The following is a 64,513-nucleotide window of genomic DNA, read 5'->3' on the forward strand; positions in this document are numbered from 1 at the left end:
AGAAAGGTAACCAAAAGAACGAAATTTTGTCTTCATTAAGGTAAAATTTCAATTCTTATAATGCGCATACTGCTAATACTCTCTATACTCTATTTTATTTTACACTAAAACTTTTTCATGTACTAGACCGGTTAATAATACAATAAACAGTATACCAAAAAAAAAAAACTTGATAACATTTACAATTATTATTACATACAATACAACAATTATTATAACTTGTTAGCTCTCGATTAACACATTAGTGACTTTTTCATAATGACAAAAAAGAATTCTATTTTTTTTTTTTTTTTTTAAATTCCAATAAAAATTAGTATACTTAAAATTTTATAATTTCCACTTTTCATTTATAATATTTCACATATAAATTAAAAAATAATAATAATAAAAATAAGTTAAAAACTTAAAGTATAAATTTGAAATAATAGAGAGAAGTTTCAAATTTATGTTAAAAGGAGGCATAAAAAATATTAACAATGTTTTTGAATTTTAGATATATAATTAATATGTATTAACTACTTGTATTCACGTGTAAATATTTATAAAAGTTTAAAAAAATAAAAGAGGCAGAAATATAACAGTAAATATGGAATTTAGTAACACATGCATAAAATAATATCTATATAATCCATTTAACCAAATATTTAAATAAATACAAAGATGTACAAGTAAAGAGTATAAAAAAATAATGCCCATACAAAAACACGTACAATGTTTTTAATAAATTCTTATTCCGCATTTGATTAAAGTAATAATTATAAGGTATCCTTATTTTTCTTTTTATAGGAGTTAATTTTTATCAAATATACTCTTATATATAAGAAAAATAAGTAATAAGGTAAAATTATAATTGTTGTTTCAATTACTTCCTTACTTTATTATACTGACCTATATATAATTATTATGTGTAAATTATACATTATTGCAATTAACTAATAATTATTTTAAAGATTATATTACAATTTTTCATGTGTATATCCGTATATTTACCATATTAAACAAAACAATACAGACGTAATAAATTATTTACTAAATACAAATTAACTAAGCATATATTTCTATATCGACTATATACATATTATATTTTATTATTTATATGTTTTTTTTTTCGTATATTATATTTTTCTAATAATAGAAAGAAATAAAATTTTAATTAACTTTTTTTTTTTAAGTTATAATATTTTTTAAAATATGAAATATAATATTACTTACATTCAGAAACAGTTCAAATGACTATATAATAACTATGGATCATGTTAATATATGTTATCCAATGAATGTTTACTAAATATTCTTATCTTATTTCCTTATTATTAAGTTATAAAAATTATTATTTTTTAAAAGTCCCATATAACTTAATAATAATGCATTCATAATAATAATAATCAAAAATAATATTTTACTACTTCATTAATTATCAGATACAATATAATATATTAGTTATAATAATTAAAATATCATGAATTTATTAAAGTATCTTAAAATATAAATAGGTACAATAAAGTTGACTTTGTGTTTGATCTCTTGCGTACACATTTTTCGTCATAGATTTAATAATGATTACTAGTCAATAATAGTAAAAAATCAGATATATCTCTTTCTCTATTTCTCTTAATTAATAGTACATTTTCACTTTTAATTTATATAAATCTACTAAATAACTGAAGGTTAATTACATTATTAAAGCTGTCATTCCATAAAATTTTCATAAAATATACATACATTACATGTAAAATATTTTTATCAATTTTAATATACACTTCAAATATTTCCATAATAAATAGTTTATAAGAAAATGGAATAAATATTTCTTTACGAACGCATAATAAGTCTTATTATGATCAATATAAAAATTATTTTAGCTAAGCTTTTTATGTAACATATAGGAAATAAAAATATTGTAATAACTTTTATGTAGTTAAGATTTTTTCTAAATTACAGAAAAATATATATGCATACAATTAATGATTAAATATTTCCTAAATGAAAATATTCCAGTTAAAATAGAATTTTTTATTTTACAAAATATAATTTTTATTTATTACATGTAGAAATGTAAAAAAAAAAAAATAATAAAATAATGTAGTAATATAATTATTCTACATATATATATATATACATTATAAACAAAAAGATATATTTTTTTAACACATAGTCAAATATAATATTATCAAAAGAAAAAAAATACATTAGTTTTTTTATTAAAATTTTTAATAACAATATTTTCTGTTTCAAAATGTAAATTTTTCCATATATGCTGTTTTATGTGTATACTTTCATAAGTATACTTTTATATAAAAAAACTATTAAGGTGTTATTTTATTTACTAAATAATTATTTTTAAAGTTTATTCAACTATTATAACTAAAGCATATATCTATACTATATTATAATATTCGTTTGAATCTATACATAAGCGAATATAACAAATGAAATTTATTAGCAAAACTTTTGCATGCAAAATCATTCACATAACACTTGATTAAAACGTGTGCAAAGTAATACAGTTATTTTTTAAATATATCTAATTAAAACTTATTTAAGTAGAAGAACAGCATTATCTATTTATGAATTATCTATAAAAAAAAAATAATTTTTTTTTAATTTCGTTCTATTAAAAATATGGGCATTAAAAATATAGAGTAGTAATTCTGTCGTAGGTCCCATATAGAGTTTATGTATATTTTAAATAATATTAACTCTTTATATGATACATTTGTAAACATAAGAAATAGAGAATATAAAACAAACAGAATTGTACTTTTCTATATTATTGTAGAAAATATATATTTATTATTATTGCCACCTAGTATTATATATCTTTATATATATATGTAAATTTACCATAATAAAAAATCAAAAAAAAAAAAACATTTTTATACATATTATATGTTAATATGGTACTACATTATTTCATTAATAGTATCTTTTAAAAATTCTTAAAATAAAAAAAATAATTAATTTAGTTATATATTTTCAATAAATATATATTTATTTAAACATTCCAAAATTTAATTAACATCACAATCGAGCACTATAATAATAAATTAAATAATTTATCTCTCCATTTAATTGTATATATTTTTTATTCCTATGTTAGTAAACTATTTTAATTAAACTATATTTAAAAGGGATATTTTTTTTTTTGTGTACTTATAACATCACTTTTATGTCTTGAAAAAAAAAATTTGGAATATATTAAAAAAACCTTTTAAAATAAAAATGTTTTATAATATATTTCCTATAATACATAATTAAAATTATACACATTAGGCTTTTGCTTTGTTAAGAAAAATATATATATAAATATATATCAAACGAAATATATCTACTTTTTTTTCATTAAATTTAAAAGAGAACCCTTATATTTCCAGTATGAAATTGATATGGCATTAGCTTAATAAATTAAATAAATAAACATTTTGGTTTAGCATAAAATTGAAAACATAATGTAACTACTTTTATAGAAAATAAAAATTAACTCACTTTATAAAATTTTATGAGTTGTCATATTTTATATTCGTTTTAGCGCATGCATATATATTTTATGAAAATCTAATTAGATACAAAAATGTTCATACGAAATCATTATGTTTATTCAGGATTAAGTCTAATTTATAATACAAATTAAAAAATATTAAAATTCTTAAATTAACAAAAATACTAAAAACATATTTTTTTACAAATATATATATCAAAAAGGGTATATATAAGTAGTAGTGTTTATAACATTTAAGCAATATTTTTCATTTTTCTTAAGCATAATATTAAATTTATTACTATTATTACTTCAAATTAAGAACTTAAATAAATAAAAAAATTATATCTTCTTATTCATATTACCTTTTTTTGAACTTAAGCTTCTGATATTTCTTTACTTTTTTATGGTAGTAAAAAATCCCTAATATAAGTGTGATACCTAATATTATTAATGGTACAATATATACTATATAACCAAACAAATTCTCTACATAAACATGCTCTGTTATTGCCTCCCATTTTTTATCTTTACACTTCCCAATATAGTTTTTTACTTTTTCCGTAGACTTAAACAACCAACTTAACTGACAATCTTTCAAATAATTATGTAAATTACTGTACCACACATTTCCGAAGCAAGAAACAAGTATTTCAGTCAACATCACTTTAAGTCCATAAAAGGGATACATATCTAATATGATATATATTGATAACAACAATATTAATGCTACAGGGGCAAAAATTCGTAATCTGTATTTTTTAAATATAGTTTGTTTGTAGACCTTATTACTAATTGTCCTGTTTTTTTCAAGAAAATCGAAATAATCCAGTTCTTTGAATATTTTTTTTTCAAGATTAGAATATTTTTTTGTTTCGAATATATTAGATTTATTTGTTGTAATTTGTTTATGGTCTTTTGCATATTTTGAAGAACTTCCATTTGAATATTTGTTTTTTGCTTTGGAGGATTCTTCAACAGTCTTGTGTTTTATTTCTATCTCTTCATTATATGGAAAAAATTTTAACCCTACCATACTTGAATCATTATTGTTCTTACATTTTGCAAGTAGTCGATAATTTCTTGCATTTAATTTTCTTTCAATATAGTTCTCATCATCTAATGATTTGTTAATAGAACTCTAAAAAAATAAAAAAAAAATGTTCAACATTTAAAGGAATAAATAATATAAACGTAAAAAGAAGTATTAATAATAATAAAATAATTAGAATACGAATAGAATATATACGTTTAAATCTTATTTTCATACCATATTATTGGTGAAATTCCATATACAAATTAAAAAGATAAAAGAAGCAACATTAATAAATGAGAGTGACTTAATATTTTTTTCCATAATTTATATTTATAATATTGTAATGCACTAAGCAAAATATTAATTAAATATAATACGCTTCTAAGTACAATGGAAGCTATACATATAATTTTTTTTTAATATTTTCTGTACAATAATAATAAAAATTTTATAAATCAAATGCTTCGTACAACAAATATAACGAAATATATCTTTTTTTTATATAAGTTTTATACTAATTTTATTTTAAATAGTCGAATTATCATTAAAATGAAATAATGTACATTTATTTATAATTATTCAAATTACAAAAATTAATTATTTAATATATTATATTACCTAAGTAATTCTTTTATTATCCTTTTAAAAATAAAATAAAAAAATATATAAGTTTTCTTAATCATTGTCTATAATGAGTTTATATGGATCATGGAATATATAGAATATAGAGAATATAGATAATTTTTTGCTCTGTTTATTCAGATTATAAAAACATTTTTTAATGATGTTTTTCTGTTACTAATTAACATTATATTTTTTAAAAACAAGTTACTATAGTCAAATAATATTAATTATTATAATAGTATAATAAATGCTGTAAAAAATATTTTGTTAAATATTTTATGATATTTTAATTATAACGCTTTTATTCTTTAATAGTAAATAATATTTTTAAAAAATTGAATTTATATTATATTACCATATATATACAACAAAATATATTTTAAATATGAATAAATTATAATTTTTTATTATTGTACAACAATTTTAGAAAATCACTAATTTAAGTTTAATTTATATCATTATATAAGTATAAGATGTTTTAAAATTTACAGACTTTATTTATTATATAATTTCTACTTACATATGCATTTTAACGTACTAATATATTATAATATAATAATAAATAAAAATATTGTAAATCTTGTATTAAATAAATATTATTACCGTAATATACTTCATTAATTCATAATCTTAATTTTGACATTGACGTATATAGATATCACTTTTTTCATCAATGTACATTATGACAGTTTTTTAGAATAAACCTATAAATAAAAGTGTAAAAACAACTATGAAATTATTGTAATGAAATAATAAATATTGTTATTTCCCTATTTATTGAACACTATACAAATACACAAAACTAGTAATACCCTGCATAATGTTACTACTAAGATTAAAATTACACTTATACATGTTGAAAACTTATTATCCGTAAAATAAAAAAATAAATCTGTATTTATGGTTTATATGCATAAAACAAAATAGGCTTTTTTTTTAATTTATTTAAACTATTATTGTTTCAAATGTTAATGAATTAGTAACTGTCAATATAATCTATTTATATTTTTATATATATTTGAAATAATATTAAATTTTAATTAATATATTTATGGAAAACAATAAATTACAACTAAAATACATAAATAAATACCCACAAATAATTAAAAAAAACGGAAAAAAAAATATTTTTTCTTGAAATATTGATGAAAATTAAAATTTTATTTATATATCACATTTTTTGATATTTACAATTATGTCAAAGAAAAAATAAAAATATTTATATATGCTATGTATTAATATATGATTAAATATATTTTCTTATTTTAGTCCTATAATAATATAGAGAATGATAACAATATATAGTATATTTATTTATAAATATTCACTATAATACATATGTATTGATAATTATGTAAAATTTAATTAACACCACAATGTAGCATACTTGTACATGGATATATACGTATAAATTTTCATATAATTGTAAAAATTCAGGATATATAATTTAGAAAATATTTTAATATAATCTATAAATAGAAAGGATATTATATTATTATATATTTATAATTTCACATTTATATTATTAAAACTGAATTAAATCTTATAAATATATCTTTACAAATATGGTTTCTTCTTTCACATTACTCATAAATTTATTTTATAGAATAACAGTTTAATTTTAAAGATAAAAAATATATGTATATATAAATATCACTGCAACAAAATCCATTCACTACATTTTATAAAATTCTAAACAAGATATATTTATGGTTAATTTTAATATAATGATACATACTAATTCTTATAATGAACAAATAATAATTTTATTGTAATAGAAGGTTAAAAATAGAAAGCATCAATTTTGATTACTAATCCTTTTATCACAGTTGTATAAATATATATGAATTATGATATTCTATATTTGCTTTAAAGAACAAATATATATCTTCCATAGAAATATATTTAACTACATAAATATAAGCATTAGGTTATATATATTTAATTCAACTTTTATAATAATTTAGTATAAACATTTATAAACATAAGAACATTAAAATCCCCAATGAAAAGAAAAAAATAATTTTTTATTATTAATTAAAAAACTAGATATGCTAACGTACATTCGTAATATTATGACAATTCCAGGTATGCTTATTAATAATATACCACTGAAAATCTTACATATATGACTTCATATTTAAGACTTCTTGATAGAATAATATATATTCCATATTATTAATTTTACTCAGTGATCAACTTAATTTTTTTATATTTTTCATTATTTATTAAGATCTTTGTAATTCCTACTACTATTATAATAGCTAATATAAAAAGAAGTATAGAAAATAATAATGGATAAGTATAGGATGGTACTGGGATGTTCTCTGTTAACTTAAAAGCGCTTATTATTGATTCCATGATCTTTTCTGCAGCAATTTTCAAGTAGCCTAATCCTTGTAATATGGGGTATCCTATTCCCAACACAAAAAAAATAAAAAATATGAAAACTCCAAATCCATAATTTCTAAATTTTATTTTTTTTAAACCTATATCACCAATTCTCCTGTTTTTTTCAAGAAAATAATCATAATCTTTTTTTTTTATCCACTTTTTTTCAAAATGGAAATGTTTTCCATCAAACATTCCTTTATTATAATTTATTACTTCTGTATAGTATTGCGCCTTATTCAGTGAACTTCTATTTTATTTTTTGTGTTTCATTGTGTCTCCTTCTATATTAAATATATCTCTTTGAGAATAACCTCTATTATTAGGTATATCATCTTTTAAACTTGCACTATTTGAATCCTTGCTCTGCTTATATTTTCCTAGTAATCTGTAATTCTTTATGTCTAATTTCTGACCAAGGTTATAGTGCACATCCAATATTTTGTTAAATGAAATCTAAAAAAGAAAAGAAAGAATTTTTTTAATTAAAAAAAAATATATTTTTAAAAGTTTATATTAAAAAAAAAGAACAAAATATATAAAAAATACATATAAATTAAAATAATATTGTAATACTATATCATTTTCAAAATTTAGAATCCAAGTTGAAATTATAAAAAAAAAAATTTCAGTAAATATGAATAACTTCTTTGGCTTTTCCATTATATAGATTTTTATTATACTGATATAATTAGTAAAGAAAAAAATTTAAATTATATAACATATTTCTACTAATAAATGAATCTTTATTTATTCAAAAAAAAAATTTTTATTATTCCTTAGTAAGTACGTAATAAAATGTATATAGTTATCATTATTTTTACAATATATACAAAGAAACATAACTTTAAAAATACATTATATTATGTGTATCTTAATATTATTATAAAAAAAAAATTAATTTTCATTTGAATAAAATAATTTGAATCCATTTATAAATATTTTAAATATATTATTTAATTATTTGATTAAGTGCAATTATTATGTAGTATTTTTTTGAATACGCTTCATAATAATCAAAGTAAGAATATGAGGTTTCCTATTATTTTGAGTTATTGAGTATATATAGAATATTGAACGTAGAGAATATAGATCATTCATTGTTCTATAAGTTAATACAACAAGTACAAATCCTAAAGATATTACTTCACTATTAATTCTAATTTAATAAATATTATACTTTGAAAAAGGTAGTAACATACAATAAAATGTAAATTATTATAATAATATAATAATAAAAAATGAAAAAAAATAACATTTATGTAATAAAAATTATGATAAATACTTTAGTTTCTTCGTAAGTTTATAAAATTATTTAGAGGTTATATTGTATTTAAATAATCTAATTTATACTCTACTATCTAATATATGAAAAAATTTATATTTCAAAACAAAAGGATGACTGAATTTTTATTTTTGTATAATCATTTTTAAAAATTATAATATTAATTATATTTAATTTATGTTATTAAATCTAAATGAAACGTTTTTCCTTTAATCATCGTATATATTTTTTAATTAAATATATATAAATGCGAAAATTTTTAAAAGAATAAGAAAACAAATTAAAAATAAAATTAATACAGAAATATTGCATATTAATTTAAAAACATATCAAATGAGAAAAATTTACAATTAAATTGCAGGACATAATGAGTACATAACAAATAAGAATGAATAACAATATAGTCTACTATAATATAAGATTTAGTAATTGTTCTATTTATAATTTTATAACGAATATATATATCTTTTTTTTTGTTTTTTTTTTAAGGACTTAGTTCCAGTAACATATTTTACAGTTACATCATCATAAATCTACATATATATATAAATAAAGAATATTTTATTAAAAATACTTTTCAGTAGTAAACATAATATGCCAATAAAATCTCTTTAATAACGTATTGTAACCATATGAATTATAATTATAAGAATATTATATATATTATATATTATCGTAACCATCCGAAATTTAGATTTATATCATTTTTTCCATCAAAAATTTCACGATACCATGTGAATAGTTAAAAATATGAAAAAAATAGGTAACCCTAAAATAATTTATTTAAGTTACCGAAAAAACAAATTAAAAAATACAGAAATTAATATTATTATATATTTATTGCTTTTTCTCATATACTAACTTCGTTATAACATTCATGAATAGTCTTATTTAGGTTATCGTAGTATTTTAAACAATATGAACATATAATACTCATATTATTGATTAAAGTTTCCATTTATAATTCTCTTTAATCTACTTAAAATTTTTATAATATCGTATATATAAAAATTGTAAAATAAATTATTTAAAATAAGTGCACTGTATAAAAAATTCTTCTGTATACTTACTTAAGTTTAATTCTCTTCAATGTTAGTAACACAAGTTATTCCAAAATATTTTTTAATATATTTTAAAAAAAAATTTTTATATTTATCTAAATTATTTATGTCTTATAAATTAAGAAGTCATACGCAAATGCTTTAATTTACATTGAAATATTTAATTTTTCCCTTATTGAGCATGTATACTTACATTGATTATCTTTATATATATATCAATAAATTTTATATACTTTTCAAGTTATATCATTTTTATATTTATTTAATAATATTAATAATATTTAATACGAACAAAAATAACATGATAAATAAAAAGTAATATTAAATTTCATTTCACAAAATATGATTTCCATAGATATACTAGTTACACGTTCCAATATCCCCTCCAAATGGTATATTCATTTAAGAATCTAATTTTTATCGAATGTACTGTATTATTTATATGGTTTAATATATAATTTACATAAAGAGATTATTATTTCTAAATTTCCACTAATATAAAATTGTTGAAAACTTTCACTTTTTTATATATCTAATACAAATTATTTGTTTCACTATCTCTAAAACCTTTCCATATTTCATACATAATTGTAGCCGTCGCTCTTATGCTAAAAAATATAATTGACTATGTAATAGTCATTTAAATAAATATGTTATACTTAATGCAATAAATTTTGTACACAACTGGAAAACTTTAATAATAAATATCACATTCGTAAATATCATATGTTGCAGCACATAAGAATACATCTCTTAAAATATATTAATGAACTACATGAAGGTAATGGATCTCTAAGTTATACAATTTCAGTAAAATTATTATTTGTATGTTTACTAGCAGAAAAAAAAACAGCATCTTAAATTATGTTGTATGAAATTATATTTTTATTTTCATTAATTACATTAATATTCAGGTATTATTCTTCATGTTTCCCTTTTTCTAGTACTACAAATTAATTTATTCAAAAATCTGAATGTTCTACATGATATGTCTAATACCTTACTACAAGAAATTCCTGTTAAAATGATGTTGTACATACAAAAATGCAATTAATTAATACTAGATTACATGACTTGTACTTTGATTTGAGCTTTAGAGCTTTAATAAAAAAATATAAAAATATGTATATGAAAGAAATACCCAAATATAGATAAATTTTTCTGAAAACAATAATTCATTTTCGGTTAACAGAAAGTAATACATAACATCTATTCTGCAAAACTATAGTCTGCATGTTTTCAGTATATACATCTTGGTGCATATAAAATAAAAACCCCAAATAATTTAATAGAAATATATATTAAAAAAAATAAAAAAAAAAAATAAATACAACAATTTTTTTTTAATAACTGCACTACAAATGTAATAAAATATGAGTATTATTTTAATATAACTATAAACTTTTCTTATATTAAGGTCCATGTAAAAGATTTAACAACGTAAAAAAAAGAAAATATTTGAAATTAAAGACAAATATTTTACTCAAATTTGAGGGTAATACAGACATAAAAATATAAACAAGAATTAGTTTTAACTGAATAACCAATATCCAGTAATTCTTTAACATTAAAATTTTTATTATATATAATATTTCTTATATGAATAGAAATATAGCAAAAAGTACAAATTAATAATTTAATAAACGTAATATTCTTAGTAGATGTAGTAAATAAGAAAAAGTATAATTAATATCAAATGATAATTCTCAATATTAACAACATGTCTTCTGTTAATTTACTATTTTTACATAAATAATAATTTTTACACTAAGATAATTAAATTACTAGATATGCTATATATTAGAGACCTCAAAATTTGAAAGATGCATACCAGAACAATAGAATTTTAAGAAGAATAAATTATACATAGAACAATCTTATTTAGATCAATAAGATTATATGACACTAATTAAATTATGAAAATAATATCAAATATTTTATGTTACATTATTGTTCATAAATTTATCTTATTTCTTTTTCGTTAAAATACTTATTAAAATAAGTTTCCTATATAATATGATAAGACTATATATTTATATGCATAAATAAAAAGATATTAGTAAAATTAAGTCCTAATTAACATAAAAATAAATTTTTTTATTTTATTTTTCAGGTGTATTATTATTTAAGACTGTTTACACTATAAAAATATCTTAAGAATTATTAACTCTACATTGAATAACATGAACTATAAATTTAAATACATAAGTATCATTTTATAATAATAGATACTAGAACATTTTCATTGTGTTTTTGTGTATATTAAAAAAAAAAATATATAAATTATTATTTAAATATGTGAATTTGTCCATGTACATCTACTTTTACATATTTTTCCACTCATAAGCTATTATACTTTTTATGCATTTAGTATTTCTACTAGCTTATATTATGTTAATATTTTACATAAAGATATAAATGTTATTATATTAAATATTATCTTTTAAATAAAAATTCAAGTAGTATATTCATAATATTATGAAGAAAACTTCATTAATTCATATGAATTGTTATTTATTTTGTATTATTTTTAAATAAATCAAAAATAATATATAAATTGAAGTACTATAAAAAAATTCTAATTATATAATGAAAAATATAATTAAAAATACATAAACAAAGAAAAAAAATATTTTTTTGTAAATATTTTAAAACTAAATTTACGTATTTCTTATTGAAATAATTTCAAGTGTTTCAAAGAATCATATACTATTTTTTGTTTCCAAATTATTTCACAATTATATGCTCATTATATAAATTATATTTACATATATTTATAAAATATATTCAAAAAGGAAATATAAATGAAATATATTTTAAAACATAATAAGTTATTTTTATGTATATTCTACTATATACAGTTATTAAGTAATATATTTAAAAAAATAAATTGAAAAAAATATATGATATTAAAATAAAAAGAACAGAACATTGAACAAATAAATTCTATATAAATACATTAGAGCATAAAATTAATTTAATATATAACTCATTATTATAAATTATTTATTAAAGATAACCAAAATAACGTAATTTTATATGTAAGTAAATCAGTAACAGAAATTTATAATAAGTATATTTTTGTTTAATCTTCCAATCGTTCTTTATCTCATATGTACTTATTTCAAAGGAAACATTAGAATATGTAATAATATATGTACATAATAATATAATAAGCTATGTTGTTGGTTATAAGTTAAAACTCTTCTGCAATTTAATTTGATTATTCGCGTTATAAAAAGAATTATAAATAATATACAAGTTTTTTTATTTTGTATACTAAATAAATATTTACTATAAAAAAAATTTATTTTATGATAGTTAAATATATGAACAATCAAAAAAATATATAATATATTTTTAATCTACTTATTAGAATATATCTATCAAAAATTAATGAAAAATAATTACAAAGCTTCTCTCTTTTTTTTGTCTCATGTAATTTAATATATTATTCTATTTACATTTAGTTATTATGTTAATATTTTTTATTATAAAATTATAATATATTTTATATTTTGTATTTTTTCAACAATATGTTATAAATTATTTTGTTATAATTATTTCTTAATTATATTTCATAGTTATAATAAGTAGCCAAGCATATTTTTATTAATTATTACACCAAAATATACTTTTCGTTAATTAAAATATTGTCTATATAAAATGATTCTTCTATAAAAGTGATAATTATCCCATAAAAAAGAAAATAAATCTTTAATAACATATACTTTATTAAGATTATTCTACTGAATAATATATACCAGAAATAAAGAAACTTTGGGTTGAATATATAAATATAATATTAAGTATTACAGTCACATTTTAATGATAAGTACTTTCCATAGAAATAGCAACAATTTAGTATATTTTATATATTATTAATACTGATTCGTACTTACAATGTGGTAAGTGTTTAAAAATTTAAAAAAAATAATTATAACACTATAAATGTCTCTACCAAAAATAAATAAGAAAAAATAAGAGAGAAAAAAAATATATATATATATATGGTATCCGTACTAATAATGATTTGGTTTACAGATCATATATTCCTGGAAAAAAGTAAGAATATAAAAAATTTTTTACATTAATATAGATAATAATACATATATTTATATGTTTGTATTTAAAGAAAAAAATTTACTATATAGATTGATGATATTTTTACAGATTATTTTTTATATTACATGTTGATATAACTTGTATGTTCTTCTTTATTGTTAATATCTTGACTTTTTGTTTATAAAGAGGATATTATTTGTTCATAGAAGTATATAAATTGCTATTCATTCATATAAAAATATCGTTAGAATTTATATCAATTTATAATATATTAACATATAGTAAAAGCAGATAAGTAACGTACAAAATAAATAGTAATGTATTCAATTATTTTGTAGGAAAAACTTAAATACTTATGAAAATTATTATTTTATAATTTTTTATTATATAAAAATATTAATCTAAATTTGCACTAGAAATAAATAAAATTATACCAATTTGTATTTTTATTTCAGATTATTATATTGAACAAACTGCAATATTAACTTAGAATCCATATGGATTCTTGTTTTTCCTCGGTAATATTCATTGCTCTTTATGATGCTTAATTTTATTCATAAGTAATTTATAATAAAGAAGGTGTTTATACATATCTAATTTAAAAATTATATCTTATATAATTTTTAATAATATTTTTGTTTTTAGTATGTTCCTATTTTCGGGTATGATGCGTGGAGACTCCGTACAAAACCCGAATTTAAAAAGATTATAACACATGTACAAGAAAAAACTAATTCCTTGAAAAATGAAAAAAATAAGCAAGTTTTCCGGCGTGTATGCCTAGAATTGGCTGATTATCTAATTAAGAAAAAGAAAGAATCACCACCTTATGAAAGAGAAGATAAGTGGGAATTAGCACTGAAGTACTGGCTACAACAATACTATAAAGGGCTAAATAAATATGGCATATGTCCTATGATTTTAAATGAAGATGATAAAAAAGTTTTAGATTTTATATATGAAGCAGAAGATTTCTGTTCTGAAAAAAAGGGAAAAAAACCAAATTGCATTAATACTGATGAACGTAGTAACAAGAAATGTGATAGTGCATGTTTAAGTAAAATTCAGGCTTACAATGCATGGGTTAAAAATAGAAAGGTGTATTTTAAGAATAACAAAGATCTAATTAATAGAAAATGCAAAAATATAAATTCATTATTACCATTTCCAAAACGATCTTGCGACGTTCTTAATGATAAAACATTCGAAGAAATTCCTCAGTGCGAAGCCTCGGATCCACCTGTACTTAAGCAAACTGTAAAAAATGAAGAAGAAGAATCTGCAACGGAACAAGATTTAACTAAAGCTAAAGATGAATCTTCTCAAATATTTCCAATTAATAACGAACAAAAAAATGAAGGCCAGCGTCCGCCTGCATCTGAACATGAAGAACAACTTCAGAAATCATTTTCAAGTTCTCCAAACATGAAAAATAAAGATGATGTTTCAGAACCTGTACAAACTGAAACATCAAGTGTTCTAACAGAACCAAAAATTTTACCCCCAGAAATACCTCCAGAAGCTTTATCAACTACTTCAGGTACTGCAATAGCGGAGTCACCCCATTTTCAAGGGACTATTCCATCGTCTCCTGAAGATTCAGAACCTGTCTCAACTACTTTTGAACGCCATTCACTCTATAAACCTCTAGGTATTACTAATTCTTCCTATTATACTATATTTAAAACAATCAAACTAAAAAATACATATATTTAAAAAGATATTATAGGTTCAGAAGAAAATGCTCATAGCCCAAGCATATCATCTATTCTCATAAGCTTTATGATTATTATTGTATTTTCCTTTTTTATTAAAGTTAGATAAAACATAAGTATTAAAAATGTTTAAACCATTGAAATATGGCCGTAAGTTATTTTAAATATATGCATTTTTTTTCTCTTTCTTAGTACGCTTTAATAGGATTATTAAAAAAAAAAAAAAGCATAAAAAGGAGACAAGTAAAATTACTTCGAATACTAAAACCTTCACATTCTAACAGAAAAAAAAAAATTTTAACGCATGATCATCCAGAAAATACAATATATGATGAGGAACAAATCATAAAAAAATTAAAAATACACGAACATGACATGATAAAAAATATAAAGTCGTCAAAGCAAAAAAAGGATAGATTTAAAACCATTATAGAAGTACATATGGAAGTACTCGAAGAATTCAGAAATGAAGAATGGGAACACAAAAAAGGAGAATTTTTAGAGTTATGCCTAGAAGTGTTTGCAGAAGAGGAATATAGAACATATCCTAATTTGAGTAATGGAGAACTGATAATGGAAAATACTAAAAGTATTAATGACATTGAAAAACAAAAAATTTTATACAATAAATGGATAAAAGAACATAGAAATATTTCTGAAAAATTAAAAAAAACAGTATGGTTTAAATATTTGAAAAATGAATGGAAAAAAGAAAAAGCTTCCATAAAAGAAACTGAAGAATTAAAAATGAATGTTTCAATTGAAATTCAAAAAATTTCATTTTCAGAAAAAGAAAAGGATTTATGGAGAGAGTGGATATCAAAAAATCGTATGATTATAGATCGATTCTTGGAAAAGGAATGGGATGAAGTATTGACACAAGAATTGCTCAATATGATAGATGAGTGTGTAAATGAAGAATTAAAAAATAATATTTCACTTCTAAATACCAAAGAGGTACAGCAGAAGGTAAGTTATGAAGAATTATATAAATATATAAAAAAAAAATTACTAGCAAAATTGTGTATACTAGTATTCATGATGGTATTGGAAGAATGCAAAAAAGAAGATTTTATAGAAAATGAGGGATTACATTTGGATAGTTACATAAATGACTGGACAACAGAAGTAAACCTAGGGAGAAAATCAGAACTTACAAAAGAAATAATTGAATTTAATGGCAATGTTTTAGAAAATACAGAAAATACAAAAATTCCTGCTTATACAGGGGAGGAAGGTCTTAGACAGGTAATAGAAAAATGGGTAAGAGTACAAGATACACCCGAGAATTCCATATATAACGAGAACATAGTAGAATAATTTTATTAAATTGTGGGAAAATACATTATATAAATTCATAATTCACACCCAAAAAATAATAGAACGAAATTTATGTATAATCGGATGGTGCTTATAAAACATATTTCATACACTTTACGAAATCTAAAGGGATCATTAATAAAAGTTTATTAATTAATCAGTAACATAGAAGGGGAAATTAGATATTAAATGTAAAATTTTTAATACAGTTATCTTAAAAATATTCATATTATATATACTTATTTTAATTTATGTAATAATAACTATTATAAAGTTATATAATACCTAATATAATATATGTTACAAAATTCTAATAAATATATCTATATATAAATTAATACTAATATTTTCCAAAAAGGTTGGAGGAAAAATTAATATTTTGAAAAATAAAAAAAAGCAAAAATAATAATTTTTAAATATTTTTATGAAATCAAAAAAATAAAAGCTAAATGTGAATATGTATGTAAATTAAAAAGTACTAAATTCATAAGCTTTAACATTTTTTTAAAACAAAAAGGAAATGAAAGAAAATATAATTATTTTGTAGAAATTTTAAAAAACATTATATATCTATTATTTTTGCTCTTTCAGTTAAACCTAAAACTTCATTAATATTATGTTATGTTAATAAAAAATATTGACTTACTTTTCATTTACGCTTTAATGATAATTTATATATTTTGACTTTCATCTTTTTTTTTTTTTTTTTGATTTTTGTAATTACAGAATAATTTTTTTAATTTTTCATCTTAGTTAATAAGATTATTGAATATTTTTTTTTTTTCATATTATTTTTCTATTATAACTGTATATATATATTTAAATTTATAAAATAAAATAACATTTGTCTCATAGTGCTAAAGTATAAGATACATTTTGATATGTAATAATTTTTGTTTGTTATCATATACCATAAAAATACGTATATTATAAATTTTTATATAATTCTTTCTATTAAGCAAATATTATTAGAAACCCATTTTGTTTATTGTTTCGATAAACTAATTAATTCAGAAATAATATTAATAAATAAAATAAAAAAATATATATTCTACTTATTTATTATAATTATCACGAGAGGGTAATGAAATCATAGTCACAATGCATATATTCATTCTTCTTAATATTATATCCTTATAATATATAAAAAAGGTATATTATTATATATTAATAATATTTTATTTAGAAAATAATTTTCTTTAATTAATAATATAAACTTTATCCAAATTTCATGGTTATTGAATAGAATCATTTGAATTTAGATATTATCACATTATATTACCATTAAAAAAACGAATGTTCTTTTATAGTACATTATCATAACGTATATAAGAAACTTTTCAATAAATATTCTTATGCTCTACAACATAAGATAAAGAGCATATACATATTTAATTAATATAAAGCATACATTACAAGCACAATATATATTAGCGTTTTCTTTTATATTTTTTAAAAGAAATTCGAATACATTTTTTAATTTACCTATAATCTCATAAAACTATTGCGAGTATACTAAATATATATTAAAAACTAATAATTCTAAAACAATATTATCATACATAAACCTATAAAAACAACTATAAAGTGATGTAAATGTCATTATATTAATACCTAAATATATTCCATATTATATTTAATATTTTTTCAAAATGTCTATTTTATTTAAAGAAACATATTTTAAAATTAAAGAAAGACATAATAATATTATAAATAAAAAAATTTGATAAAATGAGAAAATAATTATATTATTTATATTAATAATAGTAACGTAATAAAATAAGAAGTATCGAATATACATAGAAGAATAATTATTTAAAAGTACTTATTTTAATAATTATATAATTATATTAACTTATAAATTATTCGTGAAGACAATTCATTGAATAAATATACGAATAAGAAAAAATAACTTTTCTTTTTTGTTTAACATAATTTCAAATAAGAATATTTTGTTAGATTGAATAGAATATGGAGAGGATACATTTTTTTATAACATAAAAAGTAATTTCATTATTTTCCTCTTTTACTACTATATTTTTCTGTTCTTGAAAATTATTATTGTGTTGATATACAAATATGAATTATTAATTAATACATATTCTAAGAATTGATTAGTGCACAATAAGAATAATTAATATTTTTTTGCTTTATTATTAACCCGAATTTCATTTCATTTCAATTAATATAATATAACTGTTACATTTTATTTTTGAAATCTTATAAAACATAACTATATTACCTTAAGATTTTTTTGATATTAATAATATGTATTTATAAAAATAATATTATGAGATATTCTACATTAAATATTAGAACATGAATTATGAATTATCATGAATTCTTAATAAACCTCTGCCAACATTTACTATATCACTTCCAATATAATATATTACACTAAATATAATAATATATTAATTATATGGCACAGAAAAGGGAAAAGGGATATAACTTCAACATATTACATATTGGTATCTATGTAAATTTAATTTATTAATATGTTCATTAAATATTAAAAAAAATAATAGAAATATATAGTACATTTATGAATATATGTATATTTCTGTATAAGATATATTTAAGAAAATTTGTCAAAATCCTATTTTTAATACAACTAGTCACAATAATAAAATAATAAATAACTATAACTTTTCATTTAATTCTAATTACTTAGAATATATATATTAGTAAACAAATATAAGTAATCCATTCTAAAAAATAATATTATTTCATTATATATTTATAATTCCCGAAATCTGCCATTAAATAAAAAAAAAAAAAGTAGTTTGTTAAAAAGTCTTAAGTAATAAATATATTATATAATATATTTCTAATAAAACTTATGTTATATAATAAATGTTGTGATTTTTTTTTTGAGCAAAATATACGTAATATAGCATAATACATTCACTTCTTTTGATTATATACAAAAATAAACATTTTTATTTTCAACATAATATCAACAAAGTAACTTACTCATCACGTCTACCTTTAATTATTTTAGAATTGAACAAGGTAAAAATAGAACATAGGTATTTTTCATTTAAAATATAAATTGTAATATAGAATAATTTAAATTACATTAATTTTTATATTATATATTAATTTTGATTCAATACATAAATATTTAATAACAATTTACTTTAAATACTCAACTATATATATTAAGCAATAATATTTATCTATTTTTAAACAACAATTTATAGTACAAAATGAAAAACATTAAAACATTTAAATCTACAAAAAAGATAAAAACTTAATTTATTAATCTTCGTACAAAAATGATATCTTATACACATGTGTATTTATAAAATTATATATATAATAAATAATACTATAAAGCATATAGCAGTGTAGATATTACATATAATACATTCTATTAATAATTAATTTATGTGAAAATTCAAATTACTCATTGTTCATTTTACTCCATCATCAACTTAATTTTTTGATATTTTTCATTATTTCTTAAGATCTTGTAAATAGCTATTATAATCAAGATTGCTAACATAATGAACGTTACTAAAAATAATAATATATAAGCATTTCTTTCACTACCTAAATCTAGCGTACTTTTAAGAAAAGATAAAATATCATTTCCTATTTCGCTACCACCGGAAAAATCAAATGCCCTGGATACCGGTAATCCTATTCCCAATAGAAAAAAAACGAGAAATATGGAAATTCCAAATTTATAACTTCTAAATTTTATTTTTTTTAAAGATATATCACCAATTCTCTTCTTTTTTTCTAGAAAAGTATCATAATCTTTTTTTTTTACCCATTTCTTTTGAAAATGGAAATGTTTTCCATCAAACATTCCATTATTATAATCTATAACTTCTGTGTAATATTGTGCTTTATTTAATGAACATTTATATGATTGATTATTTTTTCTCTTAGTCCCTCCTTCATTAGTAGATGTGATTTTTTCTCCAATGACTTCATTATTGGGAAACTTTCCTTTTAACCATAAATTATTTGAATCCTTATCCTCTTTATGTTTTGATAGTAATCTATAATTTCTTGTATATGCTTCCCTGTCATAGATACACATTCCATCCAAGGATTTGTTAAATATATACTAAAAACTCAAAGTAAATATATATGTTTAATAAGAATAAATAAACTAATTGTAAAATATTATTTTAATAAGTGTAAAACAGGAAATATATAAATAATAATAAATATACTTTTTTGATGACTTTATACCACATGATTATTAAAATTGCATATCCATGATAGAATGGCAAACATGCCAATTCTAATAAATATGTTTAGCTTAATTTTGTTATCCATTCTAAACTTCTTTAACACTATAATATATTATTGAAAAAATTAACCATAATATAATGTATTTCCAATAACAAACAATTCTATACTTACTTAAAAATTTTATTTTTACTCTTCTATTATAAATACATAAAAAAAAATACAAAAATATAATTGATTATAACATATATAAAAAGTAAAATTATATTAAAAATATGTTATTTAAAATATAACATAATATTATTTAAAAATAAAAGTAAGTTTCATAAAAATAAATTAATTAGAACTAATTCAAAAATATTTTAATATATATTTAATTTAAGATAGAGTATTAATTAGTAATATATTTTATTAATTATTTTTAGAATAAACTTAGAAATAAATATGTGAATTCTTATTATATGTAAACACTGAGTTTGTCTATTATAGAGAATGTAGGGAACATATGAATAACATATTCCCATATATATTAACATAAAAATTACTAATTTTAGGGATGTTATCCCAATAATAATTCTGAATTCGTAAACATTGAATTTATGAAAAACGGGTTATATTTATAAAACATTAATTATTATAATAATATAATAACTGAAATAATAATTTATTGAAACAGCAATTGTATTATGATGATTATAATACATGCATTACTTTCTCATCAAAAAGAATATATTATTTTGTATAATTCTTTTAAAATGATGAATATATAATATATCAACAAATCTATTAAGAAATATCCCTTATAGAAGCAAATAAGAACTTATTTTTTATATTTGTACCATTATTTTTAAAAATTACAATTATTAATTTAGTTTAATTAATTCCGTCACTTATAAATGAATAATCATTATATTCAGCTATATTATTTTTTAATTGTTTTTTTAACATATATAAATTTATATAATATACAACTGTAGTAAAAAAGTATAAGAAATAAAATCCGCTGAAGTAAAAATTTTTATAGAAGTATTACAAGCAATTATATTAATTAAAGAATATTTCAATTTAAATATATTTACAAATAGGTATGATATGTATAGTGTATAATTTTCCCATAAAAAATAAGAAAGTACAGTATAATTTACTAAAATGCATGTTTTGTTAATTTTGCTTTTGTTATTTTTACGATTTTCATGTTATGTTTTAGATATTCCTTTATGAATTAGTAATGTTATGAATATAATTCAGAGTAGAACCTTAATAAGTCAATATAAACAGAATAACAAATAATATTTTATTAAATAAACTATTAACAACAATAAATTTGATACCCCAATATTTATTTTTTTATGTGTAAATATAACAGTGATATTTATTAATATATTATACGCACAATAAATATTTGTAATAGCCTAAAATATTATGTTAAATTATAATTCTCATTAAAAAATATTATTTTTACAAGGTAACATTAAAAAAAAGTGAAAATATTACAACAGTTAAAGTCATTGCATTCATATAGTTTTACATTAATTATACATTTATCTTAATATATATGAAGGCTTCTTTTTATCTACCCTTAATGGTTACATGATTTGAACATTTTATATTTTAAATAGATAGTAATATTTCTATATAAAACATAATGCAACCTATTTTGAAAACCAATAATAACTAATATATATATTATAAATTTAATTACGAGAAATCAACTCACTATATATTATAATCGTTTAAACAATAAATTATAAATATACTTTTTCTTTTTTGGTAATATTTGTGATTTCTAAATATTTTTTTAGCCTTATCGTTTAAAAATAATCCATATTTTTTTAAAATATATATGATTTTACTTATTTAACCGTTAATATACAAATATGTTAATATCCTTATAAAATATATATTGTTGTCCTTATTAAAAATTTATACCAGAAAAGATTATAGTATTATAAATGTATATTTTCATAAATCTCTTATTTTATATTCCATTGTCTGTACTTTCAATAATATTTGTTTCAATTCTTTCTTTTAATTTAATTTTTTATACAAAATATTGCATTTTATTAGATAACGTATTCAAAACTATAATTACATAGAGTAGTTCATTTTTTTTCTTCAATATCATTATCTAAAATGTATTAAAATTATTTTTACATTTACATAGGATATATTGCTACTTTTTTTTTTTATTTTGGAACAGTAAATAATTCTTTAATATTTTAAGTATAAAATTATTATATTTATTTAATGAAAACGTACACAAATAAATATATAAATTCTTTTTAATGGATCAAATTAAAACAACTGTATTCAAAAAAAAAAAAAAAGTAATGTACTCATGAAACTTTTCTAAAAAAATAATACTTTTTTTATAATTTTATTTTATTTAAAAAACAAGCATTGTTAATATAGATTAACTAGAAATTCTCAACTGAAATTAAATATATTTTTATTCATCTTTAAATATTAATAACTATTTACATAATATACTGATTGCCATAAAAATTAAGGAAATACATATAAAAAACACTCTCACATTATTATATTAATGTATAAATATTATATATTTTCTTATTTCCCCTAATAATAATTTATTTTTGTTTTGTAGATATGAATGTATTTAAAATCTAACGATGATTAAAAAAAAAAAAAAAGGTGCCTATGTATATTATTAATTAATATTTGATTACATTTACTTCATTAAATTAAACTTTATATATTGTAAAAAATATAAAATATATATTCTCTATATGTAAAGTATTAATATAGTATATATTTATTTAATTTTTACCACATATAAATGACACTTTAATTCACAAGTATAACAAAATAATAAATCGTGATAACTGTCCATTTAATTCTGAATACATAGAATTATTGAGTTGTTGAACTATTATATGTGGCCTAAATTTAATAATAATATTTTATTATTTATTTGTAATTTGTTTTTTTTATCATTAAAAAAAAAAATTAATAACCTTTGAAAAGTGTTTTACAATGAAATTGTTCCATAAAGTATTTCTCATAAAACGTATTCTGCGTAATAAATATAATGTTTTATTTTATGAAATATATATATTTACATTAATACAACGGAATATATTTCCGTCATGTCATTGAAAACAAAATAGGACATATAATAATTTAATTTAAATCTTGTCAAACATTTTCTAAATAAAGTCTACAAATAATCATTTTAAACTAGAAAATGATAAAATAATATAAATAAGTATTGTTCATAGTTAAAATAAAAATTAACACATGATATCAATAAAATTATATAAATTTCCATAATGTATATTAATTATAACGCACAAAAACATATTTATCCTAGGAATATATGAAAATATACATATATAAATATTAAGACAGAATTGTGAATAAATCTCAGACAATACCTTAAACTATAAATTGAAAGATATTAAAACATTAAAAATTACAAACAAAAAATACGAATATACTTTTATACTGCTGCGTATGAATTAAACCAGTTATATTAACATAAATCTATAAAATTTAGTAAGTTATAAGTATATATATTGTGAATACCATTTAAAATATCAAATGTGTTAGTTCATATGGATGGTTTCATTACAGTAATGAAAAATTGCTTATTATTCATTTTAACTTTTCCTGAATTTAATTTTTTCATATTTTTTAACTTTTTTATGATAATAAACAAGTCCTGATATAAGAATTATACTTAATATAAAGATAGGTACAAAATATATAAGAAATCCCAAAAATCCTGAAACACAGTAATTCCTCACTTCTTTTGTACTTGAGTTTTCTAACAAAACTTGTGTAAACTTTTTTAAAGGTGATTTCTCCAACCACATATACAAAATTGCTAGAGCCGGAGAAGTGTCACTTTTAAAGATCTTATTAAGATCTCGAACATTTGTAAGATATGAATATCCTTTAAGATCACCAACACCTACGGCAGGTGAAATAAGAACTATTACTTTAAGCAAACCATGTGTAAGCCCACATCCACAAAAATTATCTAATATGAATGATATCGCTAACACAAAAAGCAGTAATATTGGTAAGGCTATTCGTAATCCGCATTTTTTAATCATTATTTTTTTGTAAATCTTATCACTAATTGTTTTGTTGTTTTTGAGAAAATCTACGTAATCAAGTTCTTTGAAGATTTTTTTTTCTAAATGGGAATATTTTTTCGTTTCAAATATACAAGATTTATTTTTCACATCTTTATTATGTCTTCTTTTATTTCCTTGTGAACTCCCATTTAACTGTTTAGTTTTTCCCGAGGAATATTTTACATTATTAAATATATCATTAACATTGTTCAGTCTATTTGGTATCTCTTCTTTTAAATACAAAATAGGTGTATTATTATCCTGCATATATTTTGCCAGTAAACGGTTATTTCTTGCGTATAACCTTCTATGTTGTTTGTAGCATTCAACCAAAGATTTACCTTGCCTACTCTGAAAAAATAGAAAAAAATTATTATTTAATCAAATGAATAAATTCTCAGTAAAATAAAACACTAACAATAGTAAAACATCAAAAGATAAATAATACATATATACTTAGAAGTCATTATCATAACCATATAAATGTAAAAATGACATATCCAAGTTAAAAGTATAAAGATAGAAATTTTAATATATAAGAATGACTTAAATTTTTGTTCCATAATATAAGTATTTAATACGCTAATAAACGCAGAAATGATATAACTAGCAATAATATAATATAATTTTAATGATATAGAACCCTATTATTATTTATTTAATTTTTTTTTTTTTTTTGATAAAATTATAAAAAATATTGTATAATTACAATTTGTTTTACAGTGAAAAAGGGAAATATAACTTCAAAAATATAATCTAAAATTGTTATGTTAATATTATTTATAAAAATGTAACATTACAAAATATACTATAAATATAATTCGTCAATAAATATTCAAAGTATATAAGTTATTTATTAAATACAGTAAATTAATTAAATAATAATTTTTTTAATTTACAAAATAAAATAAAAAATTATATATATGTTTTCATAATATGTCCAAGTATGGAATATATAGAAAATATAGAATGTAGAGAACATACATAATACGTTATTCTGTATATTGAGTAAAGTATAACTCATTTAGTTGATGTATCCTTATTAATTTGTATATCTTTTTATTTTATATATCATGGAAAAACTGGTTATTCCCATAATATTATTAATAAATTTAATAATACAATAATAAATGAAGAAAACAACATTTATTACAACTTTTCTTTTTATTCTCTTCGTCGTATATTTGTTAATTCTTTTATAATAATACACTTTATATTATGATTTATAATGTATTTATAACATCAAATTTATAGTATATGAACTACTAGAAAAGTATATATTTGGAAGATATATAAGAACTGATCATTTACTTCCTTAATATAAATATTGAAGGTTATAGTATTTAATTAAATATTATTTATACTATTATGTCTATAAGAAATGTTTATAAATTCATCGACCTTTTTTATATTACCTTTTTCTTTTTTAATGTTATATACATATTTATAAGAAATATAATAAAAAATTATTAAATATTTATAGAGAAATTTTGTACAAGGTATATTACATAAAAACATTATAGTTAATATAATTTAGTTATTTAATTAATTCGATAGCAAAGTCAATATAATTTTTTTTTATCAATATATGTTTCACATATAATTAATTTTTTAAAAATGTTCTTAGCACAAAAAATTACATAACATAAAAAGTAATCGTATAAATTTTTAAAACTCTAAATAAAAATAATCTTTCAAGAATTCTTAAATCGATAATCTTCTATTAATAATTTAAACTTTAAAAAAGAATTATATACTAATGTATTCATAATTTCATACTCGCACAAAAAAAAAATATCTACTGAAAATATCTTTATATCAAATAAGTTATAAAACATATATTTCACATAATAGTTTTTTTATAAATATGACTTGCTATATTTACTTTTACATAAAAAATACATATAAACACGAGAACAGATATGTTTTTGATTTTAATATACGAAGAACAACGTAATATAATGAAAATTAAACTAATGTATTAAATATGTTTTTAAATGTTCATTCAAGTGATCACATAGAACAATAAAAAAAAAAAAATTATATAATTTTTAAAAATATTAATTAATTCACTAGGATAGAGAAGTTATATTAAGCCTAATTTTATAAATTAATTTAAACGATCTCATACTTATCACAATGTAAATAGACATGATACATATTGTACGTATCATTTTTTTTTATAAAGCAAATATGTATATTATGAATATTGAGAAATATCAATTTTACTTTTATATGCTTAGAAAAATATATATTTATATACAATTCATAAGAGTATTAAATTACCTCAGAAAATGATTCATTATTATAATAGAACTAATGTATAAACATGCAAAATGTTAAAACTATTTAATATATTTTTTTCTACTTTTATGTATCCATATATATTTATATAATATTCAGTGCTCATAAGAAAAAATTTATAATTATGAAACGATTTCTGTTGCTAAGAATATAATTCCATTAAGTATAAAGAAAAACTTCATTAGATGTATGAAGAATATTATTTATAAAAACAATATTTGAAATGTAAATAGGATATAACTAATTTTCTCAAACACCAACTATGTATTTTATAAAATTTACAAGTACATAAATGGTCATTAAACTACAAAATAAAGTAACTAAGTTCATTGTAGTTGTACCTCTATCGTTAGAGTAAAATATTGTTCTTCGTAATTTATTCCTTAACAAACAATAAATTTACTAAAGGATTAAGAAATAAAAAATGTAACAAAAATATTATAAACAAAAGTATTCTTACAAGGTAAGTAATAAAGAGATATCCATACATGCTAAATATTCTATACTTTTTTTCTGAGTAATATTGGTATATTTCCAATATTATTATATAGAATTAAATCCTCTATATAATTATTTTTCAAAAACAAAAATATATTTATCACCTCAAATGACTAACATATAATAAACACTCATTTCTTGATTAATTTATTTTCCGTAAAATTTGAATTATGTTTGACATTACACTAATCTTTTCATCAATAAGTCTATTCAATATAATCACTTTCATTTTCAGAATCATCTTATCCAATTTTAAATAATATATCTTTAATTATATATTATTTGTTCTTTCTCATTTTCTGATAATAATATATCGGTTGTTGAATTTAAGGTTCCATCTTCACAGTTCTAGTTAACAAAATATTTATCTAGGATACGATTAATGAAAAAAATATATTTTTATTATTTATAATATTATAAATGTACATATAATGGAAATTTTCTTATAATACATTTAATTTCAGATATCAAAAATAATAAGTTAAACTCTCAACTATGTTATCATTAGGCCATGCAATATAAATTAGAACATCCCTAAATAAAAAATATAATTCTGATTTTTTACTATAATAAAAGATTACATTTTTTCTTTCATATTAGTATTGTTTAATTTTACAATATTTTTAATTAAGAAAAATAATAACAGTTTATCTACAAGATAGCGATATAAATATATATGTATTTGCATTGCTCTTTTATATTATAAAAACGCATACAAATACATAAATAAAATATAAATATAAAGTATAAAAAATCATATATAATTTTAAATATATTTTTGTAAATATTTTCAACAAATTTATATAAAAAGCAATAAAAAAAAAAATAATTTTTTGTAAATCCAATAATATTCCTAAACGTTCCAAAAAAAAAAAGAATATATATATATATATTAATATTCGAACAGAACAATTCTAAATTTTTATAATCAATAATTTCCATAATAAAATTAAAATAAAATGACTTGTTTAGTTCATAGGGATTTTATTTCAGAATTAGTATATATATAATATATGCTGTGAAAATTGGTGCATTAGCTTATACAATGTATATAGTTATTAATTTGTTGCTTATCATCCAAAAAATAATCTTTCGGCTATATATAGTTTATACCTACTAAAAATTACGTTATAATTAAAAAATATAAATATTTGTACTACATACAACAGTATTGATAGGAATGAAAGAAAAAAAAAATAAAATAACACAAATTTTTTATATGACACATGTTTTATTAAAATGTGACATGAACCTACGACATGAAAAGAATTTATACAGTAAAAATATAAAATTTATATTCTAGGATTCAATTAACGTACAAACGTTTTTATTTTAAAACGTATTATCCAATTTAACGGTTTTATATAATCGTACCATCTTATTTTAATTGACATATTATTGTTTTTATATAATATAAAATAATGCATTCTTTTTATTATTTCTAAAGTGAAATTTATGAAAATTTAAGAATTAACAAATAATGTAATATATATATACTAAAAAAAAATTTTTATATAAGATCCTCATATACGCATTAATATCAATTTCATGGGAACCGGGCACCGACAATTTTACTATATACTTATCTAAAATATAGATAATAAATTAAATACAATTTAATAATATATGTAAAAAATTTAATATATCCAAATATTTCAATAAAAAAAAACTTTTATTAAGGAATCAAAAAAAAAAAAACATTGCTTAAAACTTTTTAAATAAATATGCTATTATATAACATATAAAAATTACTATTTGTTTTATATACACATTAAAATATTGCTATTTTTATTAAATCATGTGTAACTATAACTTTTGTATAAATATTCTAATAAGAATAAAAACAATTATATAATCTTGGAATATCTTTTAAATAAAAACCTTTGAATCTTCATATACTATGCCTGTGTTTCTATTTTACATAACTCATTTCTTTGCATTCTACTTTTTCTTTCTTCCTTAGGTTATAACAATATTTAAGAAATTTATTTCATAGATATCGTACAATTTCTCCTGATTATTATTCAAATATATTTTGAATTTGTCTTTATTAATATATAGTATGTATTATTCTACCACTTGATAGCATTCGTCTATGTTATTATCACTATCTAAGGAATTTATGTATGCATCATTTTCTCTTATCCATTCTTTCAATTCTTCTCTGAAACAGTCTTCTCCTTCATAAGCATAATTTTTATTATTTTTTATATTCCCTAAAACATCTCCGTTAATATCAGTTAAATTTTCCTCAATTTCTGGTTTAATATCTAAGTTTTTTCCTGTTATACATTCATTTATAGAATTATCGAAATGTGATTCCATATTTTCTATATACTCCTCATTTTTACATTCCTCTAGTACCATCATAAATACTAGTATACACAGTTTTTCTAATAATTTTGTTTTAAAGTATTTATATAATACTTCATAATTTTCTTTGTTTTCCAATTCTTCTTTATTCATAAATAATATATCATCCTTTCTTCCTTCATTTTCATATGTATCTATCATATTATATATTTCCTCTCTCAATTTTTCAAACAAGTCTTCTTCCAAATATTTTTCTACAATAGTACCCTTCCTTGATACCCAACGTCTCCATATATCTTTTTTTCTTTCTAAAAATGGATCTTTTTCATTTTCATTTGAAAGATATTTTCTTAATTTTTCACTATTTTTTATGTATGATCTTTCTTCTTTCCAATCATTTTTCAGATTGTTAAACCAATCCTTTTTTCTCAATTTTTCCAAAAACATTTTATGTCTTTCCACCCATTTACTCCATAGACTTTTTTGTTTTTCAATTTCATTGGTACTTTTAATATTATCCATTACTACTTCATCATCCTTTAAGTTAGTGTAAGTTCCATTTTCTTTTTTTGTTAATACTTCTTGGCATATTGCTAAAAATTCTCCTTTGTTATATTCCCATTCTTTATTTCTGCATTCTTCCAGTATTTCCATATGTACTTCTATAATAGTTATGGATCTGTCCTTTTTTCCGTATAATACATTTTCATTTTTGTTCATATTATGTTCTTGTATTTTTATTTTTTTAATGATTTCTTCGTCTTCATTTATTGGGTGTTCCAAATGATTATGTCTTAAAAATTTACTTCTGTTATAATAGGAAGGTACTAATATTCTCAGAAATTTAACTTCTCTTCTTTTTATCTTTTTCTTTTTTTTAAACATACCTATTAAAACATACTACAATTTAATAGAAATATATTTATAAAATAAAATATTACATTAATTACAAGTTTATGTTATTTTTAATATTTTAGTTTTATTTTACTTTAATAAAAAAGGAAAATACTATAATAACTAGAAAGCTTGTTAAAATATACGATATGTGGGCGTTATATTGATTTCCTTCTGTATCTGCAATATCTTTTAAAATTTATATATTATTTAGCATATACATTTCAAAAATATAATAATAAGTAAAATAAGTGATACCTGGTCTTTTAGAGGGTATAATAAAAACAGAACTTGAATCAGGTTTTAATGCTTCATCAGATGGTATAGTAGTTATATGACCAGTACTTTCTCCTAATCCACGAGTTATTGGACGATGTTCTACAGGATCAGATTCAGTCATTGAAGTAGGTTGTTCTGAATTTTTAGGAAACTTTGATTTTTCAGATTCTGCAATTGGGGAATCTACAGCTGATCCAGGTAATTTTCCTGTACTTATAGTTTCAGATGTTTCAAGTAATGATGTCCTGAAGTTGAAGCTTCTTCTTGTAGTGTACTTTGATTTTCAGACGCATTTCCTCTTACTCCTAAGGATATGTCTTCTCCTTTTCCTTCTCCTCTTATCTCTTTTCCATCTTCTTCTTCAAATGGAACTGAAACTGAAGGTAAAGCTTCAGAAAGTTCACTATATATTTCAGGATTCAGCAAGTTATTAATTGGTATTGAAAATTTCAATTTCCTTTGTTCATATGAGGAATTTTTTTGAATGAGCTCTCTTTTTCCCTCAAAATATTTTTTCCTATCATTAATCCAGATATTATATTCTTTAAGTATTTTCATACAAGCTGGATCATTATTACAACTATATGTATTATTTTCTGTAAGGAAGGATTTTAGTCGATTGAGCTCTCTATTTTTTTTTTCATGAAAATCTTTTACCTCATAACTTAATTCTAAAAGATTTCTCTCATTCTGCTTTATAATCATAGGGCATTCCCCATGTCTAGTTAGATCTTTATATTGAATTTTATACCAATTCTTTAGTGCTAAGTCCCATTTAGATTGATCAATATGTGCGGGTGCGTGGCTTTTCCCAATGATATAATCAGCCAGATCTAAGCAAGTTTTTCTAAATTTTCTTTTATTTTTCTCAACTCTTAAGGAAGAAGTTATTTTTTTAATATGTTGTCCTATGCTTGTAAATCTGGGATTTAAAATATATTGCACTGACGAAGAACCAAATCCATGCAAACCCTAGATTCAAAAAAATTATTAGGAATTATTTAAGCCTTAATTTTTAATTAACTAATCTTTTGTTTTTACCACAAACTTAAAAATTGAGTATAAATTTAGATATATTAAAAAACATTAAATTTTACCAAATCCATGATAAAGCTACATTATTACTATAGGTAATTCTAAATAACTATCTGAACTAACAATAAAATTATATAACATTTTATTTATCGATAGAGTAATTTTAAATTCTAATATATTAATTAAACGAAATTTTAAAATTATCAACATTACAGAAATTTATATGAGAATTATAAAAATTTTTAATACTTTAATATTTATTTTATATTCTTGATATCCTTTTTGTATTAAAAACTTATGTCACAAGAAGAGATATATCCTAATCCTAATTTGGTATTAAATAAATGTAAGTATATATTTTTATGTAAAATTCATACCTCTTTTTAAAAAAAAAAACCCAATAGCTAATAATAAAAAATTACAGTAGAAGTAACATTAATAAGACATACATCATTTATACATAAAATTAACAATAATATACGTAATATAACATTTTTTTTTATTTTTTTTGTACTAACACCTATATTTATAGTTATTTTTACTTGAATGCAAATAATAACTTTAATCTATTACTTGTTCAGAAACATATAATTTATAAGCAAAATCGTTATAAATACTTATAGTATGTTCCTCTTTATTGTCTTTTGTGATTTATTTTTGACATATGTCATGATAATATTATAACTTTATAAATAGTATTTTATATATACTTTTATCTCTTGATGAGAATTAATAATATATAAATTATAAGAAACTGTTGATATATTTGAAACAAATATATGGAAATAATATATACAGAAAGGTTTAATCATTTTATACATAAGAATTACCTAAATTTAATTACTTGTGGTAAATATTATGAAATTTAGTAGTTTTAAATTAGTATAATTTATTATATATAAGTGTTCTACTGGATATATGTGTTGCCACATTTGGATACGAACGATTCCATTAGGACTAAATTTTAATTAGTAAAATGGACATTAACGTATATTTATTAATAAAAATGCGTTTAACAACTTATTCAAAATATGAAAAATTATTAGGTTATACTTACAAAGAAAATAATTATACAATATGGTTAAAAAAAAAAACAATTTTGTTAGAACATTACAATAAATAATAAAATTATTATAATCTCATGTAAATGGAATATTATATGAAATTAAACAAAAATGTTGAAGTTTCGTAATAATTTTTCTCATATTATTAATTTAAATGTTCAAATAAATAGATTAAAATTTGTTATTTATTTTTTCAGTTTTTACTGCATTTGATAACTATATGAATATATCTCTTTAACACTGTCAGTAAATATTATTTACTATAAAAAATAAAAATATTCATATATTATTTTACAACATTTTTAAGACATGTATTTAAAAAAAAAATTACAGAAAAATTTAAATGTATTATATACATTATATATTATTACATTACAATGTAAATTTATATCTAATTTTAACACTTCAATTGAATTAATTAAATAAAAGATTAAAAAATATTGAAAAAATTATATAAAAAAATATATATTAATAAATAATTAATTTTTTAATAATTTTTCATGTAAACAGTTAAATTTATTATAGTTAAGTTTATTCATTCTATATAAGATTTATTGAAATAAAGCATTTTTAACTTTTCAATTTATCTATATACAATTTTTTGTTACTTCACAAACAGAATCTTTTTAGTTTAATCTCTTACGATATATGAATTTTTTTTTTTGAAATATGTTGTTTAATAACCGTATACATTGGAATATATATAAATATAATATTATTGTATTTTAGGATATTATATATTTAAGTTGTAATTGAATACATTATTTACATACTTAATAAAACTTAAAATTGTATTTGAACATGTACAAACATAAAGCAATATAAGTTTTTCCCAAAATAAATTTAGATTATGAAATCAAATAAGTGAAATTTGCTTTCAAAAATTTATATAACGAAATTCTTTTTTTTTTTTAAGGTATTTTTTATGATTTTGCTTTTATAAATGATCAAAATTATTTTATCGTATCGAAATTTATGCTTCACATTTTATTAAAAGTAATGAAAAATTAATAAAAATTCAAACATATTACTGAATATTTTATTTTTTCGTAGCATCATGAATATATTATTTATTTAAAAAATAATATTTAACATTAAAATAGATTTGTTTGTCATTTAAACATTTCACATTAAACACATTAACAGTATTAAATTATATATTAAGCAGCACAATTTCTAGCTACAAATATACTAAAAAACAATCCTATATAATATTTTTCGATTACTTCATATAATACAATATAATTTTCTCATATTTAATTTGTATAAATGAAAAATTTAAGTTACTGTCATATATATTATTTTAAAAAAAAATACACTTAAGTATTAAAATTTTATAGTTCATATTATTTCCTTCTGCAATATGTCATTATAAATATATTCCAATAGTTCAAGCAGTATTAAAGCATAATATAGTAGAAAATTATAACATAAAAATTTATTTTACCTTAAATATTTTTTAATTTTACGTTTTATTTTTTAGAAATACAAGTAAATATATAGTCTACTAACACTATACATGAAATTTGTCTATATGTTTGATTTTAGTAAAAATTCAATAAATTATATCCCCATTATCTTAATATAAAATATCAGGTAGTATTGTTAATATATAATTAAAATTTTTTAATGATATTGGAATACATATTTTTGTTCTTTATATATCTTTTTAATATAAAATTCTATTTTATAGCATTTGTATTTCAATTTTTGGATTACAGACTTTATGATATTTTTGACAAATATATTACTATAGTACAAAAAACATAATTTATATATTAATTCTGCATTACAATATATTATATACTCTATCTATTACGAAATTTTAGTTAATTTAATCTTAATTCTGTTTACATTTTATAGTTTCTATTCGTATTACACTTATTCAATTAATAAAAGTCTGTTTTTTACTATCCATTTATATATATTATGAGATGGGTTACTTAGAAGAAATTTTATATATCCTTACTATGTTCATACTGAACATTAATATGAATATTGCTTATACAATAAAAATTAATGCTTTTTCATTTTCTCATCCTATGTATTTCATAACTTAGTCTTTTAGTAAAATACTTGATTTTTAATTAAATATTTTTTTTTTTAACCTTGTTACAAAAGTTTATACGGCTCTTCACTTATCAACGTTTTATAATTCTGTTAGAATCATACACTTATATATTACATTAGTAGTATTATTATTAAAAAAAAATTATTTTAACTTTTTTTTTTTTTGCATTCTTTTAAAATATATTTCATTAAGTTTATTAAGGTCTTTTTTTATATTCACAAAGATATGTGTTATTGAAAATTTATAAATTAGAATTTTGTTCTGTATATATTGTTTAATATCCCTTGTTACACTAATATATGTCATGACCTTCAAAAGCACCTATCAGCATTTTACCACTTTGTTCACCTGCACATTTCGACATCTTTTAATTTTTTTTTTATTGAAAACAACATCATTGCCAAGATGGAAAAAACAAATATTACTAAGAATTACATACAGAGAGAAACAATTCTAATGGAGTAATAAATAATTATCGTTATATATTAGGATTGTAGAAACGTGTTCACGTTTTTAATTAGAATGATATATAGTGTAATACAAAAGGAAATACATGAAAAATATTGCATTAAATATTAATCTAATTATGGAAAATTAATAATTAAATTAACACCTAGTAGCATCATAAGGTGGTTTATATGACAATAATCTCTTTAATCAGTATTTTACTGAAACTAAACATGAATGAGTTTCAGCAACTTCATGTAGTTCGTTAACATATTTTAACTATTCTACACTTTTAAAGTTAGATATATACTTTTTACGAGTTTTATATTCACTTTAAAATTTTTGCAATTGATTACATGAATTATTTCAATTTTGCTCAGCATATCTATTTATATTACTATTATATAATTAATAATATTTTTCAGCATAGATGCGATGATTGTACATGTTAAATTGTTTCATAGTAAACATTTTTGAATCAGTAATACATATAATTTATGTTAAAATGTATAATGAAAAAAGAATTTTATAGTAATCTTCTTTTTAGAAAAGTATAAAAATAGATATCTTCAAGTTATATTTGGAACTCCATATATAAAACATTATATTCCATAAAAATCGAACATTTTATTTTTTGTATATATTCTAATATATAGCTAGCATAAATATATAAATAATACTTTAAAAATTGTTAATATTATTTTATATATATTTTATTTTTTATGTATGTATAATTTAGCAAATATAAAAAAGACTTAATGTGAAAGGTTTCTGAACTTTATGCAGACGTACATATAAGAATGTATTTTCCTTATATAATATATACTCAATAAGGAGAAAATATAATATTTTACAAAGAAAATAAATAATTCTTATAGTATTCCTTAATATAGAAAAAACATAAATAAGTTATTCAAATATATATATTTTGTTTTATTGAAACAGTCCCAAAAAAATATTTAGGAACAAGGATTTTTACTAAAATAGAAAAATCCTCTTTAAATGTAAATGTTTAAGGGAATTTCATTATATACAACGTTTATTTTTATTCTGTTTTGTAAGTTACATTTGTGTTATTATGAATATATAAAAATGCATTATTATTTATTTCATTCTAAACATCAGCTATATGTAAGATAGTTAGAGAGCCTAGTTCTGCTAAAAATTTATAAAAACCAAATGAGCGCTTCCATAAATGCTGTCGTAAAAAAATTATATATATATTAAAAAGATAATAATATATTATTGTTAATTATCGTAAATTTTATTTTTTTTATTATTTTTTAATTATTCATTTGGAAGAATAATATTTTTTTAAGTGAACAATAGTATAATGTATTTACGTGATTATAATTAATATTGGGCATATAATTTTTTTATATTTATTAGAAATTTGTTTTTAATACATAATGAATACAAATATATTTGCATATTTTTTCCGTTAAAAGTATTCTTAATAAAATGTTATATATATATATATATATATATATATATATATATATATATATACATACTGGAATATCATTAGTCCATTTTATATGAAAATTCCACTTATTTAATATATATATTTTAACATTAAAATATACTATTTAAGTAAATTAATAAAATAACCATCGTAATATAGAGAAATATCAAATAATTCATAATAATATTTACTATTTTTTTCATTTATTTAAATTATATGTTATGTATAAACTATAATGTTATGCAATACATTTTATAATATATTAAAAATATAATAATAAAGGATACATCAAAACAGTAAGATTTTTCATACATATATAAAACAATAAAAAAAAAAAGATAGAGCAAATAAATTGTTTTATATACACTTTATAACAATTATAATAATGTTCTTCCAATATACTTTCACATATTTCAGAAAATTATATTTTCTTTTATTTTGCTACCTAACCAAGCACTATTACATATATTTTACGTACTATATTTTCCATATATCTTATACATTCAAATGAGATAATTTAAATATATAATATATTAATAAATGATGAATTATTGTCACATATATTCTCATGTACAATGTAAAAAATAAAAATATTTTAAAAAAAAATGAGATGGAATGTAAGGGATTAAAATATAAAGAACGGAAAAAAAAAAAAAAAAATTGAGTAAAAATAAATTCAAAAATTACAAATAAGTAAAAACCATTAATTCTTTAATATAACAGATTGGTTATACATAATTATATTACATCAACCACTAATTCAAATAATTATTTACTAAAATTTGTTAATATATATATTATTTTAATTTCTTGCTTATTCATTATCTTTTATATGCTTGTTTCAAAAGAAATTTTAAAATAAGTAATAATATATTTACATTAACAAATAATAAATTATATTGCAAGTAATATTTTTAAAGAGTTCTGTGATTTCATTTATTGATTAATATTTAAAAATATATTATAAGCTAATAATTAATTTTGTCATTCTAAATAATAAATGAATACTTAATAATAGTCTTAAAACGATATTTTCATATTCTTAACAAATGCAGAAAAAAAAAATAAAAATAGAAACAAAATTAAAAAAAAACTTTTTGATTTATTTATTAGAAGATATATATGAATAAATACAAAAAAGCAGTTATCAAAATTCAATAATGTTGTATTATTTAATTTAATATATTATTGAATTTACGTTAAATTTAGTGTTATTATTTTTCATTACATAGTTATAATTCATTTTACGTTTTTTTAGACATATAATACGAATGACGTTCTCATAAGTATATTCTAATAATTTTTCATATATTTCATAAGCATTCAACAATTTATTCAATAAATAATATACCTTAACTTATTCTTCATTAATTAACATTTAGTCCAAATGAAATCAATCTTATTCAAAAGTGGTAATAGAGAAGTACAGAATATACATATATATGTATATATATGATAATGCATACTATTTAAAATTATTTTATGGCATAATATATAGCATAACTTATTAAATTTTTGGTAGATTATTTGCATATATTATTAAATGGATTAAGTGCATTATAATGTTATTTACCATTCTCAAAAACAGAAACAATATAGTATAATTTATATATTATTATTTCCCATTTCTATATATAAGGTAATAAAAATAAAAAAACGTTAACAATATAATTACAATGTAGTGCCCAATATGGGAAAAATGATAAATTTAACATAATAACAAACATACTATAAGTGTTAATAATTATCTGGTTTATAGATTATTTATTTTCCAAAAAAACTTGAACAAAAAGAATTGTTTACCTTAATACAACAGTATTTATATAATTTTTTTGCTTTAAAAAAAAAAAAAAGAGCCAAAAAAAAAGAAATAAATTGATTAATGATACTTTTATATAATAAATTTTAATTTATTTTTCATTTAATTTATATGTAATTTCTTTTTTGTAAGTTATTGGGATTCCTTTAATGAAGGTTATATAAATTTTATACACGAAAATATACCTTACTCTCATTTAATTTCAAAACATGTATAGGATATATATTAAGTTTTTTTATATTTATTTAACGTAAAACAAGATAGAACTCTCAGAGAATAAATAATAATAAATTTATTTACTTTATATTTCTAATATAGATTACTACGTAGCTCATAAATATGTAATTCCTTTTAATACATCTTAATTTTTAAAATACGCTATTGATACAAAATGTACACGGTTAAATTTCTTTAACATTTTCATTTTCAACGAACTAGAGCATCGATATAGGGTCATTATGGAAAATTGTATACCTAAGGTAATATTCATTTTTTTTTTAAACTATTAAATTCACACATAAATTATTTATTTATGATAAAATATGTTACAGTGCAATTAACGTAATACTTAATACTTAGGTAATTTTTAATAATTCTTTTAAATTCAGAATTTCGCTATTTCTGGATCGGCAGGATATTTGCTAACCCTCAGAGAACCATTTAGGACTATTAGAGCTCACATACAAAATAAAACTAATTTCTTAAAAACGGTGAAGAACAAAAATTTATTTAGAAATGAATGCAAACTATTAGCTGATTATCTAATTAAGAATATGTCTCCTCCTCATGGTACAAGCCAAATTATGTGGGAATCCTTATTAAAGTTTTGGTTAAATCAGTACTTTAAGGATTTAACAAAATATGGTGGATGCCCTATGATTTTAAAAAAAGAACATAAAGAACTTTTAGAATTAAAATATAAAGAAGAGGATTTCTGTAAAAAAAGAAGTAGCGATTTGAATGTAATAAAGAGCATAAAAAAAAGAAGCTCAGGTAAATGTGAAAATACATGTTTAGAAAAATGCAAAGAATATAATGTGTGGATAAGAAAAATGAAAGATGAATTTGAAACAAAAAAAAGCCTCTTTATAAGTTGTTACAAAGTAGAACCAGCAAAAAAGACCAAAAAACTAACTAAAGAATCGACATGTAATATAATGAATCAAGAAACATTTAAAGAACTTTCTGAATGTACAACCTCGAATTCAGCAGAAACTACTGAAGGATTACTTGAATATAAAAGATTACAAAATGGAACTGAAGGTACAGATCAAAATATTCCCAAACCTCAAAATCAAAATATAGATGTGCCCATTGCACCCAAAGCACAAACTGAACTTGAACTACAAATTCCATCACAACCTCCATCAAAACTTATTAAAATTGAAGCTTCAGAAATTCAGCATTTAACTAAAGAAACTGAGGATTCACAATCTTTAACAGGTGCATCATTAGAAAAAGCTAAAATTTCTGAAGATGTACATGCAGCATCAGAAGTTACTAATGAATTACTCTCTCCAACTGTTCAAGACATACAATTATCTCCTGATCCTGCGAATACACAGCCAACTGATAAAGCATCGACACATACCTTAGCACGTAGTCCTCCTCAAATACCCCATACTACAGGTATCACTAATTCTACTTATATTTCTACATTTGAAATAACTATACTAAATAATACATACATATATATGTATAAAATACAATTATAGGTACGACATTAAATCCAAGTGATAAATATACATCATCTATTTTAATAAGCTTGGTAATTATTATTTTATTTTCTCTTTTTATTAAAGTAATATAATAATAAAAGATTAAAAATATGAAAATCATTTATTTATTGTAATAGCTTATTTTATAAAAATGTTTTACTTATACTATAGTTTGCTTTAACTGGAATGTTTAAAAAAAAAAAAAAGATAAGTAGAAGACATGTGAAATTTCTGAGATTGCTTGTACCTTCATTTTGTAACAAGAAAAGTAAAATTTTTACGGATGATCCTTTAGAACACACAATATACGATGATGAAGAAATTATAAAAAAAATAAAAATAAATGAACTTACAAAAAATGTAAATTTATCAAAGCGAACAAGAGACAGATCCAAAATCATTGTAGAAGTACATATGGAAGTACTCGAAGAATTCAGAAATAAAGAATGGGAAAACATCCAAGACGAATTTTTAGAAATATGCATAGATGAGTTCACAAAAGAGGATAATATAACCTTTCCTAATTTAATTGATGATGATCTAATAATAGAAAATATTAAATGTATCAGTGATATTAAAAAACAAAATATTCTATGGAATAAATGGATACAAAGACATAGAAATCTTTCTCAAAATCTTAAAAAAGACGATTGGTTTAATAATTTGAAGGATGAATGGAAAAGAGAAGTATCTTACATACAAGAAATGGAAGAAATAAAAAAGAAATCTTCAAATGAAAATCAAAAAGTTTCATTTTTAGAAAGAGAAAAAGATATATGGAGACAGTGGATATCAAAAAAGGGTATGATTCTACAACAACATCTTGATCTGTACTGGAATAATGGATTAGCAGAGGAGTTTCGGAATATCTCAGATGAATGGGTAAATGAGGATACTAAAAATTATGTATCACTATTAAATGTACAAGAACTGCAGCACAAAGAAAATTATGAAGAATTATGTAAATATATAAAAAAAAAATTATTAACAAAGTTTTGTATTCTCGTGCTTATAACAGTATTAGAAGAATATAAAAATGAGGTAAACCTTGAAAATAGGGAATCATATTTGGATAGATCCATAAATGAATGGAAAGGAGAAGGATATTCAAGTAAAAAGCAAGAAATTACAGAAAATATAATTGAATATAATAAAAATTATATAGAAAATAAAAGAAATGAGGAATTTGATGCTCATATACGGAAAGATAGTTTCAGAAATGAGATAGAAGATTGGATAAGAGAAGATGACTTATATGCAAATTCTATAGTTAGTGATAGAACAATAGACAAATAGGATGAAATAGCAGAAAAACAGTTTCTATAAATTCATAGGTATACTTCCATAATATATTTAGATGATATTTAAGAAAAAAGGCTATTAATGAAAAATATTATTTAAATTTTTTAAAGTCTCTAGGAAATAATGAAAATGAATGTAAAGTAATAAGTAATAAAAAGGAAAAAAAAAATCATGAAACATGAAGTTTGAAATTGAAGTATTTAAAATATATTACAATTATATACGTTTTTTCATATCTGTAATAATATACATTAGGACACTCCGCTAATACTTGATTTAACAAAAATAGTAATATGTTAATACATATATAAAAAAAAAAGATTAATATTAAAATTTTTCGAAAATGTTACACCTTGAAAAAATTATAATTTGAAATAATAAAAAAAAACAAAATAAAAAATTTGTAACACTATTCCTGAATTAATATAATATTATTACAAAAATTTATATAATTCCATTTTATTCCATTACTTCTTATTTTACAGTTATTTTCACGTTTAGAAATATACTTATTTGTATCTTTTATATATTTCCATTGATCAACCGGTTTCATGTTTCAATTTATATAAAAAATTTGTTCATAAAAAAAAAAAAAATAAGGAAAAGAACTCTTTATATGCATGAAAACTTAATGATAATTTACACAAAATTTGTATTACGAATTATATTAAAAAAAAAAAAATATGCTACATACTTAATGAAAACGTCTTATTCTGTTATGAGTTAATGAATATAGTACATTAATAGCGTTCATTTATTGTATATTTTCAAAATTTTACCTATAGCTATATTTGCGTTCTTTTTAATTATTTATTTTTTGGAAAAATTAAAAAATTATATTTATAAATTCTATTTCTTAATGAATAATTTCATTTTCTCCATAATATATAATGAATAATAAACTAAACACATTTACATATATATATATATATTTATAAAAAAAAATTTTCTTTTTTCATTTTTAGGAGAATAAGAAAAAGATACCATAAAACAATATGCTATATATTTTACTACAATTGTAGGAGATATTCTCAATTAGAACATACTGCAGAATAAATAATATTTTTAAATAATTGAATTATTTATTATGTTACTTATATATTTTTAAAATGTAAAGTAATTATTATTAATGATTGATGAAATATTAATAAAAAGAGCAACCTTATAGTATATCATGGGAATGATATATCTCATCCGATTTATAATGTTATTTTTCAATTTTAATGCTATGCTATTGTGTATAAATAATTTTATTACATTATCATTTTTTCTGTTCATTAAAACATGTTATTAATTAACTTTTAGAGCATGGCGTAAATGTTAAGTAAATATTCACCTTCACGTTAAATAAATAAATTTGTTTTTTTTAAATATATATATTTTTTTTATTTTGTTACACATATTTCAACATTTATAAAATGTACAGTAACCATATTTTTTATACTATTATACTTTTTACTAGTAAAAACTTTTTTTTTAAATTATCTTTTAACAGTATTCCAAAAATATTAACTACATTTTTTAAAAATTACAATTCTTATAATATATTTATAAATAAAAAAAACGTTTTATTAGAACATTTTGATAATATAGCAAATATTAATTCTGTTATAGAATTATAATAATAAAAAATTATACATGCAAATTTTTATGCCGTTTACTTTATTTTAAAATCATTAGAATTCATACAGAACAAAGATATAAATAATTATTTTCTCCAAAAGTAATACATAATATATATTCTAATTTTTCAATATCAGAATAATTCAATTAGAAAAAAAAGGAAATAATAAAAATATGCAAATAATATATTTTTTAATATAACTAGTTTTGCTCCAATAATGCCATAAATCATGATTTATTCTACTGAACTTTTTTTAATAGAAAAAAAATGGGTAAAAAACATAAATTATGAAAAAAATTAAGAGAAAAAGTAAAAAGAGGATAAAAATAATAAACTAATAAGAATGTATAAAATAGATAAAAATAAATATAAAAAGTAATAGAAGAATTAGAAGAACAAAAAATAGGTTTGAAAAATCTTATAAATTAAAATAAAAAGAAAGTTGAAAAAAATGTAAAACAATATAATATGGAAAACATAATCTGTTTTAAATGTTAAAAAGTTATTTTTAAAAACTTATTTTTATCCATTATATAATCGTTATGTATCTTTAAAATTAATATAAGTTTGAGTTTCATATTTTAGTTATTTATTTTTATATTTTTTTCTAATATAATTCTTGTCTTCATTTCTACATCAGCATATTTATTATCATATTATAATTATACAGAATAACAAGTCCATAAAAAAAAAAAATTATAATCATAATAGTATTAATGACGGATAGTTTATTTATTAATAAAATCCATATGGATTATATTAATGATATATCTACATGATAAAAAGGAATGCATGGGAGAATCTATTGTAACACTTGAAGTTTTATCTATACATTTATATATATAGATTTATTTATATTAAGTTTTACAATAATTTTATATATTATTATTATTTATATTTTAAAATTAAATATTTATAAAAAAAAAATAATAAATAAAATAATTTAATGTTATTAAAATAATTATAATGGGGCATAAGTACATAAATAAATATTTAATTACATTTAAGTAGATATAGGCGTTTCTCTATAGATACGTTATAACGTTTTTATAAAATTAATTCTTAATAAAAATCATAATTTTTTATTTTTTTTTTATGTAAAACTTTTTGTTTCATTATTTTTTTTAAATAGTAATTTAAATAATTTTTATAAACTCTATTGTGTTCCGTTTTATTTTTATACATATTATTTTATATTGTATACTTTTGTAATTTAATATATATAAATGAAAATTAAATAATATAAAATAACACTATTTATTATTAAAGATGAAGACAATATTCTTTTTTGTGTCTGTTTCGACAGTCATATTTAAATTGTCTTCTACCAGTTCAAATGATGACTTCTGATGTTGGGTAAGATAAAATATTTCAAATAAATATATTTGAATTTTAGTTAATTCCATTTAAAAATTAAATTAATCTAAAATATACACTTTTTTTAATATTTTATTTAAATATTTTCGGGAAAAGCAACGTCTCCACTTTGTAAATCTTATAAATTCTCTAAAGTTATACCAGAAGTATATTTAAAACAAAAGATAGCGGAATACAAATTATCAGAAAAATATAAAAATTTTATTTGTGAAATATGGCTTAGTAGATGGAAAAAGAAAATGATATAAGATTTTATAAAGTAAAAGAATTCTTGTCCTGAAAAAAAAGGAGGAATTTAATATATTTTTGAACAAATTAGATGATAAATGGATACATTACAATCCCAATATGTAATAAGAATATCAATCAGAACTTTATGATGTATTCTCTAGTTGGAGCAAAAATTAATGTATATAATGGTTTAAAAAAACATGAATCATATTATATATTCCGATTATAAATGGAGAAAAAGGTGGTGCGCTATGGAAATGGCGCTTAATAATAACATTTTTACATTAATATTTAAAAAATGGCTTATAAGAGAAGAAAAGATACACTAAAAAGTGAAGCAGTAAAAAAAATTCGTAGGTAATTTACAAAAATTTTATTTATTTAAATATATTAATTGTAGAGAAAAAACGAATAATGAATAAACTCCTTTTATTTAATTAATAGAATCATTCATTTGTTAAGAAAATTGAAAATAAAAACAATGGAATATAAAGAATAATGAAAAAAAGGCTATAACTTGGAAAGCAAATATAGATATAATAAACCACGATATATCTAACAATAAATATTAAAACATTTATATAATTTTCTTCCATTTAGGTACTAAAATTAGAAAATTCCAATGGTTCACTATTTAGGTTTTATGCTTACATTTATACGCTTAAGTTTCAGATTTTATATTATAATGAAGTAGGGAATAGTGCAACGAAAAGAATCCCTGAAAAACATGTTAATCAGTCATATTTTTCATTAAATGTTAGTCATAAATGTTTTATGTATTAAAACGAGTTTGTAGAATTTTAAAAATATTTTTAAATAATTGAATTTATAATAACACATTAATAAAATCTGTATAATTAGAATTAATTACCATAGTTGTCTGGTAAACGCTAAAACAAGCGTATAATTCACACTATAATAATAGGTTTATATAATTTTCCTATCTAAAAATTCATCAGAAAAAAAAAATTAACTAAATTATGTAAAAAAACAAAAGGTGCAAGATTTATCATCTATAAAATAGGTATTTCTTTATTTTTAATTCAATAATTGTGTTACCTTATATATATCGAAAATTCCGTGCATAGAATATAAATATTACTGAAATATGTAAGTAATAGCAAAAAAATAATCAAAAAATAACATATAATTTTTGAAATATATAATCCAAAATAAATTAATAATATTTATATTAATATAAAAACATACTTTAGTTATGAAGTTTATACATATTTATTATATAATCATCATTTCAAATATTTCGATATATATCTTGCTATATAATTATTCATCTGTTGAAGTAATAAATAAAATAATATATAAACAAAATATAAGTGATAATATATTTTATGAGTATTAACCCTTAATACGTTTAATATAAATCTAAAATATCATATATTTGGCTAGTCTATAATTATAAAAATTATTATAAAAAATGTAGTTGTTCTGTTGTTAATTTGAAAATATTAATTACGCGTATCAAATCGACTTACTCTAAATAATAATAAAAATAAGATATATTATTATTTTAAAACATGAATGCAATAATCATACAACAATATTGTAGCAGAGTAACAAAATGATTATATTAGTTTAGAAAATATGTATAGAATTAAGCAGAACTACTTTGACATATATTTTCAGTAATAAGCATATATATATATATCTTATATGCTTCAGTTCTGCCAGTTAATACGAAAACTTTATATTCTCCTAATAAACTTTAAAAAGATAAACCTTACAATCTAAATAAATATAAATATTACCTATTAATATGTGATTAAAACTAATTCACAAATTTAATTTTATAATAGTATGAAAAATAAAACAATATAAAATATATGTATGTATATTCAATATAATATATATTAAATTAATTTATAATTAATAGAATCAACAATATCGTTATGAACAGTAATAATATAATAATTGGTTTTTATTCATGAAATAATTATGATGTTTCATAATACACAAATTATTAAACAATTATAAATTTTTCATATTCGAAAAATATATTATTTCATTATATATTTATACTTCACAATTACTGATTAAAATAGAAATCAAAATATTTTGAGAATATTTTTTCAATAAATATATTTTTTTATATATGTCTAATAAAAGATATTATATAAAATAAATATTAATGGCGTTTTTAAGTAAAAATATATATAACCGTGCAACACAATGATCCCATATAATTTTATTAAATATTAAACTATAGGCGTTTATTAATTTAAAAAAAATAATATAATTTCTTTTAATTGCCTTAGCAAAAAATAATTTTAGAATAAAAGATGTTACATTATAGGAGACAATAATGTTTAGCTATAATGTAATTTAACTGAGTTTTATGATATTTTATGAATAATTCTACTATTTGCTCCACTTAAAGCAACGACATATATTGTCTATTGAAATTTATTTATTACACAAATATATTTATTATAAGTATTTTTAGTTAAGCTTCAATTATGTGTTAAAATACAAATTAAAAAAATTTTTAACTTTCAAATTCCTAAAAAGACGAGGAACATATATTGTTGTGTGCATAAAAGACTAATTCTATTCATGCGAATTTACAATATTTTAGAAATTATAAGTATTCGTATTAAGAATATCACTAAATATATTACAGACATTACTTATATTAAAGAATTAATCACAGAAATATATAACTCTATTAATATGCACTTTGTTCAGACATCAATTTAATTTTATTATATTTTTCATTATTTCCTAAGACTCTACAAATTCCTATTACAAGCACAATAATCAATATAAGCATAAGTACACTATATAATGTTAAATAAATAGAAGTCTTCAATGTTGCGTCCCAGTTATTTACATAGTCATACAAAGTTTTCAATATATTACCCTCTTCAAGTTTTTCCCATGCAGTATTCAAAAATGGTAATCTTGGTAATACATCAATTGCTGCTGCACACAAGGAAAAAATAACAAATATAGCAACTCCAATACCATACTTTCTAAATCTTATTTTTCTTAGAGATATATCACAAATTGTCCTGTTTTTTTTAAGAAAATTATCGTAATCCTTTTTTTTAATCCATTTTTTTTCAAAATGAAAATGTTTTCCATCAAACATCCCATTGTTATAATCTATTACTTCCATATAGTATTGCGCCTTATTTAATGAACTTTTATCAGATTTTTTGTTTTTTTTTTTGTTCCCTTTTTCATTTATAGTTATATTATACTTTTCATGCTCATTATTATTTGATTTATTCTGTTTTAACCCTAAAATATGCGAATCCTTATCCTGTTTATATTTTGCTAATAATCGAAGGGTTATTGGATCTAAATTTCTTCCATGTTTGTATTTCGCATCCGCGAATTTATTAAATGTTCGCTAAAAACAAAAATTAATAAATTAAATTTATTTTATTTAAAAAATAAATAATTAATTCTATGAAATTATAGTAATTAAAGTAGAATATGTAATATTCGTATAAAGAATATATCCTTATATATTATTATCAAACCATATCTATGTTAAAATAACATAACCATGTTATAAGGACTAACTCAAAAGTTTTAATAAATAAGATAAACTTAATTATTTGCACCATTATACATTTATTTAATATTCTAATAAATTAAGGGAAGAAATAATTATTGCATAATATGCTTCAAAAGATCAATAATGCTATAATTATTTTTAAAACAATCTTTTGCTGTTTTCTCTGTAAAAAACTAATAAAAATTATATAAATAAAACATCTATTATAACATCCCTACAGAAAATAATTTTAAATATATATCATAAAATTTTAATCTTAATTTTTATAAAAAATTAACTCTCATTAAGATAAAATAATTTTCATTTATACTTAAATATTTTAAAACTATAATTTTATTATATAATATGAACAATTATGTAATTCTTTTTATTCATTTTTTCCAAAATAAAATAAAAAAATGTATAATTATTAAATTTATATAGAATATATAACGTATAGAATACAGTTAATATACTGTCCTATAAATGAATACCATATGTACATTTCGTACAGATACTATAAAACTAATAATTCTATTAGTATAAATAATTTATTTCAGAAGCACCTCTTATTATTTTTAAAAAATATTTATTATTTTAACAGAATAATAATGGTAATAATATACTGTTAGAATAATATTTTCTGTTACATTAATTATTACAGATCCTTTAGATAATCCCTGAGCACATACAATCCTATATAGTATTGAATATATATTCCATTATCTTATGTAAGCAGTAACATTTATTTTAAATACCAAAAAAAACTGACTTTTTAATATTCTACCATAATTTTTGAATATTAAAATTGTAAATTATGTTTAAAATATACCATTATAATTAATGAAAAATCTTTATATTCATTTACTTAATTTTTTACATATTTTTTTTAATTAATATTTTCTCATATAGAAGAAACATTCACATACAAAAAAAAAAAATAAAATAAATAAACATTGTCGAAATATAAGTATTTGTTTTTTCTGTGAATATACTAATTTGATAAATGAACTAAAATATTTTAATATTTTTTTTTAATATTTATTATTAAAAAGTATATATATGTAATTTTTATTAAAATTTTCATTATTTATATTTTCATTTTCCACATATATTATTCCCATATATATCAGTCTAATTTTGTATAGTTCCTATGTATACTTTTTCAAAGAAAAATTGTGCAATGATTATTTCTTTGACTATACTGCACTTTTAAAATATTATATAAAGGTGATAATTCAAAAGTATATTAATATTTTATTGTTATTTTCATGTGAATACATAGAAAATTATATATAAAAAAATAAAGTTTAATCATGAAAATTACTTAGGAAATTGTTGCATGCAGTTTCTCATCATTATGATTATTTTGATAAAACGTTTTCAAAAAAATATATCTGTCATTTTGATATAATTTGTTAATACTTATCAAACGAATAAAAAAAATATTATCAATTTATAAATCATTTATCAAATAATAATTCTTTTTTAATTTTTATTTTGTTTATAGAACTTTTATTATTAATTTGATAAAATTACTAATAGTTAATATAAACTTTATGTATACATATATATATATATGAAATAATGTTACGTTTTAACTTAATATATTTACAAACAAGAGTAAACAATAAAACTTATATATAATACTTATCTGTGCATTATTATTTTACAGAGAAAATAACTGAATTGTTTTTCATTACCCTTAATGAAAATATTTATGGATATATAATACATTCTTAGAAGTCTACAATTATGAAAAAAAACAATATTAAATAGAAAACGATTTTAATATACTATTTGTTAATATCAAATTACATATAATTAAGTAATTTTATCCTTTAACGACGTAAAAAATAATAAAATTTATATAGCTTATTTATTCATAGATTATCAATATAAATTAAATTTAATTACTTTTATAAAAACTGAATTAACTCCAGAAGTAAGCACAATGATAAAATGATAAATAGCGTTAACTGTTCATTTACATAAGAATTAAAATAAATTCAATTTTATTAAACAATAACTAATAACCCAAACACAATAAAGTTATTTTTATATACATTTATTTTTTTCCTTTTTAATCTAAAAAAAAATAGCTAAACATTTGATAAAACCACCTATAAAATATGTATTATTTATAACACATATCTCAAAAAACTTAATTTATAGAGTAATTAATATTTCCTTTTGAGAAAATATATATATATATATATATAATTCTCTACAACAAAATACATACACTTCCTATAATTAAATACAAAACAAGTCATATTAATTTTTAATTTTAAATCAGTAAAACGCAGTTTTTGAATTATATGGACATATAATAATTTTGAACTGGAACAAGTGAAAAATTGAAAAATATTATTTCATACAGTTCAAATGTAAAGTAACTTATGGCTTAAATTAAACAATATATATTGTACTATTATAAATTCATTTAAACACTCATACATATATTTTTTATGAATATATATATAAATACACAAATATGTATTTACGTCATAATATTTAATAAACACAAATAATAATTTAAATAAATAATGAAAAAAAATAGAACATTCAAATTCAAACAAATCTAGAAATATATATTTTTACTGTTGTATATCAAAAAAACCTTGTTTATGTGGATACACTTGACAAAAAGTAATCAATTATGGGTACTTTTAATAGCTATATAACTAAAGACATTACAGTTATTACTTCACATTAAATACGTCCTTATAGAAAGTATCATATTTCTTATTATTCATTTTACCCTTTACTAAACTTAATTTTTTCATACTTTTTAACTTTTTTATGGTAGTAAAAAATACCTAATATACATGTGACACCTATTATAAAGATGGGTATGAAGTATATAAGAAAACCAAAGAAACCTGTTATATAATAATGTTTATCTATATTAGTACTGGCTCCATTCCGTGCTACTTTAGGAGCTGATTTAAAGAACGAACCAAAAGAGGAATTTTTCAACCATTCATGTAATGGCCTTAACATTTTTTGTAAAGGCTTCACACCATCTGTGGTTGGTGATACCACTTTTGTAGCAATAATATTCAATAATTTAAACAACCCCCTTATAAGTCCACAACCATCGAATAAATCCAGTATAAGTAATATACATAACAACAAAACAAATAATATAGGTAACGTTATTCGAAATCCGTACTTTTTACGTATTATTTTTTGGTAAGTGTTATTACGAATCGTCCTATTGTTTTTAAGAAAATCCAAATAATTTAGTTCTTTGAATATTTTTTTTTCCATACGGGAATATTTTTTTGTTTCAAATATACAAGATTTATTTTTCTTTCCTTTTTTACTGAATTCCATATTATTTGATGAACTTCTATTTGGTTTTCTTTTTAATTCTGCATATATTTGTTCATTACTATATATATCTTTTTTTTCGTTCATTCTATTATTTGAATTGACTTCATTTAAACTCACAATAAATGTATCGTTATTGTGTTTACATTTTGAAAGTAATCGATAATTCCTTATATTTAATTTATTACTATGCTTACAATTCTCATCCGGTGATTTATAAGGCTCACTCTAAATAAATAAAATAAATATTTATAATTTAAAAGCACCTACAACATTATAATAAAAAAAATGTATTAATAAAAATAAATAACAAAGAAAAGGAATAATGCAAAAATACTTAAATAATATAATCATACAACGTCATCGTCAGAATGGTATATCCATGTTAAAAGGATAAACAAAGAAATATTAATAAATATGAGCAACTTAAATTTTTGTTCCATTATATAAATTTTATATATTATAATATATTAACATAAAAAACAATTACATTAGTATAATATACATTTAATAGTGGACACTACAACTATCTTTTTAATTTCTTATTATTCTATTATTCTATCTTCATAAAAAATAATTAAAAATATGTATGATACATTCTATAAAGCAGAAAGAGAAAAATAAATATTATAATATATTTTATAATTTTTATTTTTATTTTATTCTCAAAAATTAATTTAATTAAAATAATATAATTTGTTTTAATTTATATATATTTAAAATATATACTTTAGTTACCTATAACAGTTAATAAATAAATGTTATTAGTAATCCTTTTTAGAAAAAAAAATATACATTTTTTTTTATATTTATAAAAATTGAAATTGTATACACTATAGAATATAGACGATGTAGATATAATTTATTGTTCTATTTATTATTTGAATAATTACTTATTTTAATATTTTCCTAATTATTATTATAATTTCATAAACATAATACATACAAAAAATTGGATAGTTCTGATATAAAATTACAGTTTTCTAACGATATAATAATAGTAAAAATAAATTAAAAAAGGAATAATTTGCTTAAGAGTTTTGTTCTATATTAAATACGGAACATACTTTAGTCACTCTTTAAACAAATATATTGTTTTATATTCTATAACATATTTAAAAAAGTTAATAATACCCTATATAATATATGTACAATTTACATTTTAAAAGTAAATAAAGGATTATTTTTTATTCTAGTATAGTAATTCTTAAAATTTCTAATTATTCATTTTATTTTATATCACAATTTCTTTATGTAGTTTTTTAAATTCATTTATTTAATATATACATTCAGAAAAAATATTAACATAGCAAAAAAAATACAAAACAAGTTTTTTTTTTAAATTTTTATTAGAAGATATTCAATTTTTTATATGTATCCTTTCAAATATTATTATAAATTTTGCTATTTCCAAATTAATTTATTCCATAAAAAAGAAATATTTAATATTATACATGGTTTAAGCAATAAATATTCACATTTACATGTCTTGTTATTAATAAATAAAATATCAAACTTAATTGGGGATTGAACTGGAAATTACAAAAAAGTACTTTTAAAAAATAAATAAATTAATCATTCTTAAGGCACTTAATAAAAAATTATATAATATATAATTAATTATTTCAAACATATTATAGCTTAATATTTTACTTACTATATTTAAGAGCTTATACCATTTATAATAGCATAATTATACATGCATGAATTGACTTATATATACAATAGTGATTTACTTTTTATTAACGTTATATTATTATAAAAAGGATGATAAAACTTTTCAGAAAATTTTGAGTTCTTACTGTAAACTATTTGTACTTTTTCTCATATTTAAGGTCATATTACGGCTATGGAAAACTTATATATCAAAAAAAAAATGAAAAGTAATACAAATATATAAATTATGATCCATATGAATGCTTGTTATGGGAAAAGATATATATTATCTTAAATCTTATTTATATTTTATTTAATTGTTAATTAAATTTCATTAATAATATATTAATAATTTTCAATATTCATTTATTCTTTAAGATACAACAAAAGTAGTAATAGTTTTATGGTTATAATCAATCATCGTACTAACGCAACTTTAAAAATATGTTTATATTATATATTCCAAAAAGAAATATATATTTTTTATTATAGAAATTTAGGTAATTTTTACAATACACAATTAAATCAATAAATTAAATTCAGAATTAATATGATCTATGTTTCGTAATTAACTGTTTAATTATAAAACATTATGAACTTTAAAATCAATAATGTTCTAATAATAATTTATTCTTAAAATTAAAATAGCATTATAATATTATAACAATATCATAAATGATATAGAATAATATATAAAAATTTAATAAAAATATTCTTATATTAAGTTTTAATATATATATTTTTCAAGATTTTTTTTTACAGATATTATTTATTATATGTATATTTGAATAAAAAATACATGTACATTAAATAAAATATAAAGTTGTAGTTTCATTAAATGGAAAACAAAATGAAACATTTAAATTAAAACTAATATACAATATGTTTCTTAGAAAATTTTTTAAAATACTTAAATTCTTAAAATAGAAAAAATAAAAAAGAGAAAATATGATTCATAAATATATATATTACCTCACTAGTTAGAGTGACACGTTATATGTAACATTCTGTATTAGATTTAATAAATGCAATATGTTAATATAAAAATATACATTAAACATATATAATCATATTTTTATCCTAAAAAGCACATACATTGTAATGAATATAGAGAAATATTAATTTTCATTTTTATAAAAAACAATATATATGTTAAGTGAGATTAATAAATAACTTCAACATATTACATCATAATTCTGAAACATGTATAAAAATATGCTACTTTTATAAATATTTAGTGTATCTATTTTTACCCTTATTTATAAATATATATTCGTATATTATATTGTTTCTTAAATAAAAAATATATGTGTCTAACGGTTAAATATTTTGAAAACATATCTCTATTCAGAATAATATAAATTTTTATTAGTTACATGAAAAACATTTTTCTTCAAAGCATGTTTTAATATAAATATACTTTAAGTAAATTTTTTTATCTTCAATGCGTGTAATGAGAATTTAACCAAGATATTAATAACCATAGAAAAACCTAAAATAACTAACAATAGAGAAATAAGTGTAAATTTATCATAGATTTCTAAGAACAAAAGTAATAAAGATCCTGTTATCAAAAGTTTTATTGACATAGCAAATGCTAAAAAGGCTCTCATACATATTGCATCTATTAATATTTTTTTCCTAACAGAATAGTTCCATTTTATGTATTATATATAAAGAAATAAATTCTCTATATAATAGTTTTTCAAAAAAATTTTTGTCGCTCAAAAAAGATTTTATGTGACAGAAGTTTATTTCTTGACAAAAATTTTTGGATTCACTGTATGAAACAAATTTATTTGTATATTAACTTTTCCATAATACTATAATTCGCAATTAGAAGCTTAATTCTTTTAATGAACGTATCTATTTATAAGTAACATATTTTTCAAAGCCAAAATTTTTGTTTCTGTCTAATTTTCTATTATTAATCTAAGTGTTCATGAATGAATGTTCTTTCTTCATTCTTTTTATTATTAAGTATTTATCGCATATACATTACATGTATAAGAAAATGTTTTAAATATTCATAATTTGATAAATTTATTTAAACATTAAATATATCTTTTTTTTGTTGTATGTATATATATAGTATAAATTAAAATATAAAGAGAATTTATTTCTGTTTTATCATTTTATTGCATTGTAGAAATAATAACTTAACCAAATAAAACACATAAATGTAGGAGTTTTAAATAATACAACTAATTCTTCTTATCAATTTGGTATTCATTAATATTATAATATCTTTAATTCTGTAAACAATTTTCTATATAATTACAAAGTATTATTAGTAAAATTAAAGTATTGCGTTCACATTTTAACTTTATTATACCTTTTAAAAAAATACTAAAATCCATATATAAAATACATATATAAAGTTCAACAAAAAAATTAAACATAAAAATGTTTTAGTAAATATTTTCAATAAAACTATTTATAGCAAATACAACATCAAATAAAATGGTTATTGGTGAAACTAATTTTATTAATGAATTCTTATATATATATATTTTTAACATTTTAAATGAACAATTCTAAAAATTTGTCGTTAATATTTTCCACAAAAAAAATAAAATAAAATGGATCTTTTAGTGAATAAATATATTTTTTTATAATTAGTATAGACAAATTAGATTCAATGGGAACAGATACATTAGCATGTATTAAGAATATAGTTATTAATATATTGTTGAGCTTTATAATAATGAGATTAGATATTTCTACATATTATACCATTAAAATATTATTTAATGTTGAAAAACATGAATTATGGTATATCTTATAATAATATTCACACAAAAAATAAAAATTAAATAAAAAAAGGAAAAAAATTTTTTAAAAACATTTATAATCTAATATGTGCCATATACCTACGACATATAGAATATATATATTAGAATAATTTTGTTACTTGATTCTAGTATTTAGTTCACCTACAAAATTGTCATGTTTTGAAAATTACTATCCAATTTAACTTTTATATATATATGTACATATTATTATAAACGGTATACCATAATTTTTATATAATTTTATATAATTCATTTTATTTATTATGATGAGAAAGCAATTTAGTAAACTTAGTAATTAGGTAATTTTATAATAATTATTTTTTTTTTGTAAAAAAATAATCGTATTTTTATATGTTTTATATGAATAATAATATTTAAAAAATACTATTCTAAAAATGAAATGTAATGAAAAAATATATTAAAAAAGTAAATTAAATATTAATTATAATAATAAAATGATTTTAGATAATATAAGTTACATTGTAGAATATTATTGATCAGAAAAATGAAAGAAAACGTATAAAAGAACATAGAATAAATTTTAGTAAATTTTGTATTGCGTGTTTATTCCTTTGGACATTCTCATAGACTGTAGAACAAAGTACATATTGTTATTGATTTAAAAATAAATAGGATACAAAATAATATATTAAATTACAACTACTTTGTATCTCACATAAATATATAAGTTATTTTATGAAATATATCTATAAAAGCAGAAATAATTATATCCCATACTGTTTGTTGATTATAGTGAATGTAGATAATTATAAAAATATAAAATATTAAATATATTATTTTCAATGTATAATAATATGATACTAATTTGTATAATAAAATTACCTTTCTAAAATATTATTAAAAATGAATATAAAAAATCTTTAAATTTTTATTCTGTTATAAAATGAATATTCTCTTACTGGATTGTATAAAAATAGAATAGTTTCTTTTTTACTTTAAGGATCCATATGCATGTATTATATTCATGAATATAAACATATTTAAAATTATTCTGGATTTAAATTCTTTAAATGTTTGTTTTATTTTTATGTTCCTTATTTTGTTAAAATTAAAAACTCCTGTTTATATAAAAAACTATAATGAACACCTTATTAAATAATATTACCTATTATTAGGAATATATAACGTTAAAATTATATAAACGTATTAACTTATATATATTAACTTTTTTCTAAATTTACATATAATCAATTAATGTAATAATTTTTTGGAGCATTTAGTTTTTCTTAATTCTTTCTATGCACTATATATTTATTTGAAATATTCAAGTTTATTTAAAATAAATAATTATACATATTAAAAAAATTAAAGAATCATCTATAAATAATTTCCATTGTTTCTTGAAACATACAATTAATTCTTAAGTATATGTGTTCAACATAAATAAGTAGTATTAATAAATATTCATATTTATTGTATATATGTATATCTATTAACTCATATATACATATATATTTAGATTAATCCCCTAATACGTAGTTAATTTTTGTAGATATAATGTCACTTGTAATAATAATTTCTCATATATATGCCTCTTATATTAATAATTTATGTTATTGCAAATTAGGTTTCTTATAAACATTGTAATAATAATGGCATATATAACTTTTTTAATTTCAATATTTTATTTAAAAATAAATTAATATATGTTATACATATACCCAGTGAAATTATTATTTTCCCATTGTTTCATTGAGTAATAATTTTACAATCAATTTTATTATAGAACTAATATACCTTTTCTACAATTCTATTTCAACTATAATATTCTATGAAGTATGTTTACACAATCATACATTTGATAAAATATTCTTTAAAACGAGAACCGTTTTAATTTATATTTACATGTAATTAATTCTACATAAGCACTTTTCTGACATTTCTTTATTCTAATTAATATATTTTTTTCAAAAACATATTAAATCTTTCCATATTAGCAATGAGTTTATGTACATTAATCTAAAGTAATGTTTGCAAAAAAAAAAAAAAAATAATTATAATTTTATATTTTTCTTTTTATGCCAAATGAATAAGTTCATTATATATACACATGCATAAGTAATTTGTGTTCTCATATTTTTTATTGTTATCTGTGTATACATCCTTACATACTTGTTTATTTGTTATGAATATTATAAACATGTGCATCCATTTACATGTTACCTTACCCATACATACATATATGAGTATATGTAAACTGTTTTCAGAAGACTCCAACGAAATTATAATATGTACGTTTTCCATTTATACCTTTGCAATTTATACTTTTCCAATTTTTACTTTCCATTTCGTGTTTTCTTAATGCTTACAACAAATATACTAATTAAAAAACTGTAAAAGAAACTTTAATAAAGGAAGTTAAATGTAAAATTACAATTTTAACGTAATATAAAACGGAGATGTTCTGAAACGAATTATCTTCACAACTAATGAATTTAGTCAACTCCACGTTTAGTTGTCTTATCGTGTAAGTTTTTTTTTCCTTTGATTAACATCCTTAAGAGTTGTCTTTTTCGATGAATTTCATACAATGGCGTTATTCTCCCTTGTCATATGTCATAATTCTATCATTCATCTCATAACATATTATATACATAAACATTTACATAAACATATGTACAAGAAAACATAGATAGATAATGTGAGAAATTACATGTAAATAAATTTTCAGAATGCCAATGTTTATATGAATATATACATATATGCTTATCAGTTTACGACTTTTCAATGTAAACAGGCTAAAACATACATGGAAATATAATATAACAAAAAAAAAAAATATATTCATAAGTTCTATATGCATTAGTAAGAATTCCATCATGAATAATGCAATATTATATACACCTACAATTGTGTACACAAATCAATAAGTTATTTATATATATAAAATCATCTTTTGAGTATAAATGTTTTATTAGATATATTTTATTTTAAATGATTTAAGTAAATATTAACACCTTTATAAAAATATTCTTATGGTAAAGAGAACACCATAAAAGAAATTTACCTATATATAAGAAGCTTGGTCATAATAAGAAATTCCTCAAAAAATGTATTAATGTTAAATAGATAAAAAATTCCATATAAAATACATTTTATTAAGTCTAATTGTTTTAATTTTATCCAGTTCATTTTGTACAGGAGAATATACCTCCATTAACACATTTAATTATATAGTCAAATAAGTCAAAGTATTGTAGTTGGCATAAAAATTAATATGGATTTTATTAAATATAGGAAGGTATATGCGTGGAAATATGTACATGGATATACCATTCTATGGAATGCATGCATATTCATTAGCATATACACATGTGCATATGAACATACGTGGTCACACATCATAGAAGTATGCATAACACACATAAATTCTTTAAGAAAAAATTTTTTTAAGTCTTCTATTTACATTTCCCCAGACATTTCATAATTATAAGCTTATTTTCTCGGCTTTTCATATTTTCATACAACCTAAATAAGAAAAAGGTAAATTAGAAAAAAGATGTTAGCAGATTGCTTTCTTTTTTTTTCTTTCTCTTTTATATAAAGCATTTATATGAGTGCCTATCTTCCTTTTTAGAAAAACATCTTTGTAATTGCTTTTTGAATCTAATAAAAAAAGGTGGGTAAAATGTTTTATAAGTTATAGCTATTCATATAATTTTGCATCATTATTAACCATATTTCATGTTCTTTTACTTTTTTTTATTTTTCTTATTTTTGTTTTCTTAAAGTCACATTTAAATAGACACGTCGGATATAATTTTCCTTCTTCTCTATTCTATCCTATCCTATTTCAGAGTAACAATAGTTTTCGACAAAAATCTAGTCCTAATAGAAAAACATATAATATGAAAAAAAATAATATTTTTCATAAACATAATAATATTTTCTTACCGTTCATATATTATTAATTCTCGTAATATTCCTTTTTATAATTAATAAAATTTCTGTTTTCACATTCCATAAGTAATTAAGGCTAAAATGATAAAAGTACACCAGTAGCAAAAAAAAATAATTTTTAAATTATAATTATTTATGTCACAAAAATTATCATATAAATAATATTATATTAGCTTTAGAAACTCTGTCCCAATGGAAACATACAGTTTATATATTACCTTACTTTTAATAATTCTTCTGGATATTCCATTAAATTTTAATAATTTTTTAAGAATTTTAATTTTTAAAGCATTAACTGAAAAAAAAATAAAGAAAGAAAGCAAAGTAAAATAGAAAATAAAAAAGTGAAATAAACTCGAGAACTTAAGATATGTAGTAAATATATTATGGATACATGTATATGTGCAATTAATATTTTTACTAATATATATACTAAAAACTATAGAATAATTTAAATAATGTTAAGAAAAAAATATATAAATATGTATATACATTAAATAATAATAATTACATAGATAAATTAAAAAAATTACTGGGAGAAGTTTCAAAAAAAAGTTTTTTCTTTTTTTTTGTAAACCATTTAACTTGAACTCTGTTTTAAAGTTCTTTATACTCAAATTATTTTATTACGTTGACATTTGAATTCCGGCGTTAATGAAATTTAATGTCATATATTTAACTTTATGTACATTATAAAAAAAAGTAAAAGAAAATTAATAATATCAATAACTTAGAATAAATACTTGAAAAATAAGTAATTCTAATTGTATCAAAAATTTTCATTATCTTAATTTTTGATTTAACTATACAAATTTTCAGATAAATGTATATATTATATACTTTATTAAATAATCCTTTAATATTGTTACTTACTTTTCAAACTTGTGTGCATATCATTCCTTTAATTTTTTCGTGTTTTTCAATTGTATACATATAATACTTGAATTTATAATTATTTATATTTTTATATATAATTGGCTATTAAAAAATATATAATGAAAAATTTGAATAATAATTTTTTGATAAATATAACTTAATTGTTATAAAAAAAAAAAAAAGAATTATTAGAATATGTTTAAATTTTTAATATTTAAGATACCTACGGATTTATATTCTTGAATATAAATCTACTAATATAACATGTGACATTAAACATAGTATTATAAGTGAATATTTAATCAGTATTTTTCTTATATATCTAAATATGTAACATTATGATATAATGAGACCTACAATTTTTTCAATTTTTGTGACGCATTTCTTTTTATTTCATATATATTCAACTAACAAAATAGGTTAACTTAATATAATTATTGCACATAAATATATATATTATGTACACAGAAGAAAATATTTTAATAAAATAAAGTAATATCTAATATTATAAAAAAAAAATATATATATATATATATATTTTTAAAAATATTATTAGCAATCTTTTCTCTTTCACCATGCAGAGCTTTATATATATATTAATCTCATTCTTTGCTTATTAGTATATTTTTGCAAAGATAAATATATGTATTATTCCAGTCACTAAATATTACATCTCATTTGTAAAGGAATGCGATTACTAAAATATATATTATTACTATATATAATTTTCATTCGAATCTATAAAAAGGAAAATTTTTATATTAAATTTAGTTATGAAAATTACTGGTAAAACAGCTTCATAAGAAATCATATACATTACAATTAATTAAATCTTCTACAAATACATTATAATTTCGAATAGGACTAATTAAAATTATTTCAAAACAAAAAAACAATGCTATGTACTTAGTATTTTTCTAAAAAAAAGCAATGTCTTTTTTTTTATTTTAATTCTATTTAAAAAATAAGTTGCTATATATATAAATTCATTATTAATTATCAATATAAAAATATATATATATATATACATGAAAATAGGAAATATATATAAAAAAGTACATACACATTATTTCAATGTTGTAACGTAATATTTATTTTTTAATTACAAGTAAGAATAACTTAGCTTTTTATAAATATGTACATATATTTAAAATATTACTATTATAAAAAGATAAAACTGTATTTATACATATATATATCAATATATGATAAGAACAAATTCATTCATTAAATATGTTTATGTCACACAAAAAATGCACATATATATAATTTATTTATTTAAAAATTTTCCTTATATATTAAATAAGCCTAACAGAATGTAATTATCAACAAAATTAAGTTTAATAATAAATAATTCCAATATTCAGTTAATCGTGAAGATACACAATTTATCATTTGGTAAACAATAATAAATAATGTATTTTAACAAGGATATTTTTTTATTTATATATATATAAATTAATATTATTCAAAAAAAACTAAAAGTGCATTATATGTTGTTTATTGTTGTAATTTCTTATAGTATATTCTCATAAAACATATTTTATAGAATGAATATTAAATTTCTCTTTAGTAAAGGAATATGTATATGCATATCAAAACAACAAATTATATTCATTTTCTTTTATTAAATATTACAAAGTAATCATTTATTGCTAATTTAAAGCAAAAAGTACATTTTCTTAATAACATAAAAAAAAAATAACATTACTAGAACTAGGTATAAAATAGAAAGCAGCTCCTTTTATTTAATATATATATTATCACAATAATACAAAATTATATATATTGTGCCATCATATAATTAATTTAATACGCAAATATAATTTGTTTATAAAAATCTATTTAAATAAGGATATATAAGCATATAATGAGAAATATAATTAATTAAGATGAAAAAATATTATATAATACGAAATGAAAAATATTAATTTATAAAATTCACTAAAAAACTAACAACATATTCTACTCTTAAACATAAAAAAGTCCACCTATATGTAGAATTATTTATAAAATTTAAGCAGCTAAGTTACGTTTATTAATCATAGCACTAAGAATATTACAGGTATTATTTTTTATTAAAGACTTCTTTATACGAGGAAACATGTTCCTTTTGTATATTTTACCTTTTTCTGAACTTAATTTTTTGATATTTTTTAACTTTTTTATGATAGTAAACAATTCCTAATATAAGCGTGACACCTAATGTTAAGAAAGCTAATAAATATATTAAATATATTAAATATTTAAAAAACCAAATACATAATCGTATCTTTATTGGATCCATTGTTTTTGTACTACTCCATCATTTAATTTATTTTAATTTTAGACTTAATAAAAATTCTAAAGAGGAATTTTCCAATAAACTATTTAAAGAACCGTACCACGAACCGCCAAAACACAAAGCAATATATCAAACAACGCCATACAAGATAACTAAAGTAGGAATAATCTATTATCATCGATACTGATAACAACAAAAGCAATAATACAGGTACAGAAAATCGTAATGCAAATTTTTTACATATTATTTTTTTGTAAGTTTTATCACTAATTGTACGGTTATTTTTAAGAAAATCTATATAATCGAGCTCTTTGAATATTTTTTTTTCCATATGGGATAATTTTTTTGTTTCAAATATATTAGATTTATTTTTCTCGTATAGTTT

At 19.1% G+C, this 64,513-nt stretch overlaps 8 protein-coding genes and 1 pseudogene across 9 annotated transcripts; 2 read left to right on the forward strand and 7 right to left on the reverse strand.

Moving 5' to 3' along the window:
• Positions 1-3,839: 3,839 nt before the first annotated feature.
• PmUG01_00061300 (fam-l protein) lies at positions 3,840-4,835 on the reverse strand (the record flags this gene model as incomplete). Its single annotated transcript, XM_029005044.1, has 2 exons — positions 3,840-4,619; positions 4,749-4,835. The coding sequence occupies 2 exons, from the start codon at positions 4,833-4,835 to the stop codon at positions 3,840-3,842; spliced, it is 867 nt and encodes a 288-aa protein (XP_028859122.1).
• Positions 4,836-7,322: 2,487 nt separating this feature from the next.
• PmUG01_00061400 lies at positions 7,323-8,192 on the reverse strand (annotated as a pseudogene). Its single transcript has 2 exons — positions 8,106-8,192; positions 7,323-7,985 (listed from the first exon to the last, which is right to left on the reverse strand). Coding segments are annotated over exons 1-2 (750 nt in total).
• Positions 8,193-14,437: 6,245 nt separating this feature from the next.
• On the forward strand, positions 14,438-16,975 carry PmUG01_00061500 (STP1 protein; the record flags this gene model as incomplete). Its single annotated transcript, XM_029005055.1, has 3 exons — positions 14,438-14,458; positions 14,586-15,591; positions 15,861-16,975. 3 exons carry the CDS (start codon positions 14,438-14,440, stop codon positions 16,973-16,975), a joined length of 2,142 nt encoding a protein of 713 aa, XP_028859123.1.
• Positions 16,976-20,399: 3,424 nt separating this feature from the next.
• Positions 20,400-21,274, reverse strand: PmUG01_00061600 (fam-m protein; the record flags this gene model as incomplete). Its single annotated transcript, XM_029005066.1, has 2 exons — positions 20,400-21,059; positions 21,188-21,274. The coding sequence occupies 2 exons, from the start codon at positions 21,272-21,274 to the stop codon at positions 20,400-20,402; spliced, it is 747 nt and encodes a 248-aa protein (XP_028859124.1).
• Positions 21,275-24,810: 3,536 nt separating this feature from the next.
• PmUG01_00061700 (fam-l protein) lies at positions 24,811-25,856 on the reverse strand (the record flags this gene model as incomplete). The annotated part of the gene is made up of 2 exons (XM_029005077.1): positions 24,811-25,644; positions 25,770-25,856. The coding sequence occupies 2 exons, from the start codon at positions 25,854-25,856 to the stop codon at positions 24,811-24,813; spliced, it is 921 nt and encodes a 306-aa protein (XP_028859125.1).
• Positions 25,857-30,162: 4,306 nt separating this feature from the next.
• PmUG01_00061800 (STP1 protein) lies at positions 30,163-32,826 on the reverse strand (the record flags this gene model as incomplete). Its single annotated transcript, XM_029005088.1, has 5 exons — positions 30,163-31,308; positions 31,397-31,482; positions 31,561-31,749; positions 31,857-32,553; positions 32,707-32,826. 5 exons carry the CDS (start codon positions 32,824-32,826, stop codon positions 30,163-30,165), a joined length of 2,238 nt encoding a protein of 745 aa, XP_028859126.1.
• Positions 32,827-39,940: 7,114 nt separating this feature from the next.
• PmUG01_00061900 (STP1 protein) lies at positions 39,941-42,496 on the forward strand (the record flags this gene model as incomplete). Its single annotated transcript, XM_029005099.1, has 4 exons — positions 39,941-39,961; positions 40,091-41,111; positions 41,198-41,283; positions 41,372-42,496. 4 exons carry the CDS (start codon positions 39,941-39,943, stop codon positions 42,494-42,496), a joined length of 2,253 nt encoding a protein of 750 aa, XP_028859127.1.
• A 5,921-nt stretch (positions 42,497-48,417) lies between these two features.
• PmUG01_00062000 (fam-m protein) lies at positions 48,418-49,327 on the reverse strand (the record flags this gene model as incomplete). Its single annotated transcript, XM_029005110.1, has 2 exons — positions 48,418-49,107; positions 49,241-49,327. The coding sequence occupies 2 exons, from the start codon at positions 49,325-49,327 to the stop codon at positions 48,418-48,420; spliced, it is 777 nt and encodes a 258-aa protein (XP_028859128.1).
• A 2,690-nt stretch (positions 49,328-52,017) lies between these two features.
• Positions 52,018-53,039, reverse strand: PmUG01_00062100 (fam-l protein; the record flags this gene model as incomplete). Its single annotated transcript, XM_029005121.1, has 2 exons — positions 52,018-52,824; positions 52,953-53,039. The coding sequence occupies 2 exons, from the start codon at positions 53,037-53,039 to the stop codon at positions 52,018-52,020; spliced, it is 894 nt and encodes a 297-aa protein (XP_028859129.1).
• Positions 53,040-64,513: the final 11,474 nt, after the last annotated feature.

Source organism: Plasmodium malariae (assembly GCF_900090045.1).
Source record: "Plasmodium malariae genome assembly, contig: PmUG01_00_36, whole genome shotgun sequence".
Taxonomy (NCBI): domain Eukaryota; phylum Apicomplexa; class Aconoidasida; order Haemosporida; family Plasmodiidae; genus Plasmodium; species Plasmodium malariae.